The following is a 72,089-nucleotide window of genomic DNA, read 5'->3' as shown; positions in this document are numbered from 1 at the left end:
CCCCGCCCCCGCCCCCGCCCCCCCCGCCCCCGCCCCCGCCCCGCACGGCCCTCCGCCACATCCACCACAGCGGACTATCATGTGAGCTCCGTTATCGTTGCTCGGGGATGGCAATGTCCACATAGTGCAGAGGAGAGTCTGTGGGACACAATGACGGTATGTGGGTTAACATAAGACACCTCTGAGATCAGCCCTGGATCAGTAACCAAGGGAAGTCGTGGCTCCCGGAAGGCTACCTAGATCTCGTTAGGGAAGGTTCCAGGAGAAAAGCAGCCAGCAATACGAGGGGTCCAGTGGCAGCAGCAAACTTCTGCACAGGTTGCTAGCCAGTATTCCCGGAGGATACAACACTGACATCTGCCCCGTTTTCAATGGCAACAATGGCACCAATGGCACGAGCTGCCAGCAGAAGCTTCTCCCAGGTCCTCTTTAGGTGTATGAGGTAATACCATCACTTTTCATTTTGTAGATGTACTGTTCTGTTGGGTAGTCAAGGTTGATGCTACCTAGGTGGGTTCCTGCTGCAAGAAATTTGAGGACATCCTTCTCCTTTATTTGCAGGACATCAAGGGATCCGGGTTTCCTTTAACTTACGAGATGAACCCAGAGCAATGCTGTATGGACCCCTCTCTGGGTAGCGCAGAAAAGCAGGAATGTCTCTTTTAATAAATAAAGAAAAGCATTATATTAGCAAAAAAAAAAAAAAAAAGAAGTAATTCTTCACAGCAGTAAATATTTGGCAAGTTTCAATTAATGCAAAAATAATAAACCAGGTATAAATATATTTCCTCTAATAAGTTAACTCTGATGATCTTGGTTTATCATGTTTACTGATTAGCAGTGGTTGAACATAACATTATTATTTAAACAGGTGACATTAATGTGGCTTAAGCAGCTAACAATTTTTTTCTGTGAATGTGGAAATATATAGCATACTTTTATATTCTGGGCCTGAGAGAAAGGAATGATAATGTTGATACCATTTTAAAACTATTTTTTTTTCTCATAAATTGAGAGGAGAGAGATGTTTTCCATCACAGTGGTCACTCATTATGCTCTCTAATTAAGTAGGTTGACGAGAGAATACCCATAACAATAATTCTGATGAAATTCCTACTCCTTTTTAATGATCTCATATCATACGTATTTTTCATAGTTTCTATTCTAGGGGCAAGGATTCTTTTTAAAGCATAATTAATAATATTTTCTGCCTAAGGGGCTGCATTATCTGGTGAAAACTGTAGTTTTCTTGGACTAAAAACTCATTAATGTTGAAATCAATGGATATATGTTTTGTTCATTGCGATTCAACTCATTTCTCCATGAGTTACACTGTAGACCAAAATACTTGACTTCATTCTTTTTTCTCAAGAGAGAAGAATTTGAAAAGACAATGCAGTTGACAGAGAAGATCCTGGGCTTTAGCAGTAATGAGCTAGAGTACCAATGAGGAAAGAGAATTAGCTGTATAAGCCTCAGATTTATAGTCTAAAAAATGCAGACTATAATAATATTTGCCTTGCAAGGTAGATAGCATTAAAGTAACATAGTAAAACACTATGAAGTGCCTACACATCAAGTTATCCATTGCCTTAATGGTGTGCCTTTTATATCTACCAAATATCAATGGCTTATAACAAGAAACATTTTCATATGCTTATACATCTATTTATCTGCTGAAAGGTCTTTTCATCTCTGCTACACTCATCTGACCTCAGCTGGGTTTCTTCAGGAGCATGTGGTCAGTTGTAAGTTGTGGAAGAACTATTGATACCTGGTTTCAAATGTCTTTAGCTGGGATAAATTTACTCTATTCCATATGGTCTCATTGTCCAGCATTCCAGCATGCTAGCTGGTACTTATTAGCATATGATTTGATGATGGTGTTGGAGGGAAGGGTGTGGAGTTCATGAGTAAGAGTAGAAATGTGCAAGAGTCTTGAGCCCTAGACTTGGAACTAGCACACAGCTATTCCTGCTGCTTCCTACTGGCCAAGTCAAGTGACAGGGCCAACTCGGATTTGAGGTATGGAGAAATTGACTCCTCTTCTTCTTAGGAGGGTTTGTGAAGTCTATTAAAAGGAGTATAGATACAGAAGGGAAGAATTGGGAGCATATTTGTAATTAATTTACTACAACCTGGCCCAAAGAAGCAAAAAATAATTTTTTTTCTCTATCTATTGATATAAACAGTATGCATAAATTAACTACCAAATCCTCCATAAAAGGCAATATTGGATACATAAATTAATTCAGAATCCAGAGTACTAATCTTTCTAAAGAATAAACACGATGTTCAGATTTCCCTAAACTATCATACTTTCAAAGATTTGCCTTCATCTGGCAGAGAGGGTGTCAGGTAGCTCACGCACCAGGCTACCTCTTCAGTCTTATCACTCATTGCTCTCACCAGCCTCTCGCATATGTCAACCAAAAGAACCGTGAGCTATAAAGAGGCAAAAAGGCAGTTTATTTGGTGACTTAGAACTGCAATTTGGGGATCACAGATTCTGGAGGAACCCAGAATAGTGTCCCATCAGAGAAAATGGGTAAGGGTTTTGATGGGAAAAAAGAGAGAAGTTCATGCAGGCTTACACAAGTTGTTTACCAAAACTTTGGTTTGGAGGATAAATTTGTTCTACACGTACAATTGGGTTGTGGAGCACATCTCATCCTTTACTAGGGAAAGGTATGTTTTCTTTCGTCCAGAGAAAGTCCAGTTCTCAGCATTATTCTTTGGTTTTGGCAATTCAGCAACTATTCGGCGGTTTGATTTTAGAGTGTTCAACAAAAGTTCAGCCCAGGCAGAGAACATGGAAGTCCTCAGGTCACATTTCAGTCATTCCTGACACAGCTCCTTTCACACATATATACACAATAAGCTTTTTATGGGGCTTTTGCACATTCTTTCTTTTCACCATTTCTCCTTATCCAGCAGATGCCTTCCCATACTCAGACTTTCAGCTCAGGCACCCACTGGTTTGATGCTCAACCCCATCGTATGCCTGTCTCTCTCAGAGCTGGGGATTTTTCTGTCAGCCTCTTCTAGTAGATCATGACCTCCTGTAGGAGGAATTTTCACCTTTATCTCTGTTGTTGTCTCAGTGCTTGGAACGTAGTAGTGTGTAACATATATTCAATGAACAAAGGAATATATCTTTCAAAAAATAATGTTTTGTAGTGAATGGCATCCCATATATTTAGTTCAATTTTTTTTAACCCAGTAGGGCAAAGCACCATACTAAAGATAGGATATAATAATGACAGAAGAAATAGATTCTATTTCTAAGAGGCTTGCTCTTTTAGGGAGAAAAAAAGTAGATCTAGAGAGAAATACTATGAAGTACTACATTTTCCATAGTGGATTACAGTTTGGAAGTCAGTCTAGCATGTTTGATACCCAGCGTGTTTTCCCCAGTAGAATAAAATAACAGGAGATCTCGATTATAACCATTTTGAAACATTTTGTTTTATTTCTTTTAAGCACCAAGGGAAAAAATACAATTTATTTGTTTTTTGTTTGAAAGGGAAATAACCTCATTTCAAGCATCTCAGTGCTAGAAAAGGCACTGTGTGTTCCCCATGAAAATACACAGATGCTCATATATTTGTAAAATTAACATAAATCTTCCACAAGGAAACGTATGAAGGCTCTTTCATTGAAACATTTTAATTTAAATGGAAAGTCTAGTGAGAAATAGCTGAACTTTCTTTGAAAACTCAATAGCAGGCAATACTGAATTTCAAGCACCTGCAGTATGGCAGGTATTTAGTTATGTTTTAGAGATAGATGCTCCTATCATATCCACATAAGCTTTATAAGTCGGTGAGGTAGATTTCTAAACTGATTGTTTCAATACTGTATGGTAACAAATGGGACCTAATTAAAGTTAAAAGCTTCTATTCAGCAAAGGAAACCACTGAAAACAAAAAGACAACCTACTGAATGACAGAAAAATTTTGCAAGTCATATGACTGATAAGGGGTTAATATTCAAAATATTAATCAAAATTTCATCCAAACAGCTCACAAAATTCAATATCAAAAACAAACAAACAACCTCATTAAAAATGGGCAGAAGAATAAATATTTTTCCAAAGAAGACATACAGGTGGCCAATAGGTACTCTCAACATCGATAAACATCAGATAAGTGAAAATCAAAACAGCAATGAGAGATTACCTCACACCTGTCAGAATGGCTGTCACCAAAGAGACCGCAAATAACAAATGTTGGCAAGGATGTGGAAAAAAGGGAACGCTTGTACACAGTTGGTGGGGTTGTAAATTGGTGCAGCCACTGTGGAAAACAATATGGGAGTTCCTCAAAAAACTAAAAATAGAACTACCATATGATCCAGCAATTCCACTCCTGGATATATATTTTTAAAAAAACAAAAACACTAATTCAAAAAGATACATGCATCCCAATGTTCATAGCAGCATTATTTAAACAGCCAAGATATGGAAGCAACCTAAGTGTCCAGCAACAGATGAATGGATGAAGAAGATATAGTATTTATATACAATGGAATATCACTCAGCCATTAAAAAGAATAAAATTCTGCCATTTGCAACTAGGGGAATGGATCTAGAAGGTATTATGCTTAGTGAAATAAGTCAGAGAATGACAAATATTCTATGTTATCACTTATATGTGGAGTCTAAAAAATAAAACAAACAAAAGTAAATATATATATAAAAAGACTCACAGGTATAGAGAACAAACTAGTGGTTACCAGTGGGGACATGGAAAGGGGGAGGAGCAAGATAGGAGTATGGGATTAAAAGATAGAAACTACTATGTATAAAATAAGCAACAAGGATATATGGTACAGTATGGAGAAATATGGCCATATATTGTAATAACTTTAAACGGAGTACAATCTATGAAAATATTGAATGACTAAATTATAACAAAATATTACTACATGGTAAGGAAAAGAGCAGAGAAAAATTTATTGTAGTCTAGAGGAAGGTTACAGGGTCTGGATTAGAGTGTTAGGAAAATATTCCTAGAGAAAGTGTTGCCTGAGTTAACTCTTTAAAAATGAGTAGGTTTATCAAAAGATGGTGAGAGATTCTACAGGCCAAGTGTGAAAGGCATTCCAGATAATACTGTGTGTTGTTTGGAGCAAATATTTTATAACTGGCTACAATTACTTTAAATTGCCAGTAGTGAAAATGGATTATCCACTGAGAAATCCATCTAGAAACTATTGTTGTGAACGTTGGTGGTGCCACCCACAAAAGGTGCTGTAGGAATTGTGGGGGGAATGCTGCACTGTAGTTTATGATTAGGAAGAAAGTTGACATGAGTCATCCTACAGTGCCCAGGACCATACTAAACAAAGAAGTATTGTTTCACCTTCAACGTGACTTTAAAATCCTTACCAGATCATTATTTAGATGAAACACACACACACATACACAGTCATCTGATTACCAGAAACTAAACTATAACTATATAACTGTTTCTATAGAATAATAAAGTTTTTCATAAGAGTCTAATACATAGTAAATTTCATGAGTAGTTTAATTTACAATAAATAAATACATTCAGCTATAAAGCAAACTAAGGAAAATAATATTTGTCTCATTCAGAACTTTATCATGGACTGTTCAAATTTCATAAAATAATGTCACTAATACTAGTGCTGCTTGTGAGATGTGAGTTGTCAATACAGTACTCTTATAACAGTCTTCCTTAAAAGTTGTTGCATTTATGACTACTGTATTTTACATATAGGTACAAGCGTGTAGTCACTTCACTTCACTAGGTTTTAGAACACATCATGTTTAAAGATCTTTTTTGATCCACCTCCTAGAGTAATGGAAATAAAAACAAAAATAAACAAATGGGACCTAATGAAACTTAAAAGCTTTTGCACAGCAAAGGAAGCCATAAACAAGATGAAAAGACAACCCTCAAAATGGGAGAAAATATTTGCAAACGAATCAACTGACAAAGGATTAATCTCCAAAATATATAAACAGCTCATGCCGCTCAATATTAAATAAACAAACAACCCAATCCAAAAATGGGCAGAAGATCTAAATAGACATTTCTCCAAAGAAGACACACAGATGGCCAAGAAGCACATGAAAAGCTGCTCAACATCACTAATTATTAGAGAAATGCAAATCAAAACTACAATGAGGTATCACCTCACCACCTCACACCAGTTAGAATGGGCATCATCACAAAATCTATAAACAACAGATGCTGGAAAGGGTGTGGAGAAAAGGGAACCCTCTTGCACTGTTGTTGGGAATGTAAATTGATACAGCCACTATAGAGAACAGTATGGAGGTTCCTTAAAAAACTAAAAATAGAATTACCATATAACCCAGCAATCCCACTACTGGGCATATACGCAGAGAAAACCATAATTCAAAAAGACACATGCACCCCAATGTTCATTGCAGCACTGTTTACAATAGCCAGGTCATGGAAGCAACCTAAATGCCCATCGACAGACGAATGGATAAAGAAGATGTGGTACATATATACAATGGAATATTGCTCAGCCATAAAAAGGAACGAAATTGGGTCATTTGTAGAGATGTGGATGGATCTAGAGACTGTCATACAGAGTGAAGTACGTCAGAAAGAGAAAAACAAATATCGTATATTAACACATATATGTGAAACCTAGAAAAATGGTTCAGGTGAACCGGTTTGCAGGGCAGAAATTGAGACACAGATGTAGAGAACAAACGTATGGACACCAAGGGGGGAAAGCGGCGGGGGGGTGGGATGGTGTTGTGATAAATTGTGTGATTAGGATTGACATGTATACACTGATGTGTATAAATGTGATGACTAATAAGAGCCTGCTGTATAAAAAAATAAATTAAATAAAATTCAAAAAAACCTCATCATGCTTAAAAATGTATGTATTAAAATATATCTTGATTTGTTATAAATAAGTTTCCATTTATATCAATTTTAAAATGGGAGCATTATTTTAATTGTTAACATTATGTTATGGGCAAATTATATTACCCATGAATATCTTCTTCTAACACTCATGAATGAATGTTAATTTTTGTGAAAAGAAGAAGTTGACTCTGATACAATTGAAAACCACTCTATAAATTAAGTTGAATATGATTCATGTATGTTAGCAAAATATACAGACTACTTTCTCAATGCCTATGCACTATCAAACTATGATTGTTCCTGAAATTACAAAACACGTTCATATATCATCGGGGGGAAAAAAGTTATATCAGCAAATAGTTTGTCAGTACTCTCACTTCATTCACCTGTGCCATCCATGCCTCTGAAGTGATTTGGATTAAGAAAGTCGAAGTAGGAGATAACAGGATCTTCCCCCACCCCCTTATCACATGTAACTTTCAGGTACATTGGGATCAGCTGTGGTTGCAGTTAATTATGCCCAGTTCTGAATGTCTTTCAAGGGGGTGAACATCTCTAACTCAGTATTTAAGGAGGTTGCTAAGGTCATGTTAATATCCTGAACTCCTGCACTTAAGCCACAGTTAAAAGGCAAAGCCAGTCTGAAACTACAACCACCAATGTCTTTACCTTTTTCTTCTGCGTTGAATAGTGTCTCCTCTAACTCACTTCACAATTTGTATATATCCTACATTTTCCACCACATGTCAATATTTAAAAGTACGAACATTTACTGAAGCTGAAAATAGGTGTAGTCATGGATATATTTCAGATATGTAAAAAATTCTCTTTGTATATACTGTTAAACACTTTTGTGATATCAGAGCTTCCTGCATTCAATCAGGCAACCAATATACCACAGTAAAGAAATGCCACTAACGACCAGAACTGTGCTACATGCTGAAAGAGACAGAAAAAAATAACTTTGAGAAAAATTGCTTTACAATTAAAAAAAAAAGTCTTCTCAACTAACCTATTTAGAATTTATTATATATATGTATTATTTTCTGACAAATATTTTGTCAATTCTTGCCATTTGGGGGAAGGGAACGTGTTTGAATTCAGGTGATCTGGGTTTTCCTTTAAGTCTTTTGATTATTTGCAAACTGAGACAGTAAAGTCTCTAAAACTGGTTGGGTATCACTTTCCCTATCTGTAAAGGGTATGATTAATATATGTTGTTCAATGTTATTTGACAAGTTCAATGAGCGTATATGGGTATATGCATTTAAACATGATTTTACTGCTCATAAGCAAGACCATCTATTAAGCTATATATTTGAAATTCACGTTCTTTCTCCACTACCAATGGACTGCTCTCTACTTTTCAAAATGTTGTATTTCTCAAGGAACTTTTTGACTACTCTATCAGACTTTAAAACTATTCTTTTTTCCTCTTTCAAGAAATGTGTTGCAATTTCTTAACTCAGAACCTTGTACTGTTCAATCTTTTTGTTATGTGGAACTGTATTCCAGGCCAATTTTTTCCCGTAGCTACATAGCTGCCTTGTAAGCCTGTGGGGAACAATTCATTCATTTCACCTGGGGTAAAACATTTGTTGTTTTTTTTTTTTTTTTATTTAAACATTATAGAAGCAAGAGTTCCTTAAGCCCATTCAAGAGAAGATTCAGCTTATATTCTCTAGTATGTATCAAAAAGCAATTATAGCTTTTCTGAACAAGTTTATCACTAGAATATGTTTTCCAAATAAAGGTTTTACATAAGTCTATTTATTAGAGAAAAGAAATGGATATTGAGAACAAGAACTAAATGCAGTTTATTAACAGTTGTTGCTGACTGCTGTCTGCAAAAAGAGACCTGAAAGATTACACTTTTTATCAACTGCTTATAACATATTTTTCCAGGGATAACAGATGTAAGTGCTCTAATTTCGATTGTATACATAGTTTTTGCTGTAATAATCTTGTTTCTTTTTGAGTCTCTCTTAATCAAACTTGATATGCTGATTTGTTGACCATGTATGCATTAAAATTTGTAAGATTCTCAAAATAAACAGAAAAAGTACAGAGTTGGAAAACTTTGCACAGCGTATGGGGATAGTGTAAGGGGGTTGAAATGGTTGGGGTGTATAAGAAATATTTCAAAAAGAAATTAAACTTTGAAGTGAATTTATATAAAGAGAAGGAGTCAGCAAAATGTTGGAATTGGGGAGGGGGAATTGGGGCAGAGGCAATGGCATGAACAAATGCATATAGATAGGAGAAAACGTGGAGAGCTTGGGTATAACAAATAGCAAAAGATATCAGTGGTGACCTGGCAGAATTTGAAAGATATTGGGGAGTGTTGTATGCCAGGCCTTGATACCTTAACTTTTACTCCTCATTAGTAGTAATAGCTTTTAGAGTTTAACTGAAATTTAACACGGATGGAACATCTTAAATGAGACTTTGGTGTCCATAAACTGCATCTATGCAAAGTTCTGATTCAGAGACAATGATATTGAAAGCAGCAAGAGCAGAGCTTTTCCCTTGAAAACTCTGCAGTGAAATCCTAAGTCCTTTGCAACCTGGAAAACATATTTCAGAATGAACTGCCAGATGCTACTGGTGAGAAGTGTGTTTCTCAGAAGAGACTCCTATTTGCCAGTTTTAGAGGTTAAGCAATGTATTCAGATGTCAAAATGCATCCCCTCCACGTTTTTCTCTCTGCTGTTTTAATAATAGGAAAACCAAAAACAGTGAAGTAGATGATCTTACTTGTCTAATTCTGGAAATCAGAAGCAGGAGAGGTAAGAGATATTTCAATAATAATTGGCCATTTATTTATGATGATACGAAGTTAAAATAGATATTTCATTCTAAATATTCTTCTACATTTCCACAGCCACTGTTCTTTTCCAGACTTTATCACCCCCTCCAAATCACTGTCGGAGCCTACCACACGGGGCCCCCCTGCCTCAGTCTTCTCCATCTGGTCTCCTATACTGTAGCTTAGATAGTTGTCTGTCCAAAATGCAACTGTGCCCATTTCCTCCTCTCTCAAATCCCTCTTATCTCTTCAAACCTTATAGGATTATGTCCAGTCTTTTTACCAGGTATACAAAGCTCTCCACAAAACATCCCCTTAACCATCTTTCCAGACTTATCAGTATTAGTCCATAAAAGTGTTATATCACATTTATTTCTCCCTTTATTATCTTTGCATCCTAAATCCATATTTGCATATAAGAACTGGTTTTGCAAGACAGATTCCAGACTAGCTAAAAAGCAAATTATAGACTAATTTTCATAAAATCTTGAAAGCAAGACAGAGAGATGGGTTCCAGAAATGCTTCTGTAAAGAAAGCTTTAAGCTATAAATCAGCTCTGCTTATCATACAGAGATTAGGCGGGGGAGAATGTTTATTACACAGGGGAGAGTTCCAAAAGAAGGAACAAAGAGAAGTCACCAAGCAACAGATGACTTTAACTTAACTCTGCTGAGTAGAGAAAAAAAGGGTCAATGGATTTTAAACTCACAACCCGTCACTCATAAAAATCCCCTCCTCCCTTAATGAGCAGTCGAGAGAATCCAGAAATATATCTTCAGTATTATTTCCTCCTGGAAAATGAAGGAGTTTCTTATAAAACTGTAAGGTGAATGAAGTATAAAGAAAACTGTATTTTCTTTCTTCTTAATAAACATGTTTATTATAAAATGTACTGTTTTTCTTTTCACTAACATATGTGGTGTTTTTAACAACTATAACTACACACACTTTGAATATTTTGGTTTATATTGGTTTGTTGCCTATCTTTACACAATGTGAGATTTATATTGTATGATGTCTGGTTAAAATATATATATCTTTGTTCTCTTGAGGCATGCCATGAAAACATAATATTGAATGAAAGCTACACTGTAGGATTTCTCTGAAGCCTATGGTCCTCAGTGCTGGGCTATGTGCCAAAATCCTTGTAAAGATATCAGAATATCTGATACTCAGGCTAAATTGATGGATGTTGTGCAACAGAAGTCTTGTGTTGGAGCCTGAGTAGCTATATATTTTTCTCAAATTTCACATGTAATTTTTTTCTGTGTGGCTACATTGCTCTGAAAATTCATGATGAAAGTAAACAGAGGTGAAGAGATGAATATCGAAAAAATTATTTGAAAGTCATTTGCAATTTTAAAAAGTTCATTAACTAAAGGAAATTAAGCTTCATCTCCTCTCTTGCCTGAGATAAGCTTAATGCAATTTTTTTCTTACTCCTTAGTTGTCTAATAGAGCTTAATGCTTAAGTTACAGTCCGTTTTAATAATGTTGGGTGACTGGGTAGATGCTGAGTTAGGAGGATGAATGGATGAATAGAGGATAAATGACAGACAGATTGGTAAGTGCATAGATATGCAGTTGTACGGATATACAGATAATACAATGCACATATGTAATGAGTGGGAAACGAAGGACCGATCAATGAGTTGGCAAGTACCTGGGTTGATGCATGAAAAAACTGGTGAAGGAATGGATGAATGAATCTGTGAATAAAGGATGATTAAAGGAAGAAGAGCAGTAAAATTTCTAGGATCTCCTTGCAATGTCTAATCTACTAAGCTGCCCAGATTAAACAAAATAAGAATTTGAGTTTTGTCATGTCCAGTAAAACAATTTCAAATTAAAGAAGTTTATTTGTTAATTTTTTGGTGTGAATACATTTTTTTGTATGTTTCAGTACGTCATTGTTGTCGCTACTGAGCTCCACTGCATGAGCATGTCACAATTTAGATTTCCATTCACTTTCTCGCGTTTTTAACTGTTTAATTAATTTTAAAAGTCCCTATATTAGTAAAATATTTTCTGTTTATCAAGTGTGTTATACTTACAGGATCTAACTCAATTCTCAAATATCAGTATTACCTATCAATACTGAATAGTATTGATATATGGTATTGATATAGTATTGATATATATGACAATATAGAGAATGCCATCTTTATTCCCACTTTATAAGTGAGGGATGATGAAAACATCAAGAACTAATATCATTTTCAGGCCTATATGCTTGAAAACAGAACCAGAACCAGAACTCAGGACCCTGTACTCTTCTTGGAAATCTGTTTCTAGAAAAATAGCACAATTTCTTCACTTTGGTATTTCCTTGTACACTCAGGAAATGTGATGTATTAAATAAATATTTAATCCCACTTATTCATTAAAATATTTATTTAAATTAATGGCTTTTTAAATATGTATATCAGGATTCAGCAGTCTTAAGCCAGATTCCATACGTCCTCCCTCCTCAAGTTACACGCTGGAAGAAATTCATACTTGGTTGTATGGGCATACACCCCCATCTGAATAATTCCTGATTGCCCTTGATTCCACGAAACTTCTTTTAATCTCAGTCAATGTTTAAGTTGGCTATATTTGAAAATGCAAGTAAAACATACACATCATTGACATTCTTGCAGTATAGTATAAAAAGAATAAAAAAGAAAAAGATATTTTGGGCATTTCCTATTCAACAATTAAAAAGTGACTCCAAGAGTTGAAGAGACTTTTAGTTTTGGGAAACAAGATAACTATATTTCAAATAAATTTGTAGTGGTCAAATTACAAAAAATGAATTTATATATTTTAATAATAGTATTATTATTATATTTATTGAGCACTAACTCAATTAGTTTTGATATAAATTTTTAGTACAGTATTTTAAAAGCTTACAGTTACCTTCTATGGCATGATATAGTGTAACAATCATATATTCATTTAACTAAATATGTATAGAGGTCCCTTAGTGTTCCGGGCACTGTTCTAGATGTTTAAGATATGTCTGTGAATGAAAGAGATATGATCCCTCCTTGATCTAGCTTATATTCAAGTGGGTGGAGATTAGTAACCAAATAAATAAACAAAGGCAGTGATTAGTAACCAAATAAATAAACAAAATCTCAAAAAATATATTTATATGGTATATTAGAAAGATAAATGTTATACAAAAAAACAAAAAAGAAAGTAGAGTAGAAGGAGGATATTTAGATGGTATGGGAGAGAGGAGATTTATTTTGTAACTCTCTAGCTGTATACCTTCTTTAGCCTCCATGAACCTCACGGAGAAAGTAAAAATTGGAATACCTGCATTTAGTGTTTTAAAGCTAACAATATTTTAAATTGCTTGAAATATGGCTGGTATATAATAAGCACTATGCATGTGTTTCTTAAAAATCATACTGAGTTCACAATAGATTATTCACTACGTAAGACACCAAATACTAGCACAGGTTCACAAGTTCTCTGACCCTTCTCTGCCAGGTACCCCACATTTCTGAGGCTCCAGATAATTTACAGAGTTTGCATTATATCTTGATTGCTAGATCCTGTATATATTGGCTTCATTTGTAAATCCAATGGAAAATAAATAATTCACATTAAGCAATAAGGCAAGAGAACCTATTCAAATCCATAAGATTATTAAAAATAAATTCACATAACAATACTTTCAGAATGATGGGGAATTTGAAAACCTAATATGTGGTAGCTTAATTACCTGCTGACTTTGAGACAATCTTTTTTGTTGTTGTTGTTTGTTTTTTGGTTAAAGCAAACATTTTAAAAGGATTTGGGGGACAGACATCCAGTACAGCTGTTACACTTTGTCAGTGACACACTCAAAAATTGTCTCCATTCAGCCTTCAAATGGCAGGAGGATTTGCTTTCGTAGAGAGGACCATTACATTCAGTCATATTCAACTAGATAAAAGTACCTACAGGAAATATTCACCACTGACTTAGTAATTCTGACACCTATAAAATCTTGTTATGTATTTTATACCTAGTTCCTCGGTTTTATTGTTCATAATATTAATAAACCATTATTCTTGTTTCTGGTAGAAGGGAGTGTAGCCATTTTCTGTCAGGTCAATTATGTGATGAACCATAATGGCTCCAAGAGGAGCATTTTCTGGCGTGTTCAGGAGTGAATTCAATGCAGGGGGCACGGGTTCGATCCCTGGTAGGGGAACTAAGATCCTACAAGCTGCAGGGCATGGCCAAAAGTACTCAACTGTGTAGAGTGTACCTACTTACAAACACTAAGACTTTTCAAACACAAATTGGAAAACAATGCTAGGTGCTTTGGAAGAGAACACAGAACATTTTTTCCTTAATATAGTATGTAGTAGAGTATCATGTATCAGCATCAGAATCATTTGTTTATTCATTAGTCATCTCTAGCTATTATAGTTTAAATGGTTTTTAAACAGAGGCAGTTTTTATTGTGATGGAGCATATTATCTAGTGAGACTAACGGGCAATGTTAAACAATAACACAGATAGAAAGACAAATAGAAACTGTGATAAGGAAAACTGAAATATAACTGTATGCACCAGAATAGCATTGAAAATTTTGAAATCCTTCTGTAACACTTGGTAAATAGTCATTACCTAGGTCACCCTGGCCCATTCCTTTGAATGTTCCTGAACTTTCCATTATTCAGAAATTAAATATGTAATAAGTCTTCCAACAGGGCATCCCAGGACCCTACTTAAGCATAAATGAGCATCAGTTCTGTTGCCATTGGTTTGTGCCTGTTGTTATATAATTTGCTATATATATATATATATATATATATATATATATATATTATAATAACACACCTAGTTAACATACTTGGAAAAAATATCATATGCTAAGAGAAATGTAACTATATGCCAAAATTATACTGGGGTGATCAGAGGTGGGTATCTTTCAGAAATTGGAATTTACAGCTGAAATCTAAAGAATGAATGAATTGGCCAGTAAATATTACTAATTGTAGAGTCTTTTAGGCAGAAGAAACATGGCCATGCAGTGGTCCTGAGGTATGAAAGAGATTGGCATAGTTAATCAACAAAAGAAGATCAAAGTGGCTTTATTATAAAGGGCTACTACATGGGGCAAGGCACATAGAAAAATGTCAATGTGGTTGTGATCTTGACATATCCCAAAGTTAACTTGGTTGATCTGAAAATGCAATATAAAATTCAACTTTTTAATAATTGATTGTCGTGTTGAAGTTTTAATATATTCTGACATGCCTACATGCCTAGTCCTAAAATTTAGTGGAGAAGACAATAAATACTTTGAAGCTGACTGAATAGCTAAGAACATGGCCACCGCCTGGGTCAAAATATCTCTTCTGACAATAAATTCCAAGAGTAAAAGTGAAGTTCCTGAGACTTGAAATGTAACATCAAAATACATTTTGGTATGCTGCTCTGTGTAAGACATAGTTTTACTGGTGAATGCAAAAATGTTTAAGACACCTGTTTCCTATGAGCCTCATGAAGTAAGAGATTTCATCTTATTTTGTATTGTATTTGCTGGGTTTTTTCCAGCTAAATAAAGAATGACACTAAATAAAGATATGGGGAAAGAAAAGGATGATGGTTAGGAGAAAAGAACAGAGAAAGCAAGGTAGAAGTTTTTCATCTAAAATAGTATGCAAATTAATAATGCCTTCAATTTAATGGGTTGTTGTTAAAGCTCTGCTGAAAGATTGAATGAAGGAGGAGAATGCATATAATGAAGAAACTATATTTACCAATACTTGATAGTGCATGAATTAGAAATTAATGGCATCTATTTGTGATGGGACTTCACATAGACTGTCTGTGCTTACCAGCTTGTTTGTAGAAGCTTTCTTGCAGGAAGTAGAATGCGCCTAGAAGGAAATATAATGTTAAGGGTCTAGGTTGTTGTATCAATAATAATTGCTAAGCACTATCGCGCTGCATGAATGTAACACAATTTGTGAATCTATTCACCTGTTGATGGACATTTGTGTTGTTTTCAGTTTTTAACCATTACAAAGTTTCTAAGAACATTCATGTATAGATCTTTTATGGACATAAATTTCCTTTTTTCTTGGGTAAATACCTAGGAATGAAATGACTAGTTCCCAAAGTAGTTGCACCATTTTACATTCCCACCAGCAGTGTGCAAGCTTTTCGGTTCCTTCATGTCCTCTCAAGCATTTAGTATGGTTAGTCTTTTTAATTTTTGTCATTCAAATAGGTGTGCAGTGATATTTAATTATGATTTTAATTCACATTTCCCTGTTGATGAATGATGTTGAGCATTTTTTATGTGCTTTTTGCCATTCATATATCTTTTTGATGAATCATCTGCTCAAATATTTTGTACACTTTTTTTTAAAAATCAGGTTGTACATTTTGTTACTGTTGACTCGACAGTTCTTTATCTATTCCGGATAAAAGTCATTTATCAGATATATGCTTTGTATTGATTTTCTTCTGATCTTTGGCTTCCCATTTTGTTCTCTTACAAGTTCTTTTTGAAGAAATTGTTATTTTTTATTTTGATGAAGTATAATCTATGAATGTGTTCTTTTTGGATTGTGTTTCTGGTGTCATATTCAAGTAATCTTTTTTTTTTTTTTTTTTTTTGCAGTACGCGGGCCTCTCACTGTTGTGGCCTCTCCCGTTGCAGAGCACAGGCTCCGGACGCGCAGGCTCAGCGGCCATGGCTCACGGGCCTAGCCGCTCCGCGTCATGTGGGATCCTCCCGGACTGGGGCACGAACCCGTGTCCCCTGCATCTGCAGGCGGACTCTCAACCACTGCGTCACCAGGGAAGCCCTCAAGTAATCTTTTTTTAACACAAGGTAAAAAGTGTTTCTTGCTATAATCTCTATAGTTTTAGGGTTACCGTTTAGTCCTATGATCCATTTTGAGTTAATTTTTGTATGTGGTGCAAGGTACGGACCAAAGCTCATATTTTTGCATATGGATATCCAATTGTCCCAACACAATTTATTGACTCATTTGTTCTCTACGTGTATTTTATTTGCCCTATTATATAAGAAAACCTCAACTGTTTAAAGTATGTGTGAGTATACCTCTGGATTCTATTCTATTCCATCGATCTATTTAGATAATTGAATTTGAGTTTTAAGAAGCCCATATAATTGAAGCATCTTTCAGACATTAAAATGAATTGATGTCTGGCCAAGGAAAGACAGGTGAATACAAATCATTGAAGAAGATATAGGTATATCCAAAACCAAAGTTGTTGAGGACTTCCTGTATTTATTTATGGAGAAGAGCCACAAGAGAATGTAGAAAATAGCAAGAGAACATTCAGCCTGGCATAATAAATAAATGAAGGATAAAGTTTTCCCCAGGGTTCTTAGAGAATAATGTTGTTAAAGAGGAAACTCTTAAAGTAATGTCCAATCCTACATAAAAGTAAAGTAAGTCAGGCCTGGAACAAGCCATAGATTTCTCAGCCCTTGAAAAAAACTTCATCAAAGGTATTTCTTCAAGAGAAAAAAAAAGTTTAAAAATGAATTACCCATAGATATTCTAATTCTAAAATGCAGAAATCACAAAGAAATTGAGCCCATGGGGTAAGGTAGTCTTACAAGTCAGAGGAGTATAAGGTAGTTGTTAACATCCCAATGATAAACTCTGTTTATTTCACAAGTCTACTGGAGGCTATTATTCCATTTTAAGCCATGAAGATGAAATGTTCCATAACAGAAACATCCAGAATAATGTTTAACCAAATATCTGGGCACTGTGGCCCACCTAAGTTGAAACATAAACTTAACCATTACAGTATCTAATTAAACAAGAATTTTTATATTAACCTTTGCCACTATAGAGCTGTAAAGTAGACCAGTCAATAAATAAGCTCTGCACTGCATTGAAGATTCAGTAAACACTTGGTCTACTTCCTAATTTTAGATAGTTTTTCTGACATAACACGGGAAATGTTAACTTCATGAAGACAACAAATTACAATTTCTGGATCTGTGGTGAAGGATTGAGGTTCTCATTAGAACTATAAATGACTATATAAAGGGCATCACAAGTGTTGTTGGAAAGTCCTAATATGATTCCTGAGACATGAAATGAGATAATGAACAAAAGAAACATGCAAATGTCTAGACTTTAAGGATGATTTGCCTTCTAGTAACTTTCTGATCCAAATGGTAAATGTAGTATGGATATGAACTGTGAATTATTTCTCCCTGTCTACTTCTTTTACTCTAATATTAAGCTTCTGTGTACTTAATCCAGGTGTGATATTTTATGTGTCAACCTTGCTAGGCTATAGTACCCAGTTATTCAACCAAACGCTAAGCTAGGTGTTGCAAAGCTATATATCTATATATAGATATTTTCTTTTGGCCACACTGTGAGGCAGGTGGTATCTTAGTTCCCCGACCAGGGTTCAAACCCGAGACCCCGGCATTGGAAGCACGGTGTCTTAACCACTGGACCGCCAGGGAAGTCCAAGATATTTTTTAAATGTGGTTAACATATACAGTAATTTGGCTTCAAGTAGATTATCCTTAGCAATATGGGTGGAACTCATCCTATCACTTAAAAGGCTCTATGAGCAAAACAGATTATTTTCCTGGAGAAGAAATTCTGCCTTAAGACTGTAGCATCAGCTCCTGCCCAAGCATTTTCAGCCTACAGGCCTGCCCTATATAGGTCAAACTTTTCAGCCCCCAACGTACATTTTATTTATTAAGAGATTATTGCCCAATAAATGAAAGGCATAAAAGTGTTCTGAAAGGTCTACTTCATACAAAAAGTTTAAAGAAGTGGCTTTCTTCTGAGAGTTTCATTTCTTCAGCTTTCTCCCAGGCACTTTATGCCAAATTATGAGGAGACATTCAATACCTGCCACATTCCTTGATTCACATTCATAGCTTCTCTGAATTATCTAAACCCCAAAAGAAAATACATCAAGATGTGATAATCATAGGAAACAGTATTTTCATACTCTAATTAAACTCACAAAAAGGCTGAATGAATTCTTTCAAGTTCCCAAAAATATATTTCCAGATGAGGGGAAAAAAAACATAAAAATTGTTTTGGGGGCAAAGATATAAATTACTAAGATTTATAAAGTACCTATTTCACACTTTATGACCATCATTTTACACACACACATATACACACACACAGAGTACATATATATAATTATACATATGTATATATATGTATACATATATATATACGTACAAATTTGAAGAGATAATAGATTTGGGGAAGAAGGAATTAAATGGAATAGCATTTACCAGATCTTTCTGCTGAACAATTTCTTTAAACATAGCTAAAAATCAACTGAAAATTATTCAAAATGTCATTAATAAATAAAATTCATCCCATGTCATCCCATGGACAATCTCTAAATATGTATCAATGTTTAAAATGTTAATAAATAGCCAATAATGACTGTAGAAAGTTGAAATAGCCCATTGTACTGGTAAATTCCAATCTGAGCTGGAAATGTTTGTTTCTTTGAAATGAATCCAAAGACACAGGCTCTTTAGTTAGAAAGGACACTAAAAGTAAACCTAATCCAAAGTAACTCTTTTACAGATAAGTTAATCGAAGTCACTCGATGATTGGTTTGGAACTTGTAACAACTTAGTTCTGATTCTGAGAAAACTAATCACTACTGAAATGACTTTTTGGGAGATTCAATATTGATCTAAAATATTATATTTATTCTTTTTTTCCTAACACTCAATCCTTTTAAGAATCTCTTGAAAGCTACAAATTCTCTCCAGAGAAAAATGTACCCATCTTTGTACATATATAATGTAATATTCACCTTAAGTCTATCCATATACTCCTACCACTGAGTTAAAAGAAAAGGTGGAGGGCATAAGTGTCTTCAATGTCTCAAAGTAATCATCCACAAAGTATTACAAATTAATCAACTACAAGGTAAATACCACAGAAAATTTGAGAACTCTCATGGAAGATGAGATTGATTGATTTAAGAAATCATAGGCTAGTATTGTATGTGCAAGGCTGCCTTATTCAAAATCCATCACTGAAAAAAGAAGAGAAGCATTCCCCTCCATTACCCCACAATAAACACCAATCAATCAATCAACACCAATCAATCAATCAGTCAACAAACCAACAGAAAAAAACTATATTCTCTTAAAAGAAAATTGATACAAAAGATGTCATAATACTCATTATTTTAGATATTTTATGCCAAAAAGTCACAAAAATACATACCTATTTTAATAAAAATGTCCCCATTTACAAAAATGTGTATTACATATAATTCTTATATTTGAGAAAATTCAATTTGTCTGCTCTTTCTCCCAAAGGAGGCTTATATAACTTTAATCTATTAAAATTAAATTCATTTTTAGTAGCACATTAACCAGATGTTATGCTAAGCTATTTCTGCGTAATTTAGAAACTAAATTGGCTCCTTATACATATGTTAGTGATTCAAGGCCAATTCTCTCAATGTTAATCAGAAGATATTATCATTGATAGAACCAAATGTTGCAACAAAAAACCTGAGGGTCAAAGTTAATCTTGACTTTAGTATTAGTGTGTGTTTGTGTTTAGGGGCTGTTGACTTTCCATCTCCTTAAAAAGATGGTAAAGTAGCAAGAAGAGGTCATCTGTATTTGTGTGCTATATATACCAAGAATTAACCACAGCATATAGATCAGTGCTACCAAACAGAACACATTGCTTGATAAATCCTTATAAAGGAGCTGCATCGTGTATAACAGCACTTTAATCCTAGAATGGTTTTCCAAACATTGTTAAGTACATCCATTTTGTTAATTCATTAGCCTCTTGAAATGAATAATTAAAAATTTTTAAGGTAGTCTAAATGATCTCTTATATTTTATAAAAGTCACTCCTTTTAAATTTCTTGAGCACACACCCCTAAATATGCTCATATTTTATTAATTATGCATTATATACACGTACTCCTGTAGTAGGCAGAACCACCAACGCTGGAGTCAGGTTGCTTAGATTTGAATTGCAGCTCTGCCACTTCCTAATTTTGTGACCTTCGGTAAGTTATTATATCAATAGATGCCACTCTTAACCTCATCCTAAGAGATGGGTAATAACAGTACCTACTTCATACAGTCATTGTGAGGATTGAATTGTTTAATATTTGTTAAGCTTACAACAATGTTGTGTGTATATTAATAATATCACTCAATAAGTGAGGGGTATTATTATTATTATTGATATACTATTGCATTATAAACCGTTCCCCAAATAGAAAAGAATAAAGGGATTACTCACATACACTCATGCACATATATTATATATACGTGTATATAAATATATGTGTGTATGTATATATGTGTGTGCGTATATGTATATCTATATATACACATAAAGAGAAAAAGAAAGAGGGAGGAAAGAAGAAAGAGGAGAAGGAAGAGGTGAAGGAGAAGAAGGTCTAAAACTCTCTTTCCACAGTCAGTCTTATGTGCCTCCAAGGTGACTGCAACCCAGTCTGAAGACCACTACTTATAGTTCTAATCATTGTGTTGAAACACATTTGTGCAATGTTATTGGTCCCAAGGTAACTGGTAAGTTACATACTTTTTTTTTTTTTTCGGTACGCGGGCCTCTCACTGTTGTGGCCTCTCCCGTTGTGGAGCACAGGCTCCGGACGCGCAGGCTCAGCGGCCATGGCTCACGGGCCCAGCCGCTCCGCGGCATGTGGGATCTTCCCGGACCGGGGCACGAACCCGTGTTCCCTGCATCGGCAGGCGGACTCTCAACCACTGCGCCACCAGAGAAGCCCATAATACTTTTAATAATAATCAGAATAGCAACCTTTTGTGTATGAAGGTTTCTTCTAGAATTTTCGGACCTTGGTTCACTTTTGCCAATTACAAACCTTTTGCACATCCTGACCTCACTCCTTTGCCTCTCAAATTCTCTTAATCTTGCTGCTACAACCAAAGTTCCTGATAAATGTATTATTAAAATCCTCCAAATTTGAGAAAATCCCATATTTTTTTATTATGACTTTGAAGAGGCCACTATAGTCATAGTGAACCAAGATTCCCTGAATCTGTTTTCAACCCTATTTTTGAAGAGTCAGATCTACTTGATCTTCTGCCGCAGTACAGTCCCCAGTTGTCTCTCCAAGGAGGAGAAAGTGCCATAAACCTTTCATGTGGGCATGAATATGCTGATACTTAACTTTGACCGCTCTGTTCTTTCCCAGCAAGCTTTGTCATTGGATAAACTGAGAATTTAGGCAATATTAAGAGATCCGTGCCTGCCTGCACATCCCCTCAGTTTAGGCCAATATTACTCAACTGAATTTTTAAAAATCATTTCAAATTTTGGATTTACACAAAAATATCTATTATGTGTCAGATACTATTAGCTGTTAAGAATACAATGGTGAGGCAAATGATCTAGTCTTTCATATCAAAAAGTATAGAAAAGACTCTCTCTTGCTTGTATTCAGTCCATTCTCAAGTGGGAGTGAGAATAAGCAAAATGTAGCACATACGATGGGAAAAAAGAAAATCTAATTGTTCATCCTACTTTGTGTGCCTTGGGATGAAAACCATTAAAATTGCAGCTCTAGGGGCTTCCCTGGTGGCGCAGTGGTCAAGAATCTGCCTGCCAGTGCAGGGGACATGGGTTCAAGCTCTGGTCAGGGAAGATACCACATGCCACGGAGCAACTAAGCCCATGCACCACAACTACTGAGCTTGCGCTCTAGAGCCTGCGAGCCACAACTACTGAAGCCTGTGTGCCTAGAGCCCATGTTCCGCAAAAAGAGAAGCCACCGCAATGAGAAGCCCACACACCGCAACGAAGAGTGGGCCCCTGCCCCGCTCACGGCAACTAGAGAAAGCCCACGCGCAGCAACGAAGACCCAACGTAGGCAAAAGTAAATTTATAAAAAAGAAAAAGAAAATTGCAGCTTTATCCTCAGTTTAACAACCATAAATTTGGATTATAGTATCTTGGTTCCTGGCCTAATTGATTTTCTTGCCTTAAATTATGACCTTGATTTCTAAGATTTTTATTTTAGAGCTTATTGCTTGGAATAGCTTTACACCTTCTATGTCTCTGATATCTTTTCGATTACTTGATAATGAGAATTGTAAAACAGGCTGTATTTTACTTTACACTTGGCTTCAAGGAAGGTTGGAACTAAATTTACAACTCAGCTACAGCAAATACCCTGAACATTATGACCTTATTAGCAGTACAGTTTTCGGCTGCCCTCCACTTGCATCCTTATTCACCACACCCCAAATCACACCTTGTATTACAATTTGTGTTTCCTCTGGACCTATTATGCTTTTATTTGTAGTTAAGATTTTATTTGTGTTTGAAGTTTTATATATAAAAGAAGGTGGGTTGTATGATATTATAATCTATAAACATCACAAAAGTTCATACAGGATATTGCCTTTTTTTAGTTAATTTACTTCATTTAAAACAAATAGAAAGTATCTAATAAAGACCTTTGACTCATGAGCCTTCTGTTGGTTTAACATTCTGAAATCATGTTTTCTTAATTTGTATTTTTATGACTTTAATGCAAGAATTAATGCAAGCAGATGACTCTTTTAGGAATAGGATTGAATCTATCACAACGTGGGACATTATCTACAATTCCAGTAATCACCTTGACTTACTGTTTCTGTAATATTCTAACTCCCATGGTCTCTTAGCTAGTTTATACCAGGTTCACTGAGGCCCTAAACAATTTAAATAACGGAAATCCTGGGAGCTGGTGGCTCCATAGCTTTAAAGACATGTTTGCTATTCCTGTTGGAATCTATTATCCCTGCCAGGTCACAAGCATTCTAGAACGCTTACTTCGACTCTTTTTATAATACATCAATTAAAAGAAAAACTAGAAACCATATTCATTTTTACTTACTATTTTACTTACACATTCATTTTATGTACTCATTATGTATCAGCTAATATTCTAAGTGTTTTACAAATGTTTTCCAATTTAATTCTCCTAACAATCATATGAGGAGGTTTCTGTCATCATGCTCAGTTTAGAGAGTGGAGTATGAGGCATAGAGAGGCTAGTAAATTGCCCCAGTTACATAACCAGTAAGTCAGTATTTACATGCCAGTTCTCATGGTCCAAGGTTCATCTCCAGCTCAGCTCTGCTGCCTCTCCAGAAGTAGTGAGCATCCCAGGAATTACCATGTTCATAGATAGAGAAAAGGGGGAAGTTTGATTCTGTATAAGTAGTTTTGTACAGTCATTATGGACAATGTTAGGAAGGCTGGATCTCAGCTCTTTGGTGGAACATGTGATGTTGAGTTCCCATGTACTCCACAACCAGTTTCCTCATTATTAACATTTTATATTACTATGTTACATTTTTTCATAATTAGTGAACCAACATTGATCCATTATTATTAACTAAAGTTCATACTTTATTCATTTTTCTCATTTTCTACCATGTATCCTTTTTCTATTCCAGGATCCCAACCATGATATCTCATTACCTTTAGTCAATATGTCCCTTTAGGCTTCTTTTGTCTGTGACAGTTTCTCAAATTTTCCTTGTTTCGATGACCTAAACCATTTTGAGGAGTACTGGTTAGGTATTTTCCAGAATGCCCCTAAGATGGAATTCGTCTGATGTTTTTCTCATGATTAGACTGAGGTTATCTGTGTTTGGGAGAAAGACCACAAAAGCAAAATGTCATTTTCATCTCATAATATCAAGGGTCCATGCTATCAACATGACTTACCATTGTTAATGCTGAATTTAATCACATTGCTGAGATAGTATTTGTCAGATTTATTCACTGTAAACTGACTCTTTTTGTTCCCATTTCTGTTACTTTGGGGAAATAAGTCACCATGTGCAGCTGACACTTAAGAAGTGAAGAGTTATATTCTACCTCCTTGAGGGCAGAATATCTAAATAAATTATTTGAAATTCTCTTGCACAAGAGTTTTGTCTAACCTTCTCCATTAATAATTTATCTATATCACTATAAAGTTATAGATATTTATTTTATACTTTATTTTATATTAGGTTATAATGCAAAATTATTTGATTTATTTTGTTGTCCAAATTGTTTTGGCTTTGGCAATTGGGAGCTCTTTCAGTTTCAGTTGGTTCCTGTGTATTTTTGACATACCCCATTATTGTGAGGTTTTTGTTTTGTTTTTTGAGTATTTTCTTACTTTTTTGCACTATAAGATTCTCTTGTATATTTCCTGTCCCATTCCTAGAATCAGCCTTCTCTCCAAAGATCTCTGGTACTTTTATTGGGGGACAGCATTAGAAAACAATATTTAGCCACTAGGTGTATTTATTGCTCTTGGGATGTCATTGTTTATAGTCCCACTCAAGTAACAAAGGAAATGTATGTGTCTATAGTGACCCATGTATATATACATATTATATATAAGCATCTCTATATTCAGCTATCTGCAAATACATTAAAAAAAAACATGGATTCATTCTGATATCTACAACTCTAATGAATTTCTACCTGGACCATTCTAGACTCATTTACTGTATATTCTCACCCCAACAATAAGAAACCAAGTTCCCATCATCTTCCATCTATTTACTTAATTGTTCAATCCCAGTGTCATAATTCTTAAATCAAGCCTTTGAGGGAAACAACTTTGCCAACTAGAGTACAGTGCTTCGCGTACAGTTACTTTTGCCTTTAGTCTTACAGACTCCATTCATTTCCAAAAATTACTAAGGACAGCACCTTTGTAGCCCAACTCCTTCAGTGGCATTTTTCATACATTGTAATGCACTAGATTGTTTTCTTATATTCTTCATACCATGCTAGAATTCCCCAGTGTCTTAAATGATGTTTTTTTAAACTTATATACATTAAGCTTCACTCGTCATGCTTAAATTTCTATGCATTTTGACAACAGGCTAGTGTCATATATTCCCCCATTACAGTATCATGCAGAATACTTTCACCTCCCTGAAAAAGGACCCCTGTGCTTCACCTATTCAACTCTTTCCCTCCCCCTCTGAACCCCTAGGAGCCACTGATGTGCTTAACATCTCTATAGTTTTATCTTCTACAGAAGTTAATGTAATTGGAATCATGCAATATACAGCCTTCTCAGACTAGCTTTTTGCACAAAGCATATGCATTTAAGATTCATTTGTATATGTATTTATTGTTCTCTACTATGGAAATAAAGTAGAATTTAATTTTTTAATGGATCATGTTTTTGCTGTTGTATCTAAAAACTCAAAGCCACAGGGAGTTTCTGTACTTTTTTTCCTCCCAGAACTTTCATAGTTTTTTTAAATTTTTATTTTATATTGGAGTATAGTTTTTTATTTTTTATTCAGGTCTATTATCTATTCAGGGTTAATATTTGTGAAAGGTATAAAGTCTGTTTCTAGGTTGGATTTTCTGCCTATGAATGTCCAATTATTTCATCATCATTTATTGCAAATATCATTCGCTCTTCATTGGGTTGTTTTTGCTCCTTTTCCAAAGATCAGCTGACTGTACTTACATGAACCTATTTCTAGGTTCTCTATTCATTTACATTGATCTATATGTCTATACTTTCATCAATACCCCTGCTGCCTTTTTAATTTATGGTACAGTTTGAAACCGAGTGTTAGGTGTCCTCCAACTTAGTCTTTTTTTGTTTTATGTTCCAATAAAACTTTATTTAGAAAAACAAATAGTGGGTCAGATTTGGTACATGAGCTATAGTTTGCCAATTTCTGCTTTAATAGGTCAAAAAAGCATTCTTTTTATCCTTGATATTTTGAAATTTCCTAATGAACTATCTATAGACTTCTTTTTTCATTGATTATGCTTGACCATCTGGTGAATATTTTAATTCTGATATTCATGTCCTTCAGATCTGATAAATTCCTTAGTTTTCCCAATATCTGTCAGACTTCCCAGACTTCTTCAGTATGCCTCTTATTTTTTCATTCATCTTTTGGTCTCTCTCTTAGGTTATAATTTCAGGGTTACCGATTTGACTTTTAAAAGCAGTCCTTTTACATATTTAAAAAAATACTTTGCTGATATATATTTTTTTGAAGATTTCATCATTTATTTATTTTTTTAACATCTTTATTGGAGTATAGTTGCTTTACAATTGTGTGTTAGTTTCTGCTTTATAACAAAGTGAATCAGCTATACATATAAATATATCCCTATATCTCGTCTCTCTTGCATCTCCCTCCCACACTCCCTATCCCACCTTTCTAGGTGGTCACAAAGCACCGAGGTGATATCCCTGTGCTATGCAGTTGCTTGCCACTAGCTATCTATTTTACATTTGGTAGTATATATAAGCCAATGCCACTCTCTCACTTCATCCCAGCTTACCCTTCCACCTCTCCATGCCCTCAAGTCCATCTCTACATCTGCATCTTTATTCCTGTCCTGCCCTAGGTTTTTCAGAACAATTTTTTTCCTTTTATTCTATATACATGTGTTAGCATATGGTATTTGTTTTTCTATTTCTGACTTACTTCACTCTGTATAACAGACTCTATGTCCATCCACCTCACTACAAATAACTCAATTTCGTTATTTTTTATGACTGAGTAATATTCCATTGTATATATGTGCCACATCTTCTCTATCCATTTATCTGTCAATGGACACTTAGGTTGCTTCCATGTCCTGGCTATTGTAAATAGAGCTGTAGTGAACATTGTGGTACATGACACTTTTTGAATTATGGTTTTCTCAGGGTATATGCCTGGTAGTGGGATTGCTGGGTCGTATGGTAGTTCTATTTTTAGTTTTTTCAGGAACCTCCATAGTGTTCTCCATAGTGGCTGTATCAATTTACATTCCCACTAACAGTGCAAGAGGGTTCCCTTTTCTCTATATCCTCTCCAGCATTTATTGTTTGTAGATTGTTCTGATGATGGCCATTCTGACTGGTGTGAGGTGATACCTCATTGTAGTTTTTATTTGCATTTCTGAATGATTAGTGATGTTGAGCATTCTTTCATGTATTTGTTGGCAATCTGTATATCTTCTTTGGAGAAATGTCTATTTAGGTCTTTTGCCCATTTTTGGATTGGGTTGTTGGTTTTTTTGATATTGAGCTGCTTATAAATTGTGGAGAGTAATACTTTGTCAGTTGCTTCATTTGCAAATATTTTCTCCCATTCTGAGGGTTGTCTTTTGGTCTTGTTTATGGTTTCCTTTGCTGTGTAAAAGCTTTGAAGTTTCATTAGGTCCCATTTGTTTATTTTTGTTTTTATTTCCATTTCTCTAGGAGGTGGGTCAAAAAGTATCTTGCTGTGATTTATGTCATAGAGTGTTCTGCCTATGTTTTCCTCTAAGAATTTGATAGTGCCTGGCCTTACTTTTAGGTCTTTATACCATTTTGAGTTTATTTTTGTGTATGGTGTTAAGGAGTGTTCTATTTTCATTCTTTTACATGTAGCTGTCCAGTTTTCCCAGCACCACTTATTGAAGAGGCTGTCTTCTCTCCATTGTATATTCTTGCCCCCTTTATCAAAAATAAGGTGACCGTATGTGCTTGGTTTATCTCCGGGCTTTCTATCCTGTTCCATTGATCTATACTTCTGTTTTTGTGCCAGTACCATAGTGTCTTGATTACTGTAGTTTTGTAGTATAGTCTGAAGTCAGGGAGCCTGATTCCTTCAGCTCCATTTTTCGTTCTCCAGACTGCTTTGGCTATTCGGGGTCTTTTGTGTTTCCATACAAATTGTGAAATATTTTGTTCTAGTTCTGTGAAAAATGTCATTGGTACTTTGATAGGGATTGCATTGGATCTGTAGATTGCTTTTGGTAGTATAGTCATTTTCATAATGTTGATTCTTCCAGTCCAAGAACATGGTATATCTCTCCATCTGTTTCTATCATCTTTATTTTCTTTCATCAGTGTCATAGTTTTCTGCATACAGGTCTTTTGTCTCCTTAGGTAGATTTATTCCTAGGTATTGTATTCTTTTTGTTGCAATGGTAAATGGGAGTGTTTCCTTAATTTCTCTTTCATATTTTTCATCATTAGTTTATAGGAATGCAAGAGATTTCTGTGCATTAATTTTGTATCCTGCTACTTTACCAAATTCATTGATTAGCTGTAGTAGTTTTCTGGTAGCATCTTTAGGATTCTCTATGTATAGTATCATGTCATCTGCAAACAGTGACAGCATTACTTCTTCTTTTCTGCTTTGGATTCCTTTTATTTCTTTTTATTCTCTGACTGATGTGGCCAAAACTTTCAAAAGTATGTTGAATAATAGTGGTGAGAGTGGGCCACCTTGTCTTGTCCCTGATCTCAGTGGAAATGGTTTTAGTTTTTCACCATTGTGACCTATATTGGCTGTGAGTTTGTCATAAATGGCCTTTATTATGTTGAGATAAGTTCCCTCTATGCCTGCTTTCTGGAGGGTTTTTATCATAAATGGATGTTGAATTTTGTCGAAAGCTTTTTCTGCATCTATTGAGATGATCGTATGGTTTTTCTCCTTCAATTTTTTAATATGGTTTATCACATTGATTGGTTTGTGTATCCTGAAGAATCCTTGCATTCCTGGGATAAACCCCACTTGATCATGGTGTATGATCCTTTTAATGTGCTGTTGGATTCTCTTGGCTAGTATTTGTTGAGGATTTTTGCATCAATGTGCATCAGTGATATTGGCCTGTAGTTTTCTTTCTTTGTGACATCTTTGTCTGGTTTTGGTATCAGGGTGATAGTGGCCTCGTAGAATGAGTTCGGGAGTGTTCCTCTCTCTGCTGTATTTTGGAAGAGTTTGGGAAGGATAGGTGTTAGCTCTTCTCTAAATGTTTGATAGAATTCGCCTGTGAATCCATCTGGTCCTGGGCTTTTGTTCGTTGGAAAATTTTTAATCAGTCTCAATTTCAGTGCCTGTGATTGGTTTGTTTATATTTTCTATTTCTTCCTGGTTCAGTCTTGGAAGGTTTTGCTTTTCTAAGAGTTTGTCCACTTATTCCAGGTTGTCAATTTTTTGGGCACATATTTGCTTGTAGTAATCTCTCATGATCCTTTGTATTTCTGTAGTGTCAGTTGTTACTCCTCCTTTTCCATTTCTAATTCTATTGATTTGAGTCTTCTCCCTTCTTTTCTTGATGAGTCTGGCTAATGGGTTATCAATTTTGTTTCTCTTCTCAAAGAACCAGCTTTTAGTTTTATTGATCTTAGTTATCGTTTCCTTCATTTCTTTTTCATTTTTTTCTGATCTGATCTTTATGATTTCTTTCCTTCTGCTAACTTTGGGGGTTTTTTGTTCTTCTTTCTCTAATTGCTTTAGGTGTTAGGTTAGGTTGTTTATTTGAGATGTTTCTTGTTTCTTGAGGTAGGAGTGTATCGCTATAAACTTCCTTCTTAGAACTGCTTTTGCTGCATCCCATTGGTTTTGTGTCATCATATTTTCATTGTCATTTGTTTCTAGTATTTTTTTATTTCCTCTTTGATTTCTTCAGTGGTCTCTTGATTATTAAGTAGTGTGTTGTTTAGCCTCTATGTGTTTGTATTTTTTACAGATTTTTTTCCTGTAATTGATATCTAGTCTCATAGCATTGTGGTCAGAAAAGATACTTGATATGATTTCAATTTTCTTAAATTTACCAAGGCTTGATTTGTGACCCAAGGTATAATCTATCCTGGAGAATGTCCCATGAGCAATTGAGAAAAAAGTGTTTTCTGTTGTTTTGGGACGGAATGTCCTATAAATATCAATTAAGTCCATCTTGTTTAATGTATCATTTAAAGCTTGTGTTTCCTTATTTATTTTCATTTTGGATGATCTGTCCATTGGTGAAAGTGGGGTGTTAAAGTCCCCTACTATGATTGTGTTACTGTCAATTTCCCCTTTTATGGCTGTTAGCATTTGCCTTATGTATTGAGGTGCTGCTATATTGCGTGCATAAATATTTACAACTGTTATATCATCTTCTTGGAATGATCCTTTGATCACTATGTAGTGTCCTTCTTTGTCTCTTGTAATAGTCTTTATTTTAAAGTCTATTTTGTTTGATATAAGAATTACTACTCCAGGGCTTCCCTGGTGGTGCAGTGGTTGGGAGTCTGCCTGCCAATGCAGGGGACACGGGTTTGTGCCCCAGTCCAGGAAGATCCCGCCTGCCGTGGAGCGGCTGGGCCTGTGCGCCGTGGCCGCTGGGCCTGCGCACCCGGAGCCTGTGCTCCACAATGGGAGAGGCCACGGTGGTGAGAGGCCCGCATACTGCAAAAAAAAAAAAAAAAGAATTACTACTCCAGCTTTCTTTTGATTTCCATTTGTATGGAATAAGTTTTTCCATTCCCTCACTTTCAGTCTTTATGTGTCCCTAGGTCTGAAGTGGATCTCTTGCAGACAGCATATATTCGGGTCTTGTTTTTGTATCCGTTCAGCCAGTCTGTGCCTTTTGGTTGGAGCATTTAATCAATTTACATTTAAGGTAATTACTGATATGTATGTTCCTATTACTATTTTCTTAATTGTGTTGGGTTTGGTTTTGTAGGTCTTTTCCTTCTCTTGTGTTTCTTACCTAGAGAAGTTCCTTTAGTGTTTGTTGTAAAGTTGGTTTGGTGGTGCTGAATTGTTTTAGCTTTTGCTTGTCTGTAAAGGCTTTAATTTCTCCGTCAAATCTGAATGAGATCTTTGCTGGGTAGAGTAATCTTGGTTGTAAGTTTTTCCCTTTCATCACTTTAAATATGTCCTGCCACTCCCTTCTTGCTTGCAGAGTTTCTGCTGAAAGATCAGCTGTTAACCTTATGGGGATTCCCTTGTGTGTTATTTGTTGCTTTTCCCTTGCTGCTTTTAATATTTTTTCTTTGTATTTAATTTTTGATAGTTTGATTAATATGTGTCTTGGTGTGCTTCTCCTTGGATTTATCCTGTATGGGATTCTCTACACTTCCTGGACTTGACTGACTATTTCCTTTCCCAAGTAAGTGAAGTTTTCAACTATAATCCCTTCAAATATTTTTTCAGACCCTTTCTTTTTCTCTTCTTCTCCTGGGGCCCCTATAATTCGAATGTTGGTGTATTTAATGCTGTCCCAGAGTTCTCTGAGACTTTCCTCAATTCTTTTCATTCTTTTCTGTTTATTCTGCTCTGCAGCTGTTATTTCCAGTATTTTATCTTCCAGGTCACTTATCTATTCTTCTGCCTCAGTTATTCTGCTATTGATTCCTTCTAGAGAATTTTTAATTTCATTTATTGTGTTGTTCATCATTTTTTGTTTGCTCTTTAGTTCTTCTAGGTCCTTGTTATTTCTCCAATCTAATTCCTAGATTTCAGATCATCTTTACTATCATTACTCTGAATTCTTTTTCAGGTAGACTGCCTATTTCCTCTTCATTTGTTTGGTCTGGTGGGTTTTTACCTTTCTCCTTCATCTGCTGCATATTTCTCTGTCTTCTCATTTTGTTTAACTTACTGTGTTTGGGGGGGGTCTCCTTTTCGCAGGCTGCAGGTTTGTAGTTCCCATTTTTTTTGGTATCTGCCCTCAGTGGTTGAGGTTGTTTCAGTGTCTTGTGTAGGCTTCCTGGTGGAGGGAACTGGTATCTTTGTTCTGGGGGGTGTGGCTGGATCTTGTCTTTCTGGTGGACAGGGTCACGTCCGGTTGTGTGTTTTGTGGTGTCCGTGACCTTATTATGATTTTAGGCTGCCTCTCCTACTGGGTGGGGTTGTTTTCCTGTCTTGCTAGTTGTTTGGCAATGGGGCTTCCAGCACTGGAGTTTGCTGACCATTGGGTGGAGCTGGGTCTTAGCGTTGAGATGGAGATCTCTGGGAGAGCTTTCGCTGTTTGATATTACATGGAGCCAGGAGGTCTCTGGTGGACCTGTGTCCTGGCCTCAGCTCTCCTACCTCAGAGGCCCGGGCCTGACACCCAGCCAGAACACAAAGACACTGTGAGCCACACAGCTCAGAAGAAAAGGGAGAGAAAAAGAAAGAGAGAAAGAGAGAAAGAAGAAAGAAAGGAAGAAAGAAAGAAAGAGAGAAAGAAAGGAAGGAAGGGGAAGTTATTAAAATAGAAAATAATTATTAAAAATAATAACATTAAAAAGTAATTAAAAAAAGAAAGAAAGAAAGAAGAGAGCATCCTAACCAAGAAAGAAGTCCATGAATGATAACAAGCGCTAAAACCTATACTAAAAAAATAAAAATAAAATGGACAGACAGAACCCTAGGACAAATGGTAAAAGCAAAGCTATACAGACAGACTCACACAAAGAGGCATACACATACACAGTCACAAAAAGAGAAAAAGGAAAAATTATATATACATATCTGTATATATAAAAAAAAAGAGGAAGAGAGCAACCAAATCAATAAACAAATCTGCCAATGATAATAAACTCTAAATACTAAACTAAGATAAACTTAAAACCAGAAACAAATTAGATGCAGAGAGCAAACCCCAAGTCTACAGTTGCTCCCAAACTCCACTGCCTCAATTTTCGGATGATTCGTTGTGTATTCAGGTATTCCACAGATGCAGGGTACATCAAGTTGATTGTGGATATTTAATCCGCTGCTCCTGAGGCTTCTGGGAGAAATTCCCCTTTCTCTCCTTTGTTTGCACAGCTCCCGGGGTTCAGCTTTGGTTTTGGCCCCACCTCTGCATGTAGGTCGCCTGAGGGCGTCTGTTCTTTGCCCAGACAGGACGGGGTTAAAGGAGCAGCTGCTTCGGGGGCTCTGGCTTACTCAGGCTGGGGGAGGGAGGGGTATGGAATGTGGGGCGAGCCTGCGGCAGCAGAGGCCAGCATGACATTGCAACAGCCTGAGGCGCCATGTACTCTCCCGGGAAAGTTGTCCCTGGATCACGGGACCCTGGCAGTGGCGGGCTGCACAGGCTTCCGCGAGGGGAGGTGTCGATAGTGACCTGTGCTTGCACACAGGATTCTTGGAGGCAGCAGCAGCAGCCTTAGCATTTCATGCCTGTCTCTGGGTTCTGCGCTGATAGCCGTGGCTGGTGCCCATCACTAGAGCTCGTTTAGGCAGTGCTCTGAATCCCCTTTCCTTGTGCACCCTGAAACAATGGTCCCTTGCTTCTTAGGCAGATTCAGACTTTTACCCAGACTCCCTCCCGGCTAGCCATGGTGCACTAGCACCCCTTAGCCTGTGTTCACACAGCCAACCCCAGTCCTCTCCCTGCGATCCAAGCTCTGAAGCCCGAGCCTGAGCTCTCAGCCCCCGCCCGCCCCGGCGGGGGGAGCAGACAAGCCTCTTGGGCTGGTGCATGCTGGTCAGCACCGATCATCTGTGCGGGAATCTCTTCACTTTGCCCTCCTCACCCCTGTTGCTGCACTCTCCTCCATGGCTCCAAAGCTTCCCCACTCCGCCACCCGCAGTCTCCACCTGCAAAGGGGCTTCTAGTGTGTGGAAACCTTTCCTCCTTCACTGCTCCCTCCCACTGGTGCAGGTCCCATCCCTATTCTTTTGTCTCTGTTTTTTCTTTTGCCCTACCCAGGTACATGGGGAGTTTCTTGCCTTTTGGGGGGTCTGAGGTCTTCTGCCAGCGTTCAGTAGGTGTTCTATAGGAGTTGTTCCACATGTAGATGTATTTCTGATGTATTTGTGGGGAGGAAGGTGATCTCCACGTCTTACTCCTCCGCCATCTTGAAGGTCTCCTCCCAACTTATTGTTCAGGCATGTCTTTTTATGCTGATGCAGAAGTGATATAGGAAAATCCAAATGCAAGCCCTTTTAAAAGTGTCTGTTTACATTATGTCTGCAGACCTATCACTTGCCAAGGTAAGTGGCCAATTTCAGGAGCAATAGGAAGGGAAACATACATAATCTCTCAATAGGAAAGAAGTCCTCAATCATATGCAAAGGGATGGTTCCATAAAGGGATGAAAAATTGCTTCTATCAATTAACTCTACTACACTCTGCTACATTCTTGCTACTACATTGGTTTTGCAGCTTGATTTTCTTCATAGACTTACTGCTACCTTGTATTATCTTTTCACATTTATATGTGGTTTTCTGCATTTCCAACTGTAACAAAAGCTCCATGAAGGGAGGGGTTTGTCTTCCTTATCGTTAAAACTCTAGTGCACAGAAAAGTAATTGTTTTATATTAAACACTACGTGAACATTTGTTCAACAAGGGAAATAGTAAATTCATTCTGCTAATACATGGTAACATTCACAAAACACATCTTTAACTTAGGTTTGGATTTTGACACCAGGTATATAAACCAGGTTTCGATTTTGATATAAACCATATGGTTTCGATATAAACCATAACTAAAGTCTGGCTCTGTTCCTAATCTCTGACAGGAAAAGTGACAGTTCAAAGACAAATTAGTTGTAGATAAGGGCAAAAAGATAAAAGAGGAGCATAAATTAAGAAGACAAATTAAATAGCTTCCCTTCTCACCTATTTTTCCTGGACTTTTCTGTAGCCTCTCATACTGTGGACACAACTGCCTCATGGACATTCTTTTGTCCATTATCACTGGGGATACCTCACTCTCTTGTTCTTCTTATGTGTCTGCTCACCCTACTCACTTTCACAATAGTTTCTGCTCTGATTTTCTTTGTACCTTCTTTTTGGTGACCGCATTCATATACATAGTTTAGCTATGCTTTTCATAACACATTTATTAATTTTCCATCTAATAACACATTTTTATTCCTGAATCCCGGGCATTCACTTCTGACAGAAAGCTGGTTAGCTGCACCCGAAAAAAAAAATGCCTGCACCCTAAGTTTCAAGCCCAAGCTTGTCTCAATTCCACAGTTCTTTATAATGGTCATTATTTTCCTAGCTTTCCGCCTTCACCCACATGGCCCCTCATTTACACCAACACTACATCAATCACTGAGCCCTGCAAATTCCAGCACTGCCATATCTTTTATGGTAGTTTCCTTCTTACAATTTGTTCTGCCTCCTCAATTAAAATCTCTCATATATACAACAAAATGGTGCCCTAATTGTCAGACTTCTTCCCTCACTCTCAGATCCACCATTTCTTAAGCACAACTCCAGTCTTGAGACTTCAGATTACAAAACACTGAAAGCTTCCTAATCTTTAGTGAGAACATAACAAACTTCTCAAACTGTCGTTTAAATCCCTCTGGAATCTCCTTTCTTGTTTCTCTATGACTACCTCTACTATCTTTATTTGGAAGGGAGTAAGAAGGGAGTTTCCAGTTTGTTATAGTGTTCCTTTCTTAATTGAGGTGCTGGTTATGCATGTGTTAAGTTTGAACAATGCGTCCATCTGCACATCTATGCAATGTGCACTCTTCATATGTACATTACACTCCATTAAATGGTTAAATTAAAGCGTGATCATAGAGAAGATGAAAGGGAATGTGCTAGTTAAGGTATTTCTACCTTCTTATATTGCTCAGAAAGAGACTAAAACTATGGTTTATATATTTAGCTCTAATTAAGACACTCATGCCTTTTACATATTTTATATTTATTCCTTAAGAAAAAGGAAGAAAATGTGTAAGTTCCAAATTAGTTAAAATTCAAAGAAATAAAAACCTAGTGGGAAAAACTAAACAGAAACTGTCATAGATAAATCAAAGCTACTATGATAACAGCAATAAAAAACTATTATAAGATGTGTGAATTCTTTAAAAAGAAATATTGAACAATATTCAAAGGATATAAACAATGCAATAATTCTTAAAGGGTATTGAAGAAGACCTGAGTAAACATGAAAAGATTTAAATTCATGGAGAGGAAGATTAGATTTTATAAAGATATAAATTTAACCCATTAATTGATAAATTCAGTATACTGGAACTAGATAAACTACTTTGGGAAATTGTCAGTGTATATTCAAGCTGGACATAGGTATAATTTATGGCTTAGTAATTCCATTCTTAAGTGTATGTGTTTGTGTGTATGTGTAGATTCATATATACAAATATACATATTTAGTTAGAGGAAGTCGTCAAAAGGATAGATGGCTACTTGACCAGCAGGCTGGATCTGCTCACTCAGAAACTCCACACCCTCCCCTGTCCTTGGGATGTATGTTCTGCCCACTAGTCCCACAGTGGGAGCCATTTCAAGGATGAAGCCTAAAGAAAGCAATGTATTGTTGAAACCATCTGGATGTTATACATGACTGAACATCATTAAGGGCTCTATATAAACTTTTAACAGATTCTGGTTGGCTGATGCAGAGATATACTCCTCTTGCAGTCACCAAAGACAAGTCTCTTGTATAAGGTTCCTGCTTATAAAACCTGCCACCTACCAATCTGGAGTAGTCTGACTCTTTCTGCAGTTTCTCCTTGCCCTCTGTGTTTGGGGACCAGTTTGCAAACCAACACATGTGTATAAACATGCGTACATACATATGTATGTGCACATATGCATACATATGCATATACATGTATATTCCACTCCTAAGTGTATATTCATATATATGTGAAACAGAAACGTGTGCATATGCAAGCTAACAATACAATTATAAGTATATGCAGAGCAGTATTATTCATAACTATATTATTAATAATAGAAACTGTAAATAACCCAGATGTCCATATAAAATTAAATAAAGAATATATAAATATGAATTAAAAACACAGCAATTGAAATAAATTTTGACCACATGGAAGACCATGAAGAGATCGGCAAACTGTTATGTTGACCAAATATGATAGGTGCAAAGAATAAATACCAAATAATTTTATATATTAAGTCATGAAATAGACAAAACTAATCTCTTGTGTTACATGCCAGGACAATGGTTACCTTTGAGAGCAAGTAGGGAGTGGAAGGAGGCATGGAGGGAGGCTTCTGTGGTGTTTATGTTCTACTTTTTCATTTGGATCGTTGTAATACTTTGTGATTATTTTGTAAGGTCATTGAGGAGTGCACTAATTCTTGCAATTTTCTATTAAAAGTTTCAGTTAAAATATTATGAAAAAAAACATGCTCAATCCCACCAGAAATATGAATCGAAATAATTGGCAAAACTTAACAACTTTGATTACATTAGTTTTTGGTCAGGATACTAGGGAATAAGTAACCACAAAACACTTTTAAGTGGTACAACCACTCTGAAGACCAAAGAGGGAAGAAAAAGCTTTTGCATTTTTCATATATGCCTGTACAAGAATATTAATTGCAGCAATGTTTAAAATAAGAAAAAATGGAAAGTCATTCAAGTATCTTTCAGTGAGAAAACAAAAAAATTTGGTATATTTTCTTTTTCCAAATAATGAAATTGTATACAGAATTCAAAACTAATGAAACCAGTACATACACACCAACACTTAAAAATCTCAAGTCGGTAATACTGATTAAATATAGCTTGTAGATATTTATAGTATGTTAACATTTAACAACATATTAAAGACATATCTTAGGATCCACAACTCTCACAATCTGTGTGCACAGAAAATCCTTACAAATTAGAAAATGAGGGAATGACTAAGTGCTGAGTCCCAAGACCAGTCCAGTGCTGAAAGAAAATTATGGGTGAGATAACTTAGTTAAAAAATATTTCATTGATGCAGTAGGACTTAGCCTGCTTTGGAATTAGATTTAGCCATGAAAAGGGATGAACAATTCTGATAAAGGAAAAATATCTCCTAACTTGATCATCTTTAACATAGATTCATTTTTTCTTCCTTCTTCCTATCTGTTCTTTCTTCCTCCCCAGTTTCCCCTCCTTCCTATCCTAGCTCTTCCACTGAATGACTTGTGTGTACATTTTAAACCTCTTTATGCTCCAATACAAACTGGAGCCTACTTCATAAGGCTCATGAAAAAGTAGATGATGTAATAAATGTAAAGTACTTAGAACAATGGAAAGTGCTCTGTAAACTTGCAGTTATTTTATTATTAGTGAACAAGATCATAAGAATTGCCCTCTGTGATAACAATTCCCTCAACTTTGGAGCTTCCATTCCTTTTTGCTATAGTGAGTGTTGGAGTCCAAGAAAGCTCCTCTAAGTTGCATGGGGGCGGTCCATAAACTTCAGCCGTAAAGCCAGGAAGAAATGCTGTGCTCACTTCAAATGAGCAAAAACTACAGTTTGATGAAATAGCTGCTCACCTTTTTCTGTCATATTTACATGATGTTTTAACCCTTTTTAGTTGTGTACCTCCTAAGAATGTTGTATCTGCACTTAAAATATCTTAAATAAATCAAAACATGAGAACACTTTAACATACCAGAATACTTCTCAACATCTATCTGAAGAATCAATCATAGCTCAGTTTCCTGATATGTATCAGTAATTTTAACCTCTAGTTAAAAGAATCAACCTTGACTTGAGTTTCCTGCATATTCAATTATTTATTGGGTAATACCCTATGAAACGTCTTTATTGTGGAAATCTTACTTACCCAGAGGTTACCCAAGCTATCAGTATTTACTGCATTTTTCTGTTACCTTATACTTTTTAAAAAAAAATAGCACATTTGACTCTCATAACAATTTTGCCAGGAAAGGTTCACATTTCACATTGATTTAATCATTTGTGGATAATGAACCTAAAACACAGAGAAGTGAGGCAACTTAGACTCATAGGACCTGAGAGGTATGAAATCCTAACTCTCTGCCACAGCCATTACCTAACAGATTAGAAAAAAAAACACAAAACACATTTATTATTGAATACATAAATGAACACATGAATTAATAAATGAACAGCAATAAACTTTAGTCCTGATTAAATCTGGAAGGACTCAACAGATGTTCTAAAAACAGAGCCATAATGTTAAATGACTTTCTAGTGTTCATACAACTCTTTTTTTTTTTTTTTTTTTTTGCGGTACGCGGGCCTCTCACTGTTGTGGCCTCTCCGATTGCGGAGCACAGGCTCCGGACTCACACAGGCTCAGCGGCCATGGCTCACGGGCCCAGCCACTCAGCAGCATGTGGGATCTTCCCGGACCGGGGCACGAACCCTCATCCCCGGCATTGGCAGGCAGACTCTCAACCACTGAGCCACCAGGGAAGCCCCTTACAACTCTTTTAATAGCAGAGCTGAAGCAAAGTCTCCTGATCTCCATTGCCCATGATTGTTTCATAGCCAGTGGCTGATTTGCACCCAGATCATTGTGGGGAATTTGTACATTCATTTAAAGAGTTAAAGGTAAAATTAATTCTGCCATATGTTGTTTTCCATTTTGTAGAAAGCTAGGAGTTAGGGTCATGGATGACTTACTCCCAGACAAATTGTATTCTTCTGCCATGACTCAAAAAACAAACTGTTATCTCTCCTAAATTAAAAGCTACCATTCTAACATTTCTCTCTTAGCTACCACATTGGTTCTTGAAGTACCATTCACATTATATAAGATGTATGTCTGCAGCACAAGAAAATTTAATGTGTGAATTTAAAATTTGTTTATAATATTTAGTATATGGTATAATAGCTTATAAGATACACGTGTTCTGCAGCACAACACCACAGTTTTATTCTAGTTTGAATTCAGATTTTGCTTATAATATTTAAAATAGAGAACCACATGGAAAACTCTTCATAAGCATCTGATTTAAAACAATCTCAGTACATTTCTCCTTAATTTACGGGGTGCCTTCTATACACCAATTGCTGTTGAAGGAAACAGAAAACTTGCCAAAAAAAGTACCTGCCCACATATACACTATATCCTACGGGAGAAAATTGCACAATAAACACACAAATATTTTTGATAATGCAGAGTGGTAGTGAGTTCTACAAAAGACATCAACTAAAGAAATGTGATAGATGATGTCTGCTAGACTGAAAAGCAGCAAGCAGGGGTGAGACAGCTATGTGAATTACATCAGCAAGGGTATTCCAGGCAGGAGAATAAGAGGCTCTGAGATGGGAGTGAGACTGTTGTATTTGAGGGTCAGGAAAAAAAAGGATAATGTGGTCAAGACATAGTAGGTGGGTAAAAGATGATATTATAGAGTTTGTTGGGGTCTGATTATACAGGAATTTTTGGTAAGGAGTTTGCATTTTATCTTAATATTATTTAATTTATTTAATTCCTAATCTAATTATTTAATTTTTATTTAAATTATTTCTTTTAATTATTTAATGCCGTTTAATATTAATTGCTAATCAGGTTGGAAGGATTTGTTGTTTTGGTGTGGGAGAGGGTGGCCGTTCCAAAGATAAGACTGCCCTTGGAAAGGAAGAAGGTTTTAAGATCCAGGGTAAATTACATTGTATAGAGTTCATAGTACATATCATCAGATGGCATTTGGTACTAGTCAATCTCAAGGTAAACAGTGACCTATAGATTCAAAAAAATTGTACCAAACAGTATAAAATGAACATTTTATTATGTTATATTGTACAATAGATGTTCAAATCCTGCTATAGGAACTGGGTAAGCCAAGACTGAGTAGTGCATGCTGTCTGTTTTCAACATCTGAAAGCAATGATATCTTGTTTTTTTTTTCCTTAATCTATGCTTAAGATAGATCATTTAAGGGAAACTATATCTTAGGGCTGTTATAGATCCAACTTTTTGATATGTGATGTGATAAGAAGAGTCAAGATTTGAATAAAAAGAATATGTGGTCCTTGGACAAAAATAATCATTGCTGCTCCCTGACTGATCTGACCATTTCATGTCTGCATTTCCAACCACATAGGCTTTGGAGCCTGTCCAGGACATGCTTGACTCTATCACATTGACTCTATCCCTCATATCCCACGGCAATATGCAAAAGAGAGAACATGTTTAAATTGCTCAGTGCCAGCTGGCTGAGTTCACTCCTGGCACAGCAATCTGTGACTCTCTGGCCCACTGTGAAAGAGAAGGGAGGGGTGAGTCAAACTGATACCCACAGAAACAGTAATTCGATCTATTTGTTTTAATGTTCTTTGCTAATTAAATAGCATATAACTTTCTTTCACTGCCATAAAGAGAAAAGAAAAAAAATATATATATATCAATCATGTATGTTGAAGCATTCATCGAGAAAACAACCTGATGAGTCCTTCTATGTGTCAGAAACGGAGGCACTTGATGATTTTACAACATTGAACAACATAGACAAATTGCATGACTGTATTTATGTCTATTAATAGAAAATACATTAATGATTATAAACATAAAAAGATGTGAAGGTAATTTGAAAAGCAATCAGTTTCTCTGTGCTCTTCATTCAGTTTAGCATTCTCCCTAGCATGTTTCACCACTCTTCCATCCCATCTTTTTTAGATGCTTATACTGCTTTAGACAAGTTGACAAGGCAAAGTCAGTGTGAAGTAAAAGGATGCCTGTCCAATTTTTAATGCATGCCTAGTGACAACAGCAGCTGCTTCTATTATTACAGCTGTTCTTAAAGATTTTTTTTAAACTGTATGCCAAACCTGATTAGAAAACATAGTACTAGGGACTGGGGATGACCTCTGTTATGATTTCAACCGTCAAGAAATTTGCTGCTTAAATGGAGGATTTATTAAAAGGTGCTAATAGAGGGTGTTTTAAAAGTTTATCCCTGGTACATTTTAAACAGGGCTACAATTTGTTTGGTACTTTATTTTATCAAGCAGAGAATATAGCCCTATGGTTTCACTGATGCAGTGGGGGCAGTAATGGGGTCATTTCTTTGTCCCAAGTTGTGCACAGGACTTAGTTCAAGGAACTAAGAGCCTCCTGCATCTCTCCCTTATCCCAAGGCTCCAACTTCTATGCCTGAATGAGTGCTAATGAACCATTCAAATTGTTCCCAAACTCATGAGTTTTCCCCTGTTGCCTTACGTCCCTCTTTATTTGGCATCTAGGATTTCATTTTCTTTCATTTGGGATTAGATTTATATTTTGGTTATATTTTATCAGCATTTTGAAATTAATAGCGGGAGCTGGGCAAGAGAGAAAATCATAAGGGATTGTCTACATTAGTTCATTCTATTTTGTTGTCTTACTGAGAACTTACCCATGTGAAAACTCTGAGCCATGGACTTCCATGTATAAAATTCTAATCATCATGTCAGATTTATAACCGTCTGAAAGGAGCAAATAAATTGTTAGATGTGAAGATTCTTAGAATATTATTAATTTTTATGTAAAAATGAGTTAATGTTAATAATTGCTATTAGTTACTATTATAACATCAGATTAACTCCTGTCTTTCAGTAAGACTCAGAGGAAGTAGGAATTAATAAATATCAGAGTTTGATCAGAGATAACAATATCCTAATACATAAGAAAATTAGTAGTGTTTTGGATAATCTGAATAAGAAAACATACATTGCCAAGGAGGGCATTCTTAATAAGGTAAGCTGCTTTTAACAGAAAGTCGGCAGCTTTTTTATTAGTTTATCTGAATCTTGCTTATTACAAAATGACATAATTATCACCTAATTAGTATGTTTCTCATTAGAAAATAATTAATTTCTCTACATTCAACAAAGGGTTTCTTAATCCACAATATAGTCTAGAAACTAGGTGTTCATTGGATTAATAGTGAGAATGTTATGGTACAAAACTGAATAAGTTAACTATTCTCTCCATTAGGGATTTAAAAATAAATAGAGAAATCTGGCAAATTCAAGTGTAATTTGAAAGAAAGAATAATAACTTTAGAATAGAGGATATCAGAGGAAACTTGAATAAAATATGATGGTCAAGTAGGCAACACTGAGGAGGTAAAAATATACCTGATACCTGAAGCCTGAGAAGGAGGTGGGCAAGAGTGATGTCAAATAGGCAACTGGATACAAGGGTCTTGGATTCTGGGGAGAAGTCTGGTGGGAGTTGTACATTTGTTTCTATGTAAAGATGGGCAGTGGAGATTCTAGGTGTGGATGAGACAGCTCAGAGAGCAGGAGTATAGTCTGAGAGGGTACAATGGTCCAGGGCAGAGTTTTCAGGACCTGCTGCATTTAAAGTCCAAGAAGATGAGCCAGAGGACTAGGAAGACCAGAAGAGTGAGTCCTAGAAGACTTATGAAGAGACTAGTTCTTGGGGAGAGTGGTGAATGATGGTGAAACTTGCTGACAGGACAGTTAAGAGGTGGTCCAATGACGGATTTGAGAAAAATGGATGTCTCTGATAACCTATGGAGGAACTGCTTAAATGAAGCCTTTAGTCTACGGTCATCTTTTTGAAAATCTAAATCTTTGCTTCGTTAACAACATCCAAGTAGCTATCTAAGCCAATATTATCTCTCTGTACATTTATAACCAGTTTTAGACACCAAAGATAGCCACTCATTGTGATGCTTAGGATTTGAAAATTTTCTTTCAAGAGTAGCATATTGGAGGTTGAGGGTAGATTAAGCTGAGTTAAAATCCCCTGGGGGCACAGTCTAAGGGGATACCCTTACCTTCATGTGTTTACCTCCAGGAACTCTCCCTGCATCTTCCCAGGTCCTATAATATATAAAAAAAGTTATGAGACTTCTTAGAAGATTTAGAACCTCTTACATTTCTTGGAAGAATTAGGACTTCTTTGAAGGGAGTATATATTTGCTTATCCATGGCCATTGTGCATTTCTCTTAAATTTATGTCTTAATTTCCATTCTGATTGCTGTAGTCTGAGATCTGGTCTTGATCATCAATCATTTAGCCTAGTGCCACAGCCTCTGACCGTCTCTCCTTTCTCCTGATCTCTTTGCTCCCTCTAATCACCTTGGCCACACTGCTGGCTTCTACTCTCTAAGTCACTAATCTGTATTACATAATTTCTCGATCCAGAAAGTACCTTCAGGTCCTCAGCAACTACAGTATCAAGTCTAAATATGATTTGTTACAATCTGCCTCTAATCCACCCTTCTAGTTCATAATTGCTTACTTTCAGTCCCATTTACTGTTTTCCCCATTCACACCTAAGTACAAGTTAACAACTTTCACATGAGGGACCTCAATTCATTTTGTTCTCTCAACTTGGAACATCCAAAACAGAGTAAATTAATTTCTAGAAGACATTCACTTGCAGAGCAAGTTCATTATAAATCCGTTTTCACAGAGAATGCTCCTCCCCAATCACCAAATGTAATTGTCCAGGAACTGCTACTGTGCCATCTTGATAGCCTGAGGGAGATTCTCCACGAGTTTTAATTTATGCAGTCTGCATTTATGTTAATGTTTATGAACTAACCTTTATAGGTTTAAAATTGAATTTCTATTGCATGAGCATTCCTTATTACTTATGTTCGCTTGTTCACTGAATCTCTCAAAAATGTCCAACTGCCTTTGTATTTTACATATTAGCACAGAAACTATGTTTTATCCCTTTAAAAACCCATTAATATAACAATAACTAAATATTAATTAAAATAATTATTTGCTGGAAACTTACAATGTGGAAAGTACTATTCTAATCACTTTGCATGAGTAAACTCATTTAAAACTTATAACAATAATATGTTCTATTATTATGCTCATTTTACAAATGATAACACTAAAGCACAGAGAAAAAGTATCTTGAGAAATATTATAAAAAATAACGAAATATTGAATGTTGGATTCCAATTCAGGTTACCTGGTTCCAAATTCTGCAAATGATGAATTCTCCAACATGACTTCCTCATCTATATTAGGAAAAAGGGAAATAATTTTTTTTAGAGACAGAGAGAAATAGCTGTCTTTATATTCTCTCTTTTTAAAAGGACTCAAATGAATTTTGTATTAAATTATATACAATTTAGGGGTGCTTTAAAATTATGGCACAGAAGGACTGAGCCGGAGCCATCCAGCAAAGCTGCTCCCTGACCCTCAGATATACAATGGAATATTACTCAGCCATAAAAAGAAATGAAATTGAGTTATTTGTAGTGAGGTGGATGGACCTAGAGTCTGTCATACAGAGTGAAGTAAGTCAGAAAGAGACAAACAAATACTGTATGCTAACACATATATATGGAATCTAAGAAAAAAAAAAGGTCATGAAGAACCTAGGGGTAAGATGGGAATAAAGACACAGACCTACTAGAGAATGGACTTGAAGACATGGGAAGGTGGAAGGGTAAGCTGTGACAAAGTGAGAGAGTGGCATGGACATATATACACTACCAAATGTAAAATAGATAGCTAGTGGGAAGCAGCCGCAAAGCACAGGGAAATCAGCTCGGTGCTTTGTGACCACCTAGAGGGGTGGGATAGGGAGGGTGGGAGGGAGGGAGACGCAAGAGGGAGGAGATATGGGAACATGTATATGTATAACTGATTCACTTTGTTATAAAGCAGAAACTAACACACCATTGTAAAGCAATTATACTCCAATAAAGATGTCAAAAAATAAAAATAAAATATTATCTCTTTAAAAAAACGAAACGGTGTGAGATCATACATATTTACTGTTTTTAGCATCTATGTTTTGGAGTGATTTGTTATGTAGCTGTAGATAATTGAGAAACCTTGTCAAGTGCCGATCCTCTTAACAATCTGCTGCTGAAGGCCTAGGGTGCAGCACTTCAACAAGATCCAGGTGATGCCAGTGAGCCTGCATGTGGTCCACGAGGAGGAGGATTCGGGCTCCTGCCCCCGCTGCAATGAGAGGCAGTAAGACAAAACAGTGCGGAGTCAGCAGCCTCAGAGCCGCAGGAGGGGTCAGAGCAGCCGGTCTGTGAAGACAACGAGGACAGCCCAGCACAGAGGTGGTGACCAACCACGAGCACCAAGCCTGATGGGGGAAGGGTGCATGGCGGACTCCTGAAGGTGCTGTCAGCCCAGAGCTTCCCGGTGAGTTCTGGTTCCATTTAATACAGAGTTTGCTCAGTGGGTTCCGGAAGGTTCTGTGAGTTCTGGTTCCGTTTAATTCTGCTTGCTCTGTGGGCTCTGGAAGGTTTTGTGAGTTTACTCAGTGGGTTCCGGAAGGTTCTGTAAGTTGTTTCCACTTAATTCAGAGTTTGCTCTGTGGACTCTGGAAGGTTCTGTGAGTTCTGGTTCCGTTTAATTCGGAGTTTGCTCAGTGGGCTCTGGAAGGTTCTGTGAGTTCTGGTTCCACTTAATTCTCCAAAGTCACCTTATATTCTGGACATATTTCTTCTTTCTGATGCTCCGTTAAAAGCTAGGTTGATTTCCTTAAATACACATTATTTTCAGAAGAATTTAATAAACAAGCACAGGCATGCTAATTAAAACAATTATATGTGTTTATTTTACGTATACAGCAAATATTTTGAAATGGACCATGCGGTTTGGCTAGGCTCTACTCCTTCCTCTCTGAGCTGGGTTAGGTGTCCCTCTTGTGGTTTCCCAGTGTAAACTTGTACCACAGCTCTTCCACAGTTTTCTTATGTGGGGTTTTATGGGTTTGATTACTTGTATCAACAGACCTCTTTGTTTCCTAGCAAAGCAAATTATTCTGAACAAGTTAAACCAAGGGAGTTTATTGACCGAACATCAGGATTTTACAGTATCAAGGAGAAGACAGGAGAGACCAGCTTGGGAATGGACTGGAATAAAGGCTATTCCAGAAAACTGGGAGGCAAGACTAGAAATAAAAGGGAAAAAAAGTCTTGTAGCCAGAGAATCAGGGCAATGCCCCATACTAGAATGAATATACCCAACCCTTTATAGATGTTCTATACTCTGTTCAATATTCAAATTCCTGGCAGGGAGTGTCCGATTAACTTACCTTGGTATACCTGCCCATAAGTTGGGTAGGGTAGGGCATGTATTATGCCAAGTATACATGGTATGCCTGTATATTTGCTTATCTCCACCCTGTTTATCTCATGAGGATGCAATAAGCCTCCAGAAAGGTATCAGTGACTGTTAGGAAGGGAGGAGGGAAATGAGAGCAAATATTAACTGCTTTGTATGTTCTTTGAGGTCCACTTTAAAAAAAGAAAACAACTTCTTAGCATAATGTTGTCACATAGCTGCTGCTAAATGTTTCTTTGACTCACACTGTGTGTAGTAAACTAAATTACCACATTTTGACCTTATTCTGCTACCCATAAAAACATTAATTTCCCTTTCATTCTTCCTTCTCCTCTTCTCCCTATGCTAATAAATGAAGAAAAGGAAAAATCACATTATACAAACATGTACTTTGGGGCTTAATATATGCAAGTTTCAGCAGATGCAGTGGGGAATAAGGCAAGACGCCTTCCCAGCAGGAGTTAACAGCCAAGCCTGAAAGATATAGGAAAATGCCTGGAATCAGCTGACATGATTTAGAGTAAAGGCTTGTAATATGCAGACTGATGCTTATCACAGTATCAACTCTGATAATCAAAACCTAAAAAGAGCTAACACTTCAACCCCTGAAGAATAATTCTACAATTTTTGACAAATTTAATCAATAGAGTATTGTTCGGAAACGTAAAACATAAATGTATAATATAACCCACAACATGAAAACAATTTATATGTATGAAAAATGGAATATAGAATAGTACAGGCACTGTAATTTTAACTGTGTAAAATATGCACACATAAAGATATGAACAAGGAATTTGAGAACCCAGAGAAATAAAAAATAACCAATGCTAAAATAATGTTTTATTTTTAACTTATTTTAATTCAGTTATAATACTATTATAAAATAAATACAATTTATAGAAATAAGGTGGGCTATTTAATCAGTTTTGCAATTATTCAACAAAAATAAAACATGCTAAAATTGCTCTGTTGCCTGTTGAGGTGATTGGCTTCCATTCTCTAAGCCTATTTGTAGCTTAGGTTTTGTTGTAAATGTCAGGAGAGATTTGTTTTTGTGTTATTGTTTACTTCTGCCCCTTCAGTTCTCAATAGCTTTGTTCCCTAGTTGTATCTACAGGTTTTCAGCCATAGGGGGGGAAATAAAAGTATTGAATGTGAAATAAATACTAGTTAGAATAAATGCTTCTCCCGACTCTTTCTCGTGCTTGGCTTCTTACTGCTCTCAACCTTTTCTGGGAGTTGCAAGTGCTTTAAACTTTTTATTTAAACTGAACACCCCCTTTCTTTTCATCTCTATTTCAGTTGAATTTTCCAAACTATGCAGGTTCTAATCTCTTTTTATTCAAATAAGAGAAGTGTCCTTTTTGTCACATGACCACTGTTAATACCTTATTTCAGGCCTTTGATATCTCCACCTGATCTTGAGTAGCCCTTTAACTGGATTTGCCCACCTGTTTCTTTTCCATTCCTAAACTTCACACTGACTACTACTGCATCATCCTGTCAGGAACATAATGATGCCATACTCCTCCATTAAAAGTGTTTAAGTGGTTCCCCATGAATTATTTAATAATAGACACACCCTTGGCCAAATATTGGAATTTCCTTCCTCTCAAGTATTATCTTCCCTGTATGCACTCCTCTATAACCAAGTCAAATTGTTTGATATACTGTTTCTTGATCATAATTCTAACTCGCCACACCTCCATGTCTTCGCTTATATTATTTCATTCATGCCATAATCCGTCAAACTTCTTCCCATCCTTCAAAGTCCATCTCAAAAAATATCCTTCCAAGATACCTTTTCTTATTCCAAAGAGATTTGCTCTCAACCCTTTCATTCAACACACGTTTCTGCTCGTTCCCCTTTTATAATATTTAATCTGCTTTGTGTTGGAATAATTTGTGTAAGTAAAATCCGATGTCATAATCCCTCTGAGGACAGGGACTACCCATTTCTCCTCTTGGATCCACCATCAGCATCTATCTCAGTCTGCTGGCCTGTGTGTTAGCTTAAAGACCAACTCCAAAGCTTGATTTAAAGCTTAATTGGCTTAATTATTTTCCTAGTTTAGAGGGAATATTCAAGAGTACGTAACAAAACACAAACATACAGAAGGAGGACAAAAACAGAAAGAAGGAAAAAAACAAGGGAAGAACAGTGTATCTATTAATATTCCACAGCTAAGTGAAACTTGGATAAATAAAAAGAAAAAGGGATACCTTATTTATTTAGTACTTCGGCCCAAACAGGTAAGGTTAGTATGTTAAGGACTACTTTAGTCACATGGATGTCTTATTTTTTTTAGGGTCATAAGACACCCTGTCTGGCACTCTTCCCATCAGTCCTGGGGTCTCTAACCATCTGTCTTCCTATTTCCACATGTCAGAGCTCTCTTTGCACGGCATCCTACACTGTATTCAAAGATTACAGTTGTACTTTATGAAAATAGGTCTTCACCATTTTGTCCAGTCAGAAGTCCTCTAACTAGAATTTTAATTTACCTCTAAATGTTCTCTTTTTGCTTTAGATTGAAAGAAATTTGAGAACACGAACTATATAGATAACTGTATTCTCTTCCAGCTCCTATCAAACTACTTGTCATGGCAAATGTTTAATATTTATCAAATAGAATTATGTATATTTAAAGCTAGAGGGAATGTGTATCTCAAAAATATAATAAATTGCAGACAAGTTTGAGAAAATAGGGAGTGTAGATTTCCTGGAGTCACTTGGTCAGTCAGTAGAGAATTCATATTGAGAACCCATGTGCTCTTTCCCAGTCTAAAACTCGTTATTGGCACTGTCAACTGGCCTCAGATTTATTGCTTTGATTCAGAATCTTATTTTCCTTTTGTAACTTCTTTATTTTTTCCTCTTTTATTCCAATGCCTGAGGATTTCTGAATAGCTAACCAGTGCTAAAGTGCCCATTGTAATAAATGCAACAAATGGTGGTACTCTCACAAATAAATTTTTCCAAAATGCACATGTTTCCAATCAACTTAGAACTTAATTGCAATATTTTTCTCCTTTGTAATATTCTAGGAAAAGATGCTTAATTTCAGCATCTAGCCTCATCTATCTCTTAATTTAATAGATAGGGGGATTGGATTTTGTTCTGTCATAGTTAATTCCATTTGCTATAGTTTTTGTTTGCCAGTTATGCATTTGTTTTTTTATTTTGCTGTGTTCTTTAAGGGTTTTACAGGAAAAAAAAGTCTTAAGAAACTCAATTTAATGAGCCTCTCTTGAAATACAGACAGGGAGCATAGGTACAAACTCAACCAAGACTTGTCAATGAATCATTGCAGAGCCTAAATCCCTCTGTTGACTTTACTTATGTTTACTTTGTTTTTTAAATTCCAGAGAATTAAATCACTCTAAGAAAAACAAACAAGAAATGATATGTCCCATTCAAGGCTTTTCAAGAAAATAAGTTGCTAGCCTTGGTTACAGGGATCTTTGGCATATGTCCTGTTTAATACAAATTTGATTCAACAAAAATTTTCAAGTGGGATATTTGCATTAAAATCAAAGATGTGCATATAAAATAATTTTAAAACTTCCAAATGGTAGCTCAGAATGTCTGGTCTGATGATCTGAGAGCTACATTTTATCCAATGTGATGTCACCAAAAATAGCAAAATTAATATAAATATTGCTGTTTGCATCTTCATAGGACCCATATATTTATTGTTAACATATAGACATTCTGACTGAAAGAAAGGAAGGCTGAGAAAAGAAGAGGAATGGAACAAACTAAACGTAACTGAGTACCTACTTTGGATAATGTATTTTATTAGAAATCTTCATATATTATATTTAATCTTTTAACAACCCTTTAAAATAAGCGTTGTTTTATCTGCTTTACAGAAGAAGAATCAGAACATCAGTCATATAAAGCAACTTTCCCAAGTTCAGACAGTTAATAAGTAGTAAAGGAATTTGAACCTGGGATGTGTAACCTCTTCACTTTTTCTGCTATATTGTTAACCTCCAGAAAGAGACCAGAAATTAACTCACATTTGTTTTGTATCTACTGTGCATTCCCCAAAGATGTGCTGCATCTATTATTATATTTTGATCTGTGTCAACATTTTAAGAATAAGTATCATTATACCCATTTTTACAAAGAGGAAAGAAATCAGTAGAGGTTAAGTCTGTTTCCCCAGTACCAATCCACAAACAAGGAATAGTTTGTGATAATGTTTTCTACAGTCCAAAATCATAAGAACCTGAAGGAATGAGAAAACAGGGAATAAAATAGTGACTTTTCCATGAATCATTTTCTTGTTTCTTTCTTAATTTAAAGCTTGCTAGTTTATTTTGTTTTTGTTTTTTTTTTTTTTTTTAAAACATCTTTATTGGGGTATAGTTGCTTTACAATGGTGTGTTAGTTTCTGCTTTACAACAAAGTGAATCAGCTATACATATACATATGTTCCCATATGTCTTCCCTCTTGCGTCTCCCTCCCTCCCACCCTCCCCATCCCACCCCTCCAGGCTGTCACAAAGCACCGAGCTAATATCCCTGTGCCTTGCGGCTGCTTCCCCCTAGCTATCTACCTTACTACGTTTGTTAGTGTGTATATGTCCATGACTCTCTCTCGCCCTGTCAAAGCTCACCCCTCCCCCTCCCCATATCCTCAAGTCCGTTCTCCAGTAGGTCTGCGTCTTTATTCCCGTCTTACCCCTAGGTTCCTCATGACATTTTTTTCCCCCTTAAATTCCATATATATGTGTTAGCATACGGTATTTGTCTTTTTATTTCTGACTTACTTCACTCTGTATGACAGACTCTAGGTCTATCCATCTCATTACAAATAGCTCAATTTCATTTCTTTTTAAGGCTGAGTAATATTCCATTGTATATATGTGCCACATTTTCTTTATCCATTCATCCGATGATGGGTGCTTAAGTTGTTTCCATCTCCGGGCTATTGTAAATAGAGCTGCAATGAACATTTTGGTACATGACTCTTTTTGAATTTTGGTTTTCTCAGGGTATATGCCCAGTAGTGGGATTGCTGGGTCATATGGTAATTCTATTTGTAGTTTTTTAAGGAACCTCCATACTGTTCTCCATAGTGGCTGAACCAATTCACATTCCCACCAGCAGTGCAAGAGTGTTCCCTTTTCTCCACACCCTCTCCAGCATTTATTGTTTCTAGATTTTTTGATGATGGCCATTCTGACTGGTGTGAGATGATATCTCATTGTAGTTTTGATTTGCATTTCTCTAATGATTAATGATGTTGAGCATTCTTTCATGTGTTTGTTGGCATTCTGTATATCTTCTTTGGAGAAATGTCTATTTAGGTCTTCTGCCCATTTTTGGATTGCATTGTTTGTTTTTTGATATTGAGCTGCATGAGCTGCTTATAAATTTTGGAGATTAATCCTTTGTCATTTGCTTCATTTGCAAATATTTTCTCCCATTCTGAGGGTTGTCTTTTGGTCTTGATTATGGTTTCCTTTGCTGTGCAAAAGCTTTGAAGTTTCATTAGGTCCCATTTGTTTATTTTTGTTTTTATTTCCATTACTCTAGGAGGTGGGTCAGAAAGGATCTTGCTGTGATTTATGTCATAGAGTGTTCTGCCTATGTTTTCCTCTAAGAGTTTGATAGTTTCTGGCCTTACATTTAGGTCTTTAATCCATTTTGAGCTTATTTTTGTGTATGGTGTTAGGGAGTGATCTAATCTCATACTTTTACATGTACCTGTCCAGTTTTCCCAGCACCATTTATTGAAGAGGCTGTCCTTTCTCCACTGTACATTCCTGCCACCTTTATCAAAGATAAGGTGTCCATATGTGCGTGGGTTTATCTCTGGGCTTTCTATCCTGTTCCATTGATCTATCTTTCTGTTTTTGCGCCAGTACCATACTGTCTTGATTACTGTAGCTTTGTAGTATAGTCTGAAGTCAGGGAGCCTGATTCCTCCAGCTCCTTTTCTTGTTCTCAAGATTGCTTTGGCTACTCGGGGTCTTTTGTGTTTCCATACAAATTGCGAAATTTTTTGTTCTAGTTCTGTGAAAAATGCCAGTGGTAGTTTGATAGGGATTGCATTGAATCTGTAGATTGCTTTGGGTAGTAGAGTCATTTTCACAATGTTGATTCTTCCCATCCAAGAACATGGTATATCTCTCCATCTATTTGTATCATCTTTAATTTCTTTCATCAGTGTCTTATAATTTTCTGCATACAGGTCTTTCGTCTCCTTAGGTAGGTTTATTCCTAGATATTTTATTCTTTTTGTTGCAATGGTAAATGGGAATGTTTTCTTGATTTCACTTTCAGATTTTTCATCATTAGTATATAGGAATGCCAGAGATTTCTGTGCATTAACTTTGTATCCTGCTACTTTACCAAATTCATTGATTAGCTCTAGTAGTTTTCTGGTAGTATCTTTAGGATTCTCTATGTATAGTATCATGTCATCTGCAAACAGTGACAGCTTTACTTCTTCTTTTCCGATTTGGATTCCTTTTATTTCCTTTTCTTCTCTGATTGCTGTGGCTAAAACTTCCAAAACTATGTTGAATAAGAGTGGTGAGAGTGGGCAACCTTGTCTTGTTCCTGATCTTAGTGGAAATGCTTTCAGTTTTTCACCATTGAGGATGATGTTTGCTGTGGGCTTGTCATATATGGCCTTTATTATGTTGAGGAAAGTTCCCTCTATGCCTACTTTCTGCAGGGTTTTTATCATAAATGAGTGCTGAATTTTGTCAAAAGCTTTCTCTGCATCTATTGAGATGATCATATGGTTTTTCTCCTTCAATTTTTTAATATGGTTTATCACACTGATAGATTTGCGTATATTGAAGAATCCTTGCATTCCTGGAATAAACCCCACTTGATCATGGTGTATGATCCTTTTAATGTGCTGTTGGATTCTGTTTGCTAGTATTTTGTTGAGGATTTTTGCACCTATGTTCATCAGTGATATTGGCCTGTAGTTTTCTTTCTTTGTGACATCCTTGTCTGGTTTTGGTATCAAGGTGATGGTGGCCTCGTAGAAGGAATTTGGGAGTGTTCCTCCCTCTGCTATATTTTGGAAGAGTTTGAGAAGGATAGGTGTTAGCTCTTCTCTAAACGTTTGATAGAATTCACCTGTGAAGCCATCTGGTCCTGGGCTTTTGTTTGTTGGAAGATTTTTAATCACAGTTTCAATTTCAGTGTTTGTGATTGGTCTGTTCATATTTTCTATTTCTTCCTGATTCAGTCTTGGCAGGTTGTGCATTTCTAAGAATTTGTCCATTTCTTCCAGATTGTCCATTTTATTGGCATAGAGTTACTTGTAGTAATCTCTCATGATTTTTTTTATTTCTGCAGTGTCAGTTGTTACTTCTCCTTTTTCATTTCTAATTCTATTGATTTGAGTCTTCTCCCTTTTTTTCTTGATGAGTCTGGCTAGTGGTTTATCTATTTTGTTTATCTTCTCAAAGAACCAGCTTTTAGTTTTATTGATCTTTGCTATCGTTTCCTTCATTTCTTTTTCATTTATTTCTGATCTGATTTTTATGATTTCTTTCCTTCTGCTAGCTTTGGGGTTTTTTTGTTCTTCTTTCTCTAATTGCTTGAGGTGCAAGGTTAGGTTGTTTATTCGAGGTGTTTCCTGCTTCTTAAGGTGGGCTTGTATTGCTATAAACTTCCCCCTTAGAACTGCTTTTGCTGCATCCCATAGGTTTTGGGTCGTCGTGTCTCCATTGTCATTTGTTTCTAGGTATTTTTTTATTTCCTCTTTGATTTCTTCAGTGATCACTTCATTATTAAGTAGTGTATTGTTTAGCCTCCATGTGTTTGTATTTTTTACAGATCTTTTCCTGTAATTGATATCTAGTCTCATGGCATTGTGGTCAGAAAAGATACTTGATACAATTTCAATTTTCTTAAATTTACCAAGGCTTGATTTGTGACCCAAGATATGATCTATCCTGGAGAATGTTCCATGAGCACTTGAGAAAAATGTGTATTCTGTTGTTTTTGGATGGAGTGTCCTATAAATATAAATTAAGTCCATCTTGTTTAATGTATCATTTAAAGCTTGTGTTTCCTTATTTATTTTCATTTTGGATGATCTGTCCATGGGTGAAAGTGGGGTGTTAAAGTCCCCTACTATGAATGTGTTACTGTCAATTATCCCTTTTATGGCTGTTAGTATTTGCCTTATGTATTGAGGTGCTCCTATGTTGGGTGCATAAATATTTACAATTGTTATATCTTCTTCTTGGATCGATCCCTTGATCATTATGTAGTGTCCTTCTTTGTCTCTTGTAATAGTCCTTATTTTAAAGTCTATTTTGTCTGATATGAGAATTGCTACTCCAGCTTTCTTTTGGTTTCCATTTGCATGGAATATCTTTTTCCATCCCTTTATTTTCAGTCTGTATGTGTCTCTAGGTCTGAAGTGGGTCTCTTGTAGACAGCATATATAAGGGTCTTGTTTTTGTATCCATTCAGCCAATCTGTGTCTTTTGGTGGGAGCATTTAGTCCATTTACATTTAAGGTAATTATCGATATGTATGTTCCTATTCCCATTTTCTATATTGTTTTGGGTTCGTTATTATAGGTCTTTTCCTTCTCTTGTGTTCCTTGTCTAGAGAAGTTCATTTAGCATTTGTTGTAAAGCTGGTTTGGTGGTGCTGAACTCTCTCAGCTTTTGCTTGTCTGTAAAGGTTTTAATTTCTCCATCAAATCTGAATGAGATCCTTGCTGGGTAGAGTAGTCTTGGTTGCAGGTTTTTCTCCTTCATCACTTTCAGTATGTCCTGCCACTCCCTTCTGGCTTGTAGGGTTTCTGCTGAGAGATCAGCTGTTAACCTTATGGGGATTCCCTTGTGTGTTATTTGTTGTTTTTCCCTTGCTGCTTTTAATATGCTTTCTTTGTATTTAATTTTTGACAGTTTGATTAATATGTGTCTTGGCGTATTTCTCCTTGTATTTATCCTGTATGGGACTCTCTGTGCTTCCTGGACTTGATTAACTATTTCCTTTCCCATATTAGGGAAGTTTTCAACTATAATCTCTTCAAATATTTTCTCAGTCCCTTTCTTTTTCTCTTCTTCTTCTGGAATCCATATAGTTCGAATGTTGGTGCGTTTAATGTTGTCCCAGAGGTCTCTGAGACTGTCCTCAGTCCTTTTCATTCTTTTTTCTTTATTCTGCTCTGCAGTAGTTATTTCCACTATTTTATCTTCCAGGTCACTTATCCGTTCTTCTGCCTCCGTTATTCTGTTATTGATCCCATCTAGAGTACTTTTAATTTCATTTATTGCGTTGTTCATCGTTGCTTGTTTCATCTTTATTTCTTCTAGGTCCTTGTGAACTGTTTCTTGCATTTTGTCCATTCTACTTCCAAGATTTCGGATCATCCTTACTATCATTATTCTGAATTCTTTTTCAGGTAGACTGCCTATTTCCTCTTCATTTGTTAGGTCTGGTGCATTTTTATCTTGCTCCTTCATCTGCTGTGTGTTTTTCTGTCTTCTCATTTTGCTTATCTTACTGTGTTTGGGGTCTCCTTTTTGCAGGCTGCACGTTCGTAGTTCCCGTTGTTTTTGATGTCTGTCTCCAGTGGCTAAGGTTGTTTCAGTGGGTTGTGTAGGCTTCCTGGTGGAGGGGACTAGTGCCTGTGTTGTGGTGGATGAGGCTGGATCTTGTCTCTTTAGTGGGCAGGTTCACGTCTGGTGGTGTGTTTTGGGGTGTCTGTGGCCTTATTATGATTTTAGGCAGCCTCTCTGCTAATGGGTGGGGTTGTGTTCCTGTTTTGCTAGTTGTTTGGCATAGGTTGTCTAGCACTGTGGATTGCTGGTCGTTGAGTGAAGCTGGGTGCTGGTGTTAAGATGGAGGTCACTGGGAGATTTCCGCCGTTTAATATTATGTGGAGCTGGGAGGTCTCTTGTTGACCAGTGTCCTGAAGTTGGCTCTCCTACCTCAGAGGCAGAGCCCTGACTCCTGGCTGGAGCACCAAGAGCCTTTCATCCACACGGCTCAGAATAAAAGGGAGAAAAAGTAGAGAGAATTAGTAGAAGTATGAGGAAAGAAAGAAGGAAAGGAGGAAAGGAAGGAAGGAAGAAAGAAGCAAAGAAGGAAAGACAGGAGGGAGGGAGGGAGGGAGGAAGGAAGGAAGGAAGGAGGGAAAGAAGGAAAAAAGACAGAAAGAAAGAAGATACAGTAAAAATAAAATAAAGTATAATATAGTTATTGAAATAAAAAATATTTAGAAAAAAAAAAAGGGATGGATAGAACCTTAGGACAAATGTTGGAAGCAAAGCTATACAGAGAAAATCTTACACAGAAGCATACACATACACCTTCACAAAAAGAGGTAAAGGGGGAAAAATCATAAATCTTGCTCTCAGAGACCACCTCCTCAATTTGGGGTGATTCGTTGTCTAAAGGAGGGAAGGAAGGAAAGAAAGAAAGAAAGAACGAAGGTAAAGTATAATAAAGTTATTACAAATAAAATTAATTATTGAGAAAAAAAAATTTTTTTTAAAAACCATGGACGGATAGAGCCCTAGGATAAATGGTGGAAGCAAGAGTATACAGACAAGATCTCACACAGAAGCATACACGTACGCATTCACAAAAAGAGGAAAAGGGAAAAAAATCATAGATCTCGTTCCTAAATTCCACCTCTTCAATTTGGGATCATTCCTTGTCTATTCAGGTATTCCATAGATGCAGGGTATATCAAGTTGATTGTGGAGCTTTAATCCGCTGCTTCTGAGGCTGCTGGGAGAGATTTCCCTTTCTCTTCTTTGTTCTCACAGCTCACAGGAGCTCAGCTTTGGATTTGGCCCTGCCTCTGCGTGTAGGTCGCTGGAGGGCGTCTGTTTTTTGCTCAGACAGGACAGGGTTAAAGGAGCCGCTGATTCGGGGGCTCTGGCTCACTCAGGCCGGGGGTGGGGGGCGGAAGGAGGGGCACTGCGTGCGGGGCGGGCCTGCGGCGTCAGAGGCGGCGTGACGTTGCGGCAGAGGCCGGCGTGACGTTGCTCCAGCCTGAGGCCCGCCGTGGTTCTCCCGGGGAAGTTGTCCCTGGTTCCTGGGAACCTGGCAGTGGCGGGCTGCACAGGCTCCGCGGAAGAGGGGTGTGGAGAGTGACCTGTGCTCGCACACAGGCCCCTTGGTGGCGGCAGCAGCAGCCCCAGCGTCTCCCGCCCGTCTCTGGGGTCCGCGCTTTCAGCCGCGGCTCGCGCCCGTCTCTGGGTCCGCGCTTTCAGCCGCGGCTCGCGCCCGTCTCTGGGGTTCGCGCTTTCAGCCGCGGCTCGCGCCCGTCTCTGGGGTTCGCGCTTTTAGCCGCGGCTCGCGCCCGTCTCTGGAGTTCCTTTAAGCAGCGCTCTTAAACCCCTCTCCTCGCGCACCAGGAAACAAAGAGGGAAGAAAAAGTCTCTTGCCTCTTCGGCAGGTGCAGGCTTTTCCCCGAACTCCCTCCCGGCTAGTCGTGGTGCACTAACCCCTTCAGGCTATGTTCAAGCCGCCAACCCCAGTCCTCTCCCTGCGCTCAGTCCAAAACCGAAACCTGAGCCCCAGCTCGCAGCCCCGCCCGCCCCGGTGGGTGAGCAGACAAGCCTCTCGGGCTGGTGAGTGCCGGTCGGCACCGATCCTCTGTGCGGGAATCTCCCCGCCTTGCCCTCCGCACCCTGTTGCTGTGCTCTCCACCGCGGTCCCGAAGCTCCCCCCTCCGCCTCCCGCAGTCTCCGCCCGCGGAGGGGCTTCCTAGTGTGTGGAAACTTTTCCTCCTTCACAGCTCCCTCCCACTGGTGCAGGTTCCGTCCTTATTCTTTTGTCTCTGTTTTTTCTTTTTTTCTTTTGCCCTACCCAGGTACGTGGGGAGTTTCTTGCCTTTTGGGAGGTCTGAGGTCTTCTGCCAGCCTTCAGTAGGTGTTCTGTAGGAGTTGTTCCACGTGTAGATGTATTTCTGGTGTATCCGTGGGGAGGAAGGCGATCTCCGCGTCTTACTCTTCCGCCATCTTCCCAACTCCCCCGCTAGTTTATTTTGATATTGGACTTGTGTTTTGTGTGTTCAGATGTAAAAGATGGTAGCTGAATGGTTTTTTAGTTTATTTGTTTTAATGTCAAATTTTGTAGTTAGTAATCTCAATTTTTGTCATTGGTGCTTAATTTCACTATCCTACACAACACAAACTTTTAGGAATCCAGAAGTATTTAGATTACTATGTTTAGTATATTGTTTAACTTATATTTTTACAGCTAGTACTAGATGAAGTTGGGACACAAATCGGATCAAAATCTGTTCTCTCCTTACTACAGTGTAATTCTATTGATTATTTGGAGACACACCAGTATAACACACATCCCATCATGGATTGTGTGCTATTTTTCACGCAGAGAGATCAGAAATTAGAGGGAGTTCCTTACCTACATAGTTTTGGTGTTATCTTGCATGGCTTTGCTGCTAGATTATCACATTTTGGCAGATGGCAGATTGTTGTCAAAAAGCACAGAAATAAACAGATTAGTGGGGTAGTATTGGTGGAAATTTGTATGTAAGTGAGATGATGTGTAATCGTTTTAATGAAGATGCATTCGTGAGCCACGAATTTTACAGACCCAGCTATGGTCCTCCATAGGTCTTCTGTATAATTAAATGGGCAAGCCATATATTGAAGCAGCTGAATTTCTGAATGATTGTCCGATCAAACTGCATATTTTATTACTTAATTTCCAAAGACAGGTACTTTTTCTAATCAGGCTGAATTTTTAACTAATCAGGATAAGTATTTTGAAGACCTGTGCCTATCCTTTCATTGTACGCTCTTGTTTAATTCTTTTTTTTAAAACTCAAGTTATGTATGTATGTATGTATGTATGTATGTATGTATTGGCCTTGCAGCATGCAGGATCTTAGTTCCCTGACTAGGGATGGAACCTGTGCCCCCTGCAGTGGAAGTGAGGAGTCTTAACCACTGGACCACCAGGGAAGTCCCTTGTTTAATTCTTAAACTTACCACTTTCATTTTTTGTTTCCTTTAATTAGAAAGTAGTTCTTCCATAAATTTAATCAACTACCCACTATATCTATACTCATATACATCTGTTGCATTCCTTGGTGTTATACTCACAAGAATATTTGAGGAGACAAATTTAGACTTAGTTACTTTGAAGTTATGTGATCATGTTCTCTGATGGAGGAGCAGGGGAAATAGCAGGATAGAAAGGATGCTTATAACCTTTTAACTACACAGAATTTATTAGGCTTGGGGATTTGTCCTTTAAACTGCTCTTCAAAAGATAGTCATTAGCCATGGGACCACATTAGGGAGTGCTGAGCAAGGTCTAGAAAATGTGAACGTGCAGGGTAGGCTCGGAGAAGAACAAGCTGAGTTTACAGCATTTCATGCACCTTAGTAATAGGGACTTAACAATGGTGCTCTTGGATAAAAGGCTCTAAATGTAGACAAACTGAATTATGAAATCTAGATGTTATCCTACAGGGAAATGGGAGGTCATAACTTTTGGCAGTAAGTTAGTACTTTTTGTCTTGTTTAGATTTAATTTTGTGCATTACATAATCTGATAAAATTTGTGGCTTAGAAAAACACCTTTTCAAGCTGACTATGGATAGATTAGAGAAATATGCAGCTCAAAAGAGTTAGAGGATTTAACGTAACAATTTGGGAAAGAGATGCTGGGAGCTAATCTAAGACTTTTGAAGGTGAGATGAGAAGCAGAACCTAAAATAAACAATGGCTGAGTGCACATTAATATCTAATCTTCCCCAATATCAACCCCATCCCCATTTTTTTTATTTTGCGGTATGCGGGCCTCTCACTGTTGTGGCCTCTCCCGTTGCAGAGCACAGGCTCCAGACGCGCAGGCCCAGCGGCCATGGCTCACGGGCCCAGCCGCTCCGCGGCATGTGGGATCTTCCCGGACCGGGGCCCAAACCCGTGTCCCCTGCACCGGTAGGCGGACTCTCAACCACTGCACCACCAGGGAAGCCCCTCTTCTTTCTTTTTATGACCAAAATGCATATACCTGAAGCTTGATTTATTTTCCAACCTATATTTTCCTCCAATTGTCTATCCTGCCAACTTTTGCACACTACAAAGGACTAGCACAAGGAATATATCGTATATTTTTATCATTTTAATGTTCATTTATCACAAGACAGGAGACAGTCTATTTTGTAACTTTGCTCATTAAACCCTCTGACCAGAAAATAGAAAGAAAAACAACCAAAAACAAAAAATAATAATTTATCCAGTTTAATTTGTACCTACAGATTTGTTATCATATTACCCTGAAATGAAAGCTTTTTCTTAAAGGTAGCATATGAATATTGTTGGCAACTACAGAAGGCTGTCCTTCAGGGGGCAAGGCTGTAAATTATTTTTTATGAAACTAATTAAAAAACCCTGAGCTACTGCATCTATTCTCTGGCTCTGGATAGATGCGTCCAAGTTCATCAGTATAAAGTCATTTTAATTATAATGTCACTCATCTACCAGGTCCAGTGGGTGTGTCAGAAAGTCCTACCCTATAAGCACTGTGCTTTGTTCTCTGGAGTTCTAAATGCGCACAACTTGGGTCACCTTCAATCCTGCTACAGGTTTTGGGGGAAGCTTCAAAAATGTAACTTGAATCTTCCAGAGAGTTCTAATAAATGGGGAATTCATTAACGGAACCCTGAAACTATGACTTAAATAATTTGAATATAAAGTGAACTCAAATTCTAACAAATTTAGCCAAGTTTCATCTTCTCATCAGCTGGGAGAAGAGAGCCACCTTGACAAGTCCATGTCATCTCCAGGTTGATTCTGCTTATGACAGAGGAAGGGAGAGGAAAGTCTAAAACTGTAGAGTTCCAAAAATTCTTCAATGAGCCTGAATAATTTCCAGTGACTTGGTGTCTGAGCAATAATTTTATGTAATTATCTCTGTAAAGTCTGGGCTTCTATTTAAACTCCAACACAGAGAAAGAATTGTGAAAATGCACAATGATTATTTTTGTATATATTTTCTATTATATAGTATGTACTATGTAAAATGCTAAAATACTATTATATACTATTTTTATTTTTTTGAACACGTAATATTATCTAAAATATACCCTTGTTTCATATCACTGATTGTTATTGGAATCAAATGAGAAGGAAATCAATGACAGAATCAGGAAGTTGAAATGCATTCAATATACTTGGAATAAGACCCACCAAACTGATTTCAATGTCAGATTGCTCAGTAAAAAACAAATCGGGCTTATTTTTGTGTATGGTGTTAGGGAGTGATCTAATCTCATACTTTTACATGTACCTGTCCAGTTTTCCCAGCACCACTTATTGAAGAGGCTGTCCTTTCTCCACTGTACATTCCTGTCTCCTTTATCAAAGATAAGGTGACCATATGTGTGTGGGTTTATCTCTGGGCTTTCTATCCTGTTCCATTGATCTATACTTCTGTTTTTGTGCCAGTACCATAGTGTCTTGATTACTGTAGCTTTGTAGTATAGTCTGAAGTCAGTGAGCCTGATTCCTCCAGCTCCGTTTTTCGTTCTCAAGATTACTTTGGCTATTTGGGGTCTTTTGTGTTTCCATACAAATTGTGAAATTTTTTGTTCTAGTTCTGTGAAAAATGCCAGGGGTAGTTTGATAGGGATTGCATTGAATATGTAGATTGCTTTGGGTAGTAGAGTCATTTTCACCATGTTGATTCTTCCAATCCAAGAACATGGTATATCTCTCCATCTATTTGTATCATCTTTAATTTCTTTCATCAGTGTCTTATAATTTTCTGCATACAGGTCTTAAAGACCTAAATGTAAGGCCAGAAACTATCAAACTCTTAGAGGAAAACATAGGCAGAACACTCTATGACATAAATCACAGCCAGATCCTTTTTGACCCACCTCCTAGAGAAATGGAAATAAAAACAAAAATAAACAAATGGGACCTAATGAAACTTCAAAGCTTTGGCATAGCAAAAGAAACCATAAACAAGACCAAAAGACAACCCTCAGAATGGGAGAAAATATTTGCAAATGAAGCACCTGACAAAGGATTAATCTCCAAAATTTATAAGCAGCTCATGCAGCTCAATAACAAAAAAACAAACAACCCAATCCAAAAATGGGCAGAAGACCTAAATAGACATTTCTCCAAAGAAGATATACAGACTGCCAACAAACACATGAAAAAATGCTCAACATCATTAATCATTAGAGAAATGCAAATCAAAACTACAATGAGATATCATCTCACACCAGTCAGAATGGCCATCATCAAAAAATCTAGGAACAATAAATGCTGGAGAGGGTGTGGAGAAAAGGGAACACTCTTGCACTGCTGGTGGGAATGTGAATTGGGGTCAAAAAACCCCCAAACAATCCAGTTAAAAAATGGGCAGAAGACCTAAATAGACATTTCACCAAGGAAGACATACAGATGGCCAAGAGGCACATAAAAAGATGCTCCACATAACTAATTATTAGAGAAATGCAAATTAAAGCTACAATGAGGTGTCACCTCATGCTGGTCAGAATGGCCATTATCAAAAAATCTAGAAACAATAAATGCTGGAAATGGTGTGGTGAAAAGGGAACCCTCCTGCACTGTTGGTGGGAATGTAAATTGATACAACCACTATGGAAAACAGTATGGAGGTTCCTTAAAAAACTAACAATAGAACTACCATATGACTCAGCAATCCCATTACTGGGCGTGTACCCTGAGAAAACCATAATTCAAAAAGAGTCATGTACCACAATGTTCATTGCAGCTCTATTTACAATAGCCAGGAGATGGAAACAACCTAAGTGTCCATCATCGGATGAATGGATAAAGAAGAAGTGGCACATATATACAATGGAATATTACTCAGCCATAAAAAGAAACAAAATTGAGCTATTTGTAATGAGGTTGAGTCTCTAGAGTCTGTCATACAGAGTGAAGTAAGTCAGAAAGAGAAAGACAAATACCGTATGCTAACACATATATATGGAATTTAAGAAAAAAATATGTCATGAAGAACCTAGGGGTAAGACAGGAATAAAAACACAGACCTACTAGAGAATGGACTTGAGGATATGGGGAGGGAGAAGGGTAAGCTGTGACAAAGTGACAGAGTGGCATGGACATATATACACTACCAAACGTAAAATAGATAGCTAGTGGGAAGCAGCCGCATAGCACAGGGAGATCAGCTCGGTGCTTTGTGACCACATAGAGGGGTGGGATAGGGAGGGTGGGAGGGAGGGAGATGCAAGAGGGAAGAGATATGGGAACATGTGTATATGTATAACTGATTCACTTTGTAATAAAGCAGAAACTAACACACCATTGAGAAGCAATTATACTCCAATAAAGATGTAAAAAAAACAAAAAAAAACCCCAAATTGGGTATATTTGTGGACCTCTGTATCTGAGTTCTTTATTCTATTACATAGATTTGTATATCCCTCAGCCAATTCCCACACAGTCCTAACTATATAGTTAGGAGGATTGTTTCTTCCCACTTTATTTTTCTTTTTTGAAAATTATGTTAGTTGTTCTAGGGCCTTTTACTTTCAACATGAGTTTTAGAATAATTTTTCTATGTCTACAAAAACTTTGCTGAAGTTTTGACAGGAATAGCCTTAAAGCTATAGATCAATTTAGGGAGAATCTGCATCTTTGCTATGTTTAGCCTTCCAGTCCATAACACTGCATGTTTCTTCAATTATTTAGACACTTTTGATTTCTTTCCTCAGTATTTTGTAGTTTTCAGCATATAAGTCCTGTAAATCTATTGTTAGATTGATAACTAGTTACTTCATTTTGGGGCTATATAAATGGTATTGTATTTTTAATGTTGGTGACCACATATTTATTGCTACTCTAAATGCAGTTTATATAAGATATATGTACATTTTATCCTGCAGACAAACTGAACTCACTTAGTTTTAAATTTTTTAAGTTTTTTGAGTTTTATACATAGAAAATCATGCCAACTACAAATAGGGACATGCCTTTTCAATCTGTAACCATTTAATCTCATTTTCTTGACTTACTGTGCTGGCTAGAACTTGCAGCATTCTGTTGAACAGCAGTGGTGAGTGTGCTCTTGCCTCGTCCCTGATCTTAGAGAGGAAGCATTCACCGTTAAGTATGATGTCAGCTGTAGGCTTTTTTTTTTTTTCTTTTGTGGATGTTCTTTATAAAGTTGAGGAGGTTTCTGTCTATTACTAATTTTCTGATAGCTATTTTTTTATTAAGATTTTTTTAGATCAGTTTAACGTTCACAGCAAAATTGAGAGTAACATATAGAGATTTCCCCTACACCTCCTGGCCTCACATGCATAGCCTGCACCATTATCAACGTCCCCCACCAGAGTAGTACATTCACTCTTGGCATTGTACATTCTATGGGTCTGGCCTGTTTATCAGGCTTTAGTGACACTGACAATTCAGTTTTCTGCTACTTTGACCTTCTGGTGCAGCTGAGGTTCCCAGGCAAACCCTGTTGGCACTATTTGCAGGTAAATTTGTTTCCACAGGCAACATGCTGTTCCTGGGATAACTTCTTAAGCCAAGTTCTATTTATACTATGAAAATGCTGCTTTTTACCATAATATAGGAAAGGGGGCAATTCTCCTTGATTTCAGCATTTGTAGTCATCTGGAGTATTTTCTGTTTTTTTTTCCCCCCAAGACAGGGTGAGTGCTATTTGTAACTCGAGCAATGTGGCAAGAACTCCATCAAGGATTCACATCTGCTTTGTATTCTCACAACGTGAAAGTCTGTTTCTACGATAGCTATAATGCCGATAAGATAGTTAAGACATGATACTGACAAGTTATAATTATTTTGGACTTATCTCTTCTTTTCCCCCTGAGAAACACTGAAAATTTTATGAACACTATTTCACTAAGTTTTCTGAGAAGCACACACACACAAAACAGATTTACAGGTGTTTTTATCAATAAGATCAAGGTATTAGACAGGATACTGGATGTTGCTGATATCCAGTCATCAATCATTTTCTTTAATTTTCAAATTTAATAAACAATGTATGATCAAGAATTTTATCCTCATAATTTTGCTTAAATTAACAAAGGAACCCACACTGCAGCATACTCTAAAGTGTCTTTTTCATGATTGTGGTTTCAGGAGATATGCTACCTGTGAAATCCTTACAACATCCTGGGAAGTAGATACTATATTACTCCTTATTTTATAGAGGAGGAAGCAATTACAAAGATGTTGCACAACTTGCCCATCATTACACTTGTAGTAAGAGGATGAACTGGGACACTGACTGGTAATATGTTGCTGGAGTTCATGTGTTTAATCAGTATCTCCCACTGTTTCTCCAGAAAAAGTTAGAGCATTGTCTTTACACAGCTTACATTCTGGTGGAAGAGGCAGCCGCTAAACAACATAGCATGCAATTAAACACCTAATTACAAACAGTGGTAACTACTACCAAGAAAAGCATTAAGATTTTAGCACAAAGGGATCAGAACTTGTCTGAGTTGTCTGATGATTTCACCTAGGAAAAGGCATTTGAGTTAAGCTTAATTAACATTCTATGTAGATTTTCAAAACCTCCAAAATGAAATTTTGTAATTTTCAGATATTACCTTGAAATATTTGAAAGCATATTCTGGGATTCAACTAAAAATAATTTTGGAAATGTGGTGGGTAGAGAATGAGAGCAGCATTTGAGACAAATGCCTTTGCTTCTTAGTCTGTGCAAGCTAAGACTTCTGAGGTTGATTGGGTTAAAACTTTTAAACTTAATTTATTCCCTTAGACATTTTATAATCTATCTCTGTCTCTCTTTCTCTCCCACTCTCTCCAGTATATCTCTAGAGTTTGTGTGCATATTAGAAGACCAGAAGTTTGAAATTAAAATTTTCTATGGCTGGAGTGGTTTCCATGTACCATGGCAGCATCAACACAAATAAAAATTCTGTGTACATGTGTTTTCTCTTCATCTATCTTAGCTCAAACCAAACTGCTTAATTTCCTTAGTTACAACATTCTACTTCATGCCACTTAGACACAGGAGTGTCTTGAGAAGAACAGGTAATGAAGTGCACTTTTTCCCAGCAATGCCCACCCTCCATCCCACAGGGATAGTAAACTGCTCCTGGTTATACAATAAGCAGATCTCTAGCTTCCATGGTCAGTATCTCTACCAAGAGAGAGAAGAAAGAGCTAGAACATGTGTTCCTTTTTTTCTTATTCTTTAACCCTATTATTATGTAAAGTCTGGCTATTAGAAAAATATTTCATTTGCATTATTCTAGTGACATATATTTAGCAGATTTGTTCTGTTCAAGTTTAAAGGATAGAGCAAAATTGAGTACGGGAGTTCTACCTCTCTCCAGGCTCTACCCTTATCCCTTTTTAAGTGAGCAGCAGGTCCAAGATGATAAACATCCATCCTGGGAATTTCAGTTCATCTCCCCTTAGGCTATTTCAATATTTGTCCCAAGCATTATAGAGATGTTTGAGCAGAAACTCCCCAGAGATCCTACTTGTGTCCTTTATTGAAAGAGTTATCTGAACCTGTAAACTGGTACATGTGTGTTGCCCAGTTTCCATATTGTCAAGTGATCATATTTCCAGTATAAGACAAACACAATGTAGACTCTTCATTCAGGAGCCACAGGGCATGTTGTTTTTGACAAAGAGTGACAGAAGTGTAGGGAAGATGTTGGTAAATGAAGGGGTGATTAACACATCAGCACACTCATAAGGTATACTCTTAATTCCTGAAATTGATGTTGCTAAGGATGCTTGCTATTATGATTTAAGATGTTTAAATAAAATTTACTTAGTGGATTTGGGTCTAGCCATTGAACTATGCACATGCTTACATTAAAGCCAGGGAATGTATAAAAAATTGAGTGCATTTGAAAGAAAGAAATTTTGATCTTAAACTTCTGATATGACAGTGCAGACTGTACCTTTATTCCTTTCCTTAAGTGAGAACAGATACGTGTGTCCAGGAAAGTGAATTAGGTGATCATGAATGTGATGACTGCTAGACTGCTTGAAAAATGAATTTTCTCAAAATTTAGTCTCCTGTTAGTAAATTGAGAGTCTCATTTATGTGTTTTCAGATTAATTTGAATACACAGAGTAAGGGATTAAAGAATTGATTGTAGCTTGGGGAAATCAGAACTCTGGAAGAAATATGCTCACACTTCCTGTGGAAAGGCAGAACAGCTTTTTGATGAGCAGTTAGCACACATCTCTTTTCCTCACAAAATTATGTCCACAGCCTCTCATTTCTCCTTTCATTACCACTTCATCAGGGGAGTAAAGATTTAAAGGCTTTTTGGTGTTTGAGTTTCCTAATAAATTTCACATCCTTCTGGAATGCATCTGTTTCATTCTTCGGGATCTCATCTATTAGCTGAAAATCATTAATCCTGATTGTGTTTGTATTTATGTAAATATGTCTCCTTCTATGAGTGGATATTACTCTGTATAGTCCTACTGTGGGCATTCTCTTAGGTATGTGTTCTATATTCGTTTGTGGTTTCTGGCATTTGGGCACATTCATGTTTGTTAGCACATACATTAAGCATATGTGCCTCTATATGTTCATCCCTGTCATGTGTGGTACACATATCCATGCATGTATCCATGCCTAATAATATGACACAGCAAAATGTAAGAATAGGTGTTGAATACCTTTTGGTTTTCTTGCTGTGATTTTTATTTTTTCACATCTTTATTGGAGTGTAATTGCTTTACAATGGTGTGTTAGTTTCTGCTGCATAACAAAGTGAATCAGCTATACATATACATATATCCCCATATCTCCTCCCTCTTGCGTCTCCTTCCCACCCTCCCTAGCCCACCTCTCTAGGTGGTCACAAAGCACCAAGCTGATCTCCCTGTGCTATGCGGCTGCTTCCCACTAGCTAGCTATCTTACATTTGGTAGTGTATATATGTCCATGCCACTCTCTCACTTTGTCCCAGCTTACCCTTCCCCCTCCCCGTGTCCTCAAGTACCTTCTCTATGTCTGTGTCTTTATTCCTGTCATGGTTCTGTGATTTTATTTTATTTTTTAACTGTTCACAGGATTATATACACAAGAACTCTAAAAGCACGAGATATTAAGATTCTAAAAGCATGAGATACTATTCTTGTGTGAAGTCCCAACATAGTTGCAGTGACCAAAGCTACCATTTGATTTAGACATCGATACCTGCCTCATCTACAGGCTTGGTTCCTGTCCATCTTCATTCAGGGACATGAATGGTTCATGTCTGCTCATTTGGCTACTGTTGGACCCAGACTAAAGAGTTACATTGGAGTCATTCATGGGATGCCCAAAGAGTGGATTCGTTTCAGCAGGGCTGCATATACAGAGAACCCTAAAGGAATTTTATATATTATTCTGATTTATATCCAAGGTATATTTTAATTGGATGCAAATGAAGGAAGCAAGTATCTCACATGATACACATTGTGACTATGCTAAAAAAAAGAATGTGCGTTATTAGAGAAATCATAACTTAACTATAATGTCAAGGAAATTGGAATATTTCATTTGTCCCCAGCAACAATAGGTGGAATGTTCTTATGATTGGAACTAGCATTGGATGTTTCTGGGCATGGACTATTTTTTCAAACTTTAAAAAGTTCAGTATATTTTTTAAACCAGTGTGTGTTTATGAGTAAAAACTGTGTTTACTTTTTGTTTAAAACAATACCTTAAAACTTTGCCTGTTCTCTGTGTGTTGTATTTGAAATTTCAGTCAATGCTAGTCAAATGTATACCAATAACTTGAAGAACAAAATGCTAACTCTTCCCTGGTGTCACCCACCAAAGTTTCTTTGCTTTTATCTAAGATCTAGTGTGTATTGTATAATCTTCACAGATAATCTCTGGATTACAAGTAGGAAACCAAGTCACTTATTATTTCTCTCCATCACATTATCTAACATCTCCAGTTGTTTCCTAAGATGTGCATAAATAGTGGAAGCTTGCTAATACTTGTCTCAGAAAGTTTATCTATTTTTTCTCGGTCCAGGGATGAAGTATGTGGTGGTGGCTTTCATTAGAGGGCTGCAGAGACCTTCCTGAGCATGGGTCTCTATTCGCTGTCTTGTAATAAACTGCTCAGAATGTATCCAATCTGCTTATCTAATAGTTACTTCTCTACATAGTAAGGTCCAAACATCTAGGGGACATATGTATATATTAGAAGTGGTACTGCATAATGGTTAAAACCAAAGACTTTGGATTTGAACTTCTTGGGGATTCTCAGTTCAACTATTCATTAAATGGATGATCATAGGCACATTTTTTATCCATTATGTGCCTTGTTTTTATCATTTTAAAATTGAAATAAGAATGGCTATCTAATAATTACAGTAGGTATCCATTTGAATAACATACAATATAAACAGAATACCTGGATTATAGTAACCCTTACATAAATGTTAGCTATTACCATATATGCAATGTATTTAACATGTTTGCATACATACATGCACATTGCCATGTACTTATATTCAAAATGCTCATATGTACATATGTGTAAAAAAACCTCTGAATATACATACACAAACTTTCATGCATTGAACATATTCAGCAAGTATTGGTGTGTGTGTAGAGGGCAGGCATTGTAATTTTCTCACCTCCAAAAGAATACTCCTACTTTTAATTATCTGGAGAAAAAAACCACTGAATTCCTCAAGATAGTTCTGTATTATATTTACAGCTGGTAAGATACCGGAGTCACAGATACTGTGATCATCCTTGTAAAACCCCTAAAACTGTGGAATCAAGTGACTATTTATTCATTTGCTTTGTCACATAATATTTATTTACATAAATTTTTTCTGTCTCTGTTGTAAATCACCAAGTCCAATACAGTCTGTGTGATTTTGTTTATGTATATTGCAAAAATTGTAATACAATGGAATTTTGTTCTTTTTAAAAATAATTTATTTTCTAGATCTTTTTCCTTATGTTAATAAGTCATATTGATAACCTTAAAGAGAATAAAAATAAGTCATATATTTATTTTCCATAACTAAGAGATATCATATTTTAATGAAAAATCTTAGTCTGTAATTGCAATGAGAAAGTTGTTTTTTATAAATTAAGTGCCTGAGTAGAATGTTGAAACTGTAAGTTCTCTGTTTGATATTCTTATACAAAGGGTATAAAAGTATGCATTTCAGATCATCTCTTTGCTTTCCTAGTTTAAAAATTCTTCCAAAGATCTCAGAGAAATAATACCTGAGATATTTAAAACATTGATAAAGCATTAATCAAAACAACCACAGTTCATATTTTATGGTAGAAAGGATTCAACTCACATTTATGCATTTTGAATTGAGATTTTCTTTTCTTATGCAGGAAAATGAAACATCACCTTTTCTTTTCTATCTTTAATCACTACTTCAAGCTCTAAAGCCTCTGAGTGAAGTCTTTAACCCTCTCCTTTTTTTCAAAGGAACACATGTAAATAGATTCATGTGAATGGGATTTTTCTTTTACTGAATTCTGCTTGGAATTGTTAATAAATCTTAAAAACCTCTTAAAATAAAAACTTTATACTTCTTGAACTACTCTAGTAGCTTCCTATATTATCTCTCTGCTTTCACCCCCACCCCTATAAACTATTTGCTGTACAGTTTCAATAACAATTCTTTAAAACCTAAATCAGGTCATGACACTCCTCTCCTTAAGTGTTCCAATGGCTTCCCATCTCCCTGCAAATTTGATTAAAAACATATTTTAACATAAAAGATTTTTACCCTGACCTAGTAGGCTCTCAGTTCTATCAACCTTTCTTGGCCTCATATCATTCCATTCTTCTCATGGCTCATCCTGCTCAAATCACACTGGCCTTCTTTCTGTTTCTTTAATTTGCTAGCAAACATC

The sequence above is a fragment of the Delphinapterus leucas genome, chromosome 7 (assembly GCF_059928025.1).
Source record: "Delphinapterus leucas isolate spDelLeu-1000000601 "Yukka" chromosome 7, BTC_Dleu_Yukka2, whole genome shotgun sequence".
Lineage (NCBI taxonomy): Eukaryota > Metazoa > Chordata > Mammalia > Artiodactyla > Monodontidae > Delphinapterus > Delphinapterus leucas.
This window is presented reverse-complemented; position numbering follows the sequence as displayed.